This window comes from Calypte anna, chromosome 5A (assembly GCF_003957555.1).
Source record: "Calypte anna isolate BGI_N300 chromosome 5A, bCalAnn1_v1.p, whole genome shotgun sequence".
Taxonomy (NCBI): domain Eukaryota; kingdom Metazoa; phylum Chordata; class Aves; order Apodiformes; family Trochilidae; genus Calypte; species Calypte anna.
The window spans coordinates 37,852,206-37,923,753 of NC_044251.1; the positions used below are offsets into that span (position 1 = coordinate 37,852,206).

General features: G+C 41.1%; 2 protein-coding genes across 2 annotated transcripts; one reads left to right on the forward strand and one right to left on the reverse strand.

Annotated features, from left to right (window-relative positions):
• Positions 1-1,686: 1,686 nt before the first annotated feature.
• SIX6 (SIX homeobox 6) lies at positions 1,687-3,801 on the reverse strand. The gene is made up of 2 exons (XM_030452260.1): positions 3,009-3,801; positions 1,687-1,855 (listed from the first exon to the last, which is right to left on the reverse strand). The coding sequence occupies exons 1-2, from the start codon at positions 3,578-3,580 to the stop codon at positions 1,687-1,689; spliced, it is 741 nt and encodes a 246-aa protein (XP_030308120.1). The 5' UTR covers positions 3,581-3,801.
• An 11,504-nt stretch (positions 3,802-15,305) lies between these two features.
• C5AH14orf39 (chromosome 5A C14orf39 homolog) lies at positions 15,306-44,676 on the forward strand. The gene is made up of 17 exons (XM_030452370.1): positions 15,306-15,354; positions 15,659-15,715; positions 18,861-18,987; positions 24,313-24,402; positions 28,920-29,107; positions 29,638-29,680; positions 30,087-30,207; positions 31,487-31,581; positions 35,651-35,790; positions 36,338-36,417; positions 37,516-37,601; positions 37,695-37,765; positions 38,836-38,906; positions 40,921-41,075; positions 41,582-41,717; positions 42,980-43,037; positions 44,203-44,676. The coding sequence occupies exons 1-17, from the start codon at positions 15,306-15,308 to the stop codon at positions 44,403-44,405; spliced, it is 1,770 nt and encodes a 589-aa protein (XP_030308230.1). The 3' UTR covers positions 44,406-44,676.
• The last annotated feature ends 26,872 nt before the right edge of the window (positions 44,677-71,548 follow it).

A 71,548-nucleotide genomic window follows, 5' to 3' on the forward strand; every position in this document is an offset into this window, starting at 1 on the left:
CAACCCACATGCTTCTGAGGACGGAAACACAAATTTAGACATCAGCGGTGCCAACGTTTTTCAAGCTTTAAATGCAAACTTAGGCAGAGGGGGAAAAGCCACTGCCGAGGGGGAAATTTGCCTCCCGCTAAAAGGCAGCACGACTGAATTAATCTATCAGGGAGCTGCGCTGGCCACTGTGCCACCCCCGGCTGCCTCCCTGCATCTTCAGGGGAGCAGGAGAAGGAGCTGGGGCGTTTCTGGCAGCCGCTGCGGGTTAGCTCTGCCCGGCTTCCCCCGGTGCGAGGCTTCTCCTGCTAAATAAAACGAGCCGAGCAATCAGCTTACCGGAGAGGCATCTCTCTGAGGACAGGGAAGTCAACGCGATGAGACCCGGCAGACAAAAAAAGCACAGCTCAGGCGATTTAAAGATCAATGTCAAATTGTATAATAAAAAATCCTTCTGCTGGGGGAAAAAAAGCTTAGCACGCTCCTTAGACCTGGCGTTTGGTCTCCTCTAGCAAAACCACCCCAAAACAAAGCAAGGGAGGTGGATGGTGGGGACAGCTCCTGGCACATCGCAGGGGCCGAGATTTGGGGCCCTTCCCGGGCATGAAGGGCTGTTAATTCTCTCTCTTCTTGCGTTTTCCAGGTGAGGGAGGAAGCTGAGCTTCCTCAGCTGGGCTATCCCAAACCATTTATCTCTTTTTTTTTTTTTTTTTTCCTTTTCCTTTTTTTCCCCCCCTTCCTCTTTTGTCGTCCCTGCCTGAAAATTCAACGCCGGTAATCCCCAAAAAACTCAGACCTTGGGAGAGGAGAAGCTACGGCGGTGCCTTCTCCTTCCCTTCCACGGGCATCCACATCCACCGCCATCCCCGGCCCCGCGGTCCCCCGCTCCTCCCGGTCCCTGCCTCTCAAAAATATCTCCCCCAGTCCCGGGGACCTGGCTACTTCGGTTCTGGGCGAGCTGATGCTGAAATACCCGTGGCCTCGGCGATCTGCTCTGCGTAAACTGGTGTGCTGGAGACCGACACGGTCAGTTCAAAGCAGATGCGAGGGTCGTTCATCAAATATTTTATTATAGTTTTAGGCTGCTTCATACAGTTTCGTCCTGCACATGCTCTACAAGTCACCTGTGCACACAGAGAACAAGCCAAAAATAGTAATAATTAATAATAATAATAATAGAAAAAAATCTACCATAGCAATCCCTTAAATAAGTAAATAAACATCATATATATATATATAAAAAACCCTTTAAAGTAAAGCAAAACCCAACCAAAAGAACAGCGTCTTTTCAACATAAAATACCCCCGCGGGATAGGGCAGGCTATTTTGCAGCTTGTCATTCTGTTATTTTGTTGTTGATATTTTGTTTTGTTTAATGTTTTGTGGGCTTTGTTCAATGCTGCTTTTTTTTTTTAATTTTGCTTTTTTTTTTTTTTTTTTTTCTTTTTTAGGCATCAATCCTGCAAATCCTTGGAAATAAAGGCGACAACGATTTTCATCACGTTTTTTAATGCAGTCTGCTGCAGGGCTGGGAGGAAGCCGCGGGCAAGCGGTATGTGGCTGGGGAGCGCCCCGCATCTCGGGTTTGGCCACCGCGCCCGGGCGATTACAAGCCCGGTTGCTTCGGCCGTGTCGGCGAGCAGGCAGGCACCGGTTAGCTGGACCTCCCGCTCCCCCCGGTTTGTCATGGCGGTGGTGTCAGATGTCACATTCACTGTCGCTGGATGTGATGGAGATGGCGGAGGTGGCCGCTTTGCTGGAGAGGCTGGCTGCGGGGCTGGAGGCTGCTCCCACCGCCTCCCCGCCGCTCTCCTCCTCCGCTTGCAGCGAGCGCACCGACCCCTGCGTTAGGACCTGCTGCTGTAGCCTGCAAGGAACCGGCACACACAGCATCACCGACCGGCCCTTTCCCTCTCCCAGTGGCTCCCCCGACCGGCACCCCCACCTCCAGCTTGCACCAGTTCTCCCAGTCTGAGAGACTGGGTGCTCAACCCCATGGCCGGCACACCCGGGGGCAAGCTGCACCCTCCTTCCCCCCCATTCCTGCCCCCTCACCCGAGGGGTCGGCCATGCCCTGCAGCACCTCCCCGTCTGTTCCCCTCCATCCAGCAGGCCTTACAACCTAAGCTGGAGAAAAAAGGGATGCGGGTGACAATCTCCATTCCCCCGCAGTGGCCGGCGGGGTTGGGGGGTGGAAATATCCCCCTCACAAACACACACACACACACACACACACACACACGAGCTCCGGCACAGAGATAACCAGGGTGTCTGTTCCCTTCCCGGGGTTATCTGCTTGCGCCTCCAGTGTCAGAGTAACACCGCGTTTAGAGCCACGATTTTGTTCTTAAACAGAAAGGGGGAAAAAAAATAAAGGAAAAAGAAAAAAAAAGAAAAAAGAAAAAAGAAAAGTGTAGGGGGGAGAGTGGGAGAAGAGTTATAGAGTCAAAAGAAAAACATCCCAAGAAACGTCCCCGGCTGGCTCCAGCGGAGATTTAGGGCAAGCCGGCTCTCTGCAAAGGAGCAGGGCCCGCAGAGGGGAGTTGCCGGCCCCGCTCCAGGTGGACATAAACCAAAGAGGTTTCTGTATGCCAGGGCAAAACTTTGAAGGAGGATTTCTCTCCGCTTAGCCGTGGAGAATTGCCCTTTCTGCTGCCGGGTCCCACCAGGGTCACAGCGGTTCCGCCAGCCGCGGTACCGGGCGGTTTCTCCTCATCTCCCCTACCCCCTACCCCGAAGAGCGGCCAAGGGGGAGCCCGGACGGGAACCCCCACCTATTATAAGTAAATAAACCAACAAACAGATAAATAAACATTTAAAAGCCGTAGGATTTCCCCTCTGCTCCTGCTTTGTCCTGCATTTCCCGTGCAGAAACTTCCCGGGCCCATGTCCCCGTCCCCCGAGGTGGGGATCGCCGCAGCTCCAGGGCCGCTCCCTGACACTGGCCCCCGCGGTGGGCTGGGGGTGAAGCCTCCCTAAGAGGGGGGTCCTGTGCCCAGACGGGACAAGCAGCACCTTACCTGTTCTTAGCGGCTGCTGCCCTGTCCCTTTGCCTGCGGTTTTTGAACCAGTTGCCCACTTGCGTGGGGGTAAGTCCCGTGGCCTGAGCCAGTTCCCGCTTTTTGCTGGGGTTGGGGTAAGGGTCCTGCAGGTACCACTCCCTCAGCAAATGCCTCGTCCTCTCCTTGAAGCAATGTGTCTTCTGCTCGCCGTCCCAGATGGTGCGGGGCAGCGGGAACTTCTTCCTCACCCGGTACTTGTCCACCGGCCCCAGGGGTCGGCCCCGCAGCTTCTCCGCCTCCTGGTAATGCGCTTCCAGCCAGAGGGCTTGCAGTTTGGCGTGGGACTCCTTGGTGAACTTGTGGTTCTCCAGGATGTGGTAGAGCTCCCGGTAGTTTCCCGTGTGAAAGGCCACGATAGCCCGGGCTCTCAGCACCGATTCGTTCTTGTTGAGGGCCTCGCAGGCCGCGGGAGCCACCGGCAGGGACCAGAGGAAGCGCCCCAGGCGCTCGATGTCCCCACTTTCCTCCAGGGTCTCGCATACCCCGGCCACCTGCTGCGGGCTGAAATTGAGGATGGGCAGCTGGAACATGGAGGCGGCGCCGGGCTCCGATCCGCGCTCCGCGCACCCCCCGGCGATGCCCGCCGCCGCCGCTCACACCCCCGCGGCGGGGAAGCGGGCAGCGGGCCCGGCGGCCGCCCCTCTCTCTCTGCTTCTGCCTCCTCCGGTGTCGGCGGAGCTGCCGCGGGAGGGAGAGTGGAAGGCGGAGAGGAGATGGGGAGAGCTCAGCGGCTCCAGAGACTGGGGGCGGTGGGCAGGGGCGAGGCGGAGGAGGATGGAGCAGAGGGAGGGCGGGTGTGGGGGGAGGGAAGGAAGGAAAAAAAAAAAAAAAAAAAAAAGGAGAAAAGGAGTAAAAAAAAAAAAAAAAAAGGGAAAAGGAAAAGGCACAAGCACAGCTCGCCGCCGCCGCCGCCTTGCTGCGGGAGCGGCTGATTTGCTGCCGGGCTCGGCAGATTGGCTCCTGGGTTTCCATGGCGGGGCTGCCACTCACTGTCAGCTGCTGCCAATCACGGCAGCAAGCTCCGCACCGCCGGACGGCACCACCTCCCCGCCCGCTCCCCGCCGAGTCCCGGCCCGCTCCGCTCCCCGGAGACCTCCACCCCAATGCCCTGCCCCTCTGCTCCGGGCTGGGGCAAAGCAGCGGCACAGTGCGGGGCGGGGAAGGGGGCACCCGGCATCCGCTGCGTTTTGGTGCTGGAAAGTTGAAGGGAGTCACCCCCGCTATGGGATGGCCGGGACCCCTTTACACCCTCCCCGGTAAAACTGTGGGTCCCGGCCCGGTGCTGCACGCACAGAGCTCGGCGTACGCGGGGTCGAAGAGGGGGATAAGGGAGAGCTAAAAATCAGATAAAAAACTGTCAGCAGAACAGTGACAGAGATGCTGGAAGTGTCAGTGGCAACGGATGAAGCGGTAGGAGCGCAAGGAGAGACGAGATTTAGGGAGAAACTTCCCCTTGCCATTATAGGTGACTTGTCACCTCTATTAAGATGAGCAGTTATCTGCAAAGAGCCCAGGGCCCTTCTCCGTTCAAATAAAGCTTTATAACTTTTTTTTTTTAAAATTTTTTTTTTTTTTACATTTAAAACCGTATTGTTTTCGGCTGAGTGGTCCTGAATAGACGTCGAGAACAGTCGCGGGGAGTGAGAAGTCATTTGTAGGTCAGAACAGCGACTTAAAGCAGATTTCAGGAATCTTTTGAAATATTGATCACCTACTGATAATCATTCCCCGCGGGTTTCATCTCCCTCCCGAGTCCCGACCACAGGGCTGGGGGCGAGGGGAGCGCTCGGCAGCCCCTTCGGGGGAGCGGTGCAACCTCCAGCCGTCTCGGGGCAGGAATGGAATCACTTTCGGAGCTGTGAGGATGCGATTTGTTTTTAGTAGACAGGAGTGGGGGGAGAGGAGCATATCAAGACACTATTTATTCTACATATAGCTGTGCAGTGGCAATTTCTTCCCTGGCACATTAGGGATCATGCTTGGAAAGGCAGCATATATTTTGAAATAAACTCAATATGTTCTCTCCTCTGTTATTTGCAATGCATTTTTTTCCCTAGAAAGCTTGTCAAAGCAATCCCCTTCTTAATTTGATATCTTGCTGTCTCTTCCCCCCTTCTCTTTTCTTCTTTTTTTATTATTTTGTTAGTTTTCTGTTTGTTTTCCTTTCTTTCCTTATTTAAGAATGCTCCTTCGCTAGTTGCCCGTAGACTGAAATTAAACAGATTTACATTTTCTCCAATCATTTCTCCGCAGAAATGGAGCTGGGCTGAGGCTTGCCATCTTTTCTTTAGTATCAAGTACAATTTGTCTTTTGCTTGTGAAGATTTGGTAAATCAGAAGGCAGATAGATAGCGCAGATGGTCGGAGGTGTCGGGTCAGATTATGGTACGCCTCAGTACAGTGCTAAGCTCATTCTGACGGAAAACCCTGATATTATTTTCACAGATCTACACAGTTCACTTGAAAAAAAACCCTTCGAGCCATTTACATCATTTATGTGAGGCTCACAGCTAGCGGGATGGAAAAGCTTTCAATACTGCTCATTTTCATAAAATCCGACAGAGCTGGGGAGACATAAAAGTACAGACAAAATTCACGAGTTCAGAGACACTACAAAAAACTTAAAAATTAAAAGGGGGGACTCTTCGGTTTCACTTTATAAACCCATGTTTGATATGTCAAACGGCTTAGGAAAAAAAAAGGGGGGGGGGGAATTAAAAAAATTAGAAACGTGGAAAATATCACCTCTTAATGCTGCTGAGGGATCGTCCCCTTCCACCCCATCTCTGTTCTCTCTGTCAGAGAAAAACAGAGCAGCTCAATGGAAGATCCCAAATAACCACTTCGGACAGGGATAAACAAAAAAAACCCAAACTTCCTCGGGATGAACATCGGGCTTCCCTAGGGAGCGGGTGAGAAGGCGACAACCTCTGTGGCACGGGGAGCGTCCCCGTGGGCAAGGGGGCTGCTCCCTGACCCCCCAGCCGGACCCACCGGGGCCCCCCAAAAGTATTCCGGGGTAGGAGATGATAGAGAAAAAACTTTGCTTTGAAAAAGGTGGAAGGGTAAAAATGTTGTGCGAATGGGTAGCTAATTTAGACGGGCAGATGATGAGTACTAATACTACTGTAGGTAATTTCTTCTTCTTTCTTTTTTTTTTTTCTTTTTTTTTCTTTTCTTTTTTTTTTTTTTTTTTTTTTTTTTTTCTTTTTTTTTTTCTTTTTTTCTTTTTTTAAAGCATGCACATGATCTGGCGAGGGAGTTACTGGGCTGCAGCCTAATGACCACGAACAGAGCGAGACAGGGTCCGTAATGAAAGCCAAGACTGTAGGCTAAAGAAATGAATCCTCATTAAGAGCAGCGAGAGCAGCTCGCAGGGGCGAGGGGCTGTCCCCTAGGTCCTCAGCCTTTGTTCCCCAGACACCGGCCCGGATGGATAGATGCTGGCAGCCCTGCTGAGAGGGGAGAGGAAGACAAAGAAAAGGCAACATCGAAACGGACTCAGGAACCCTGTCCATTTAAAGGACACCCCAACTATTTAAAGGGTGACCCGAGGGGGGAAATCAGCCCCTATCCAGCAGATCTGCGCCTTCTCCAGCTGTGAACGCTGGAATCTGTGTTTGGGAAGCGGCACAGGGAGCCCAAGGAGAACCTGCTTGTGCTTGGCCGAGGAAGGGCCTGGGGGATCCTTGCTCTGTGTCACCATCGCAGATGGTGACAGATCAGTTCCATCCCTCTCCGTCCCCCAGGGGATTTTTCTCCGTGGCCGGGACCCCGGAGGTTTTCACCCTGTCCCGCCATTCCGGAGGAGCTTTACTGCTGCTCCGGGCCCCCAGGATGGACCCCCAACTCCTTGGGGCCCGGTGCCGCGTCCAGGAGAGATTCCTCAGGAAAGCACAGGGTCCAGGGGTGCCCAGGCTCCTGGCTCACCCCCCGTTTCTGATCAGAACTGCCTGACAGCCTGGGAGTGCACATGGGCGCCTACGCTTCATTTCTGCCTTTCCCCCTGTTTTTAATTCTCCCCCTCCCCTGCCCCCCCTAAATAGGGACACTACTTGTGATATTAATAGCCGGCAATGATAGTTACTTTAATCTGGGTCACAGCTCTGACCCCTGAAACAGGTAGCGTGAGGAGTTATCCCCACAGAGATGAACCCACTGGAGAACAAAGAAGAAGGCTGTACATAAAAAAAAGTACTTATCAAAAATAAATGTCAGCAATGCATATCGGCCCGACGGCCTGCATGGACACGGTGTGTTCTCTAGCATCCCTCGCCTGGGGACTTAAAAGCAAAAATATGCTGAGCAATATGTCCATATACATTCATATCAACAGCTACCACTACCCTGGGTCCCAGAACTGCGCTCTGGAGTTTACTTATATAGAAGGAGATTCCAAACTCAGCGGAGGTGCAAATACATTATCTTTTAACCTTTGATTAGTATTAATGTTGCATTAAAAATAATAAAAAAAATTCCCCCAAGAATGAGAAGCCTCACTCTAAAGGTTTCGGTAGGACTGCCGGAGGTGTGGGAGTTCAGTGAGTGATGGTAACTGAGTCAGCAGCTTCGCTTGAGACAGCCGGAGCATCCGCAGTCGCTGAGGAGGGTACCTGGGAAATCAGCAGGGAGGTTTTGGCCTTAGAGTGGTACTGGCAGGACCTTCCCTCGTGCTCTGGGTCTGGCAGGGCTGGAGAGGGCAGTGGGGAGCGGTTTTGACCCCGCACCCCCGGTGGGACGCATCCTCAGCCGAAGAGTGCCCGCTGTCCCCTATGGAAAAGGTTACAAAAACCGTCAGCCCCTCCGGGGATCGGATTCGGGGTTTTTGGGAGCATTTCCCACCGAACCACCCGGGGGTTTTGGTGGAGGGAGGAAGCGCAGGCTCAGAATGATGTGGAAGGGGATGCTTGGTAGGGAAAAGGTCCGAGTTTCGATGTGTTTCTTGTGCTTGCCTTTTTTATTTATTTATTAAGAGTGCTAGAGTGCAATAATTGCTGAAATAGGAGCTATCGATTGGTCCATTTATTCCTAAAAACAGTTATGTTAAAAGATGCAATCTGATTAACATTAGGGGGAGTAGATTGAATCCCCTCTTAAATTACTGATAACCATCGAAAGACAGAGGAGTCCCCAAAACGCTGTCGGGCTGACAGAGATATTAATCCACTTCCTGCTCTCAAACCACGTATTTATTATAATATCTTTGTTCTTTCGCGTATTATTTAGGTTACCTGTAACACAAAAGATCAGACTGCGGGTGGTATAATTGCTGTCAGAATACAGAAGCACTGAAAAGTAATTTAAATTTTTTTTTTTTTTTTTTTTTAACTGGTAGGGAAAGATCCCTCTTGCACAGGGCCCTTGTAAAGGCTGGGTCTACAGGCAGAAAGGATCTACTGCCCAAGACTTCTCTTTAATTTTCTTTAGGATGTAGCTATGAGTCGGGTTTCTTGTTGGTTTTTTTAATTTTTTTTTTAATATTATTTATTTTAATTTTATTTTATTTTAAGTCTTTGATCCATTGGGATTTATTTGGCTGGCTGTTTTACCTGCGGGAAAATACACACAACACCAGATCAACTCTTTAACCGAATTATGTTCACATAAAATCTTCACTGTCATTAAAATCCCGTTTCCATCAGGGTTTTCACTGAAAATTCCAGCAAAAGCGATCAAACAAAAACCCAAAGCATCCAAATAAATACACAAGTTTTTTACCATTTTGGTGGTTTTTTTTTCCCCTCAGTAACTCTTCTTATAACTATTCTTTTCCCCCCTATGAAAAGTTTTCTTTTGGGAACAGATGGGGACAACGTCTGCCATGAAAACACTTATTGAACAGCAAGCATTAATGGGAACAATCAACCTGTTTGGGGGAAGGTGAAGAACCAGGACTAGATAGCCTGAGATAGTGTCCAAAATCCTGTGGGGCTGGATGTATGGCTCTGAGGTCGGGAGAAACTCTTTGTCACAGCTGGACTGGGCACTGGTACTGAGCTGGGCTCCAGCTCACTGCAGATGAATTAGGGTCCCCGGTTTCTGGTGTGGGAGCCCCCTCGCAGCTTTGGGTGCCCTGGGGGAGTCAGCGGCACCAATCCCAGGCTGGTCCATGCTCTCGGGCTTGGAAACAGGATTAAGGCCACCGCTGGAGGTGGGCATCTGCCCAAGGTCTTGCCTCAAGGAGCAAGTTTATCCCTGAGCAGCCGGATGAGGGTGGGAATCGTCCATCCCCTACCCCGAGGAATTTCCGTGCCTTTTTATTATTAGTTTGGTTGGAGGGTTGTTTTTTTTTTCTCCAAAAGACAAGAGGTAGGAGGTCCCTGAAGGTTGCCGAGTTGCCAGGGCCAGTACTTCAGCCTCTCTGCACTACCTGCTCATTGCACTTCTGAGCTGGTTATTCAGTTTAAGAAGAAAGGCACTTGTTTGGGACACATTTACCTTGTCCTGACACTCTCCAGTTGTCATCTCTGCCTCTCCCTGTGTCTCCAAAACACTGCAGGGAACCCCGATTCCCTCCGGTCGGTACACCCTTGCACCTCTGCAGCAGAACAGCCAGGGCAGACTCAAGGAGCACAAGGCAACGTTTCCCTGCTTTTTCGGGGAGGGGGTTTAGCTGAAGTGACCTGACAGATCTTCCCAAACTGGTTCAATAGGTGCTGCTAAGGGCACAGGGCTCCTTGCCCTCTCCGTGGAGGAGATCCTGGGTTTCACTTCCCGCTCCATCAGCGGAGGGGCCGCCAAAACCCGGGACGAGGGGTATGGAAAAAGAGGAGCCCACCGAGAGGCAGGGTCGGAGCTCCTCACTAATGGAGCCACGGGCCCTGGGGGGGCTGCCAGCGGGGGGGAGCGGACTGGGGAGCCTTTTCTGAGCCCTGAACTGACTGTGTCTTTCGAGAGGAATGCAACCCATTCATCACCGATAATACTATAAAAGAATCCTTCCTGCTTGCCGGCCAATAATGAAAGTGGTTTTTTATGGCTTTGGGGATTGTTGGTTTTATTTGTTTGTTTGTTTTATTTTTAGGGGGATGCTACTGGGAATCAAGGAAAAACAAACAAGGCGGACCCAGTGGGACACAAAGCCGTCCTTTCTACAGCTTCAGAAACGTCTTTTGATGGGTGCAGAGCGATAACCTCCAGTCGAGGGTCCTTGTAATAAATAGGTGCGCTAAAAGGAGTTGTGGGGTCCTGAAAAGCACCACTGGGGACCAGATCTTTACAGTCCTTCGGAGGAATTAATCAGGAAGTCCCCGCTGGCTTTATCCAAAGCCTGTTGCAAAGACTGACAGCCTTCCGGGTGAGCTCGGGTCCTTGGATCTGTAGGAATACCAGAATCCCTTTACTTGGCTATTTAAACTACCTGGACACAGCGAGGTGTTAATGAGCATCATTGAAGTTAGCTGCTACTCCGCTATTGAATTCCTACTTCTATAAGTTTGGGGATCTTTAAGAGACTTGCCTAGGTCAGGTCAAAGCTTAGAAGAGTTTCTCCCTGGGTTTTATTGAACGATTTGGCAAGAAGGGTTGCAGAGCAGTAATTGCGGAGGCCCCAGGAGCATCTAGGAATTAAGCGTCCCTTGGGAGACGGTCAAGGAGGTGACTCCCGTCCTCCAGGATAGGCAGGGATAAAAGGTGTTTGATGGGAGCATCACGGAAGTGCTCCTGGAAAGGATGGAGCCCCGCAGCCAGCGGCGTGCACAGGGCAGAGGCTGCAGACAATGTGGCTTCTAAAAGAACACGCCGTTTTCCACTTGTCTCTCGCTCTTTTCCTTCCCCTCCTTCATCTCTGACCTGAAGCCAGGTAGGTCAGCTGCTTCTCTTTGAAGCTGCTTTTCTTGTTGGTTGAATTGACTCTTGAAAGCAGCATCACAGCTGACCGACATTCGTGCTACAGGTGGCAGAAATAGTTTTCTCTTCGTCTCTTAAGCCCTTTTTCTATTTTCCCTGTCTTATTGTTCTGTCATCAGACATGCTAATGTCTTTTTCTCAAGCCCTCCACCCTATACCTTCCCTCATTGCATTTATTTTCCTTTGCTTATTGATGGTGTGAAATGCATCCTCTGTTCAGTAATTTCAACAGGGAGTTTAAAAACAACCCCGTTGCTACCCTAGTTTAGAGGGAAGTATCATACTGTAGTTTCTTCCATGCCCGGGCTTTGCTTTTTTAAATATTTTTTCTTTCCTTGTAATGCTGCACATCAATAAATAAATAAACAAACGAACACACACGAACCTGTGTTGAGCGCATCAGAGCTCCCCGGGGCTGGTGACATTCCCCAGCATCTTCAATGTGAAAGCACAGTTCCAGGATGTGAAGTGTGAACCTTTAATTCGTTTTAAAACTGTCAGAGGTCTGGGCCGCACCTTTAGACATGAGGTATAGAGGAGAGAAGGCTTTACACCATCCCCACACCTGCTCCTCACCCCCCCGCACCGCTTCCTCTCAGCTGGATCAGCAACACGCGTGGGACTCGGAGGGGTGAACAGAGCAATTTACGAGCCGCAGCCTCTTCTTTTTGTGTGACAACCCGAGGCATGCCTGTGTGTGTTTAACCCCCCGGCACGTTTCCAGAAGAAGCCCCACTCCACCGGCGCTGCCCCCGCTCCCCGGCCGCCCGCCTCCCGCTCTCCCCGGCAGATGGAGCATCCTCATCGCTTTTCACCCACGGCCGACGCCGCTGGCTCGGCCCTCCGCCCCGAAGCCCTCAGAAACGTTTATCTTTCCCTCGTAACTCTCACTGTTACGGCAAACGGGTGGGTTTTGAGGGGGCACGCACCCCACTGATATAACCCCGAGGGAGCGGAGGGCTGCGGTAAAATGGACTCAGCCCCTTCGGGCGGTAAATGAAGCTGCTCCGGGCTTCCCGTCCTGACAGCCGGCAGCTGCCACCTTTGCTTTCACCTATCCCACTCATCCCCGGCAAGGAGGGTGGTGACGGGGTGTTTTCTTTTGTTTTTAAGACATCTGTGTTTTAGACACCTGACGGGGCTGAGCTGCCTTTCCCCTTCACCCGCCCCGGGGCGCGGGGGGCTGCGCGGCCATTTTCCCGCCTCACTGGGGCAGGCGGCCGGGAGGGAGAGAGACGAGGCGGTGCTCAGCCCTCACCGGGGGTGAAGCAGGCCCTTCCTCGAGGTGCGGGGCTCCTCCCGGGGTAGGTTGGTTGCGGTTCTGGGCCGCCTCTGTTCCCCCTCCCGGACGGCGGGGACGAAGCTGAGGGAGAGGGGCGATATCTATGCTCTGGGCCGCTCCTCTTGATGGCGCTGGGTGAGGCTCTGGCGGCAGTCATGGCTCGTACAGCCCCTTCTCCTTCAGGTAGCGCCTCAGACGGTGCTGGGCCACCAAATCCTGGTCACTTTCCCAGTGTTGATGCCCCCCCAAAAATACAGCGGGGCCACCTGGCTGCTCTGTCACCTCTGTCCTCTGGGAGGGACTCGCTCTCTTGTGCCGCCATTTTGTGGCACTCACCTGAGGTCCCGGTGCTATACCAGAGGATGTGGTTGGTTTTTTTTTTCCTCTTACCATTGTGACAAAAATCGGTTTAATTTTTAAATTCCGGGAATTTAGGGAATAATCTGCAGCAATATCGTTTTTTGTTTAGTGTGTGCCTGACTGAATAAGATGTGGCAATCCCGTAGATGTTTGACTTTTGGAGGACAGACATGTCTGTAGGTAGTAATGAAGGTGCTGTGCATAATGCCCGCTGGCACTGCAGTTATTAAAATATAAATGTTAGAAACAGGGACTTGATAAACAAACAGCCCTTCAATTACGTTAACTCAGATGTAATAACTCGTCAGGAAAGGGCTTTGATGGTGATAGAAACTGTTGAAATGGGTTTTGGAAAAAGGTGGCCCCTCCTCACCTTAAATGCAAGGTTAAAGTCTCCTCACAGGGTTCCTAAAACTGTTGAAGGGGAGGAACAGAGGGGACACAAACAGCACAATGAGAGGCACGTTATTTTTAAGCAGAGATAAATTGTTAATTTAGAATTGTGGACTATTAAATTTCAAGAAGAATATAATAATCAGCCTCTTATGAGATCCTTAAACAATAATGAGTAGCACAGGAGAAATGCAGGTTGCTCTCAAAAGAACCCTCCTGGAATTAAAATTATTTATACACAAGCAAACATAAATTAATACTGTTGCCCAGCTGACAATGGGTAGAATCGAGCATTTGATTTTAAAGGAGAAATTTTCCTGATAAAGTATGGGTATTTTTCACCTTTTAATCAAGAACCTAGAAAGGGCTGTTGTTGAATTAATATGAAACTACTCCTCTAACTGCTATGACAAGTGGCATTAATATTAGTGTTATGATAATATCTGGAGCCACCATCAGGCAGCTTTTTCATGTTTCCTGCACTTAATAAAATCCTGTAATACATAAAACTTTATTGCCACAATTGAATTCCATATAACTGCATTTATTAATGTGATACAAAAATGCAAGATGCATAATAATATCTTTCTTCTGATAGCATTCTCGGTGGCACCATTAGAAATAATATATACAATTAGAAGCTGTCTTACTTGCTACTGTGTAGTACACATTTCTCTTTAACAAAAATAACAGACCCATATGAGAATATCTTCTCAATTTGTCATCTGTAGTTGGCTGCTTTTCTCCAGTAGAACCAAGAATCAGTTTTTACTATATTTGTTGACTAGTGTCTTGTGTGTCCTCTTAATTCATGTCTTTTGCAGTTGCTTGATTTTGACAACTCTTTATATAAATTGTACTGGAAACTTAAAAAAAAACCAAACACAAACACTTCAATTCTGTTTCCCTCCTACAAAAGCACTCAGAAGAGAAATCTAATTGTCTTAGTGACTAGATGATAGAATAGTATGTATATTAATATGATGTATGTGTGCAGTCTGCTTTGTTGGTGAACTTTCTGTAGTGGATTCTGTGATTTATAAAAAAAATAACAGAAATTTATTGCTTTTTAAAGTAACGTGTGTGCTTTTTATTCTGTATTCATCTGTGTATCTTTTGCATATTCCTCAATGTCTTACAGGTTTTATAGTCAAGGAAACAACTAACAAATGCTGTTAAACTGTTTCTGAAGACAAACTAATTTTTGCATCCAAAGAATTACTTAATATTTTCTTTCAAATTGTGTCAAAGCAAAAATACTCTGCATTGACTAGAGGTAGTATTTTTTAGTATTTTTCTTAGTATTTTCAGAAAACGTTTTGTTTGCTATCTTGTTTCCAGGCACCGGGGAACAAGGGTTCCAAGCTTTTAAATAGATTTGGTAAAACTATTATCTTTTTCTCAGCGTTTTTATCACAGCCTATACTAATCCAGTCACTTGGATTAGATGTTCTGATCCTCACTTAACTATTAGGCAAATTCATTTCTGTCAAACATCCAGCATTTTAAATGCTCCTCCCCACCCCCTCCTGTTTCCACAGTCTCAGTGCTCCAGTATGTAGCTTAATGCCACTTTAGTTCCATTCTGCAGTTGTTTTCCATTCCACTTTATCCTGGATTAGGATCTCATCCTCATCTCCAATTTGTTGTAGCTCTACTTCTTACACAGTACTAAGAGTATGAGCAAGCCCTTGTGGGACAAGTATCAGATAACTTTGCTTAATGTTAATTATATGGGAGCTAACTAGATGTACTCTGTTCTGATAAAATGCTGAGGGCATCCTTTTTAGAAGACTACATGACTCCCAAGTTGTTTAAAACCCTGTAACTGAATTTCTGCACAGAGCAGCACTATACAAACAGAACAATAACTCTGGAGTAACCAGGTGTCCATTGCATATGAATTCTGTCTTTAATGCATATACCTTCTGATTTAAATGTCCTTTACCAATAGTATGGGAGGAGTGTACAGGGTAAGTAGCTTTTGCATTACCAGGGTTGAAGTCGATAGGCTTAGTAAACCAGCTGGAACAGAGGCTGCACATTTTGTACACAAGCCTCTTTTCTTGCATTCTTTGTGCCCTCTAAGAACATTAAGCCTCTCAAAGACATAACTGCTCCAACAACAAACCTTACCTATATCATATACCTCCTTTTTTTCCCCTAAATGTGGTTTAGACTTTCTAAGAGTCCATTACCACTATCAATGAGAAATTTGTTTCCACTAAAGTGTTTTTGATAATTCAGGTGCAATCTTCCCTTTTATCTTAAAATATATGGTATTGTCTTGAGGTTTTGATTTATTTATTGCATCAATAAAACTTTTAACTGTGTAAATCTTTAAATTGCATTTTTCCATGACAGTTCACACAATGAGTGACAGGCTTTTGAGCAACTTAGACAAACTTCTGCTGGAGTTTGGTAGGTCATTAGATAATATATTTTTATATTGATAATTAATAATGTGGTACATATAGTGATGTTTTGTGCTTTCCATGGTTATATTCATATTAAATGAATTTATAGTATTAAGGTTTTTGTTTGCCTATGTTAGTTGTGAGGTTGTGAACGGGGTGCTAACAGCTATTTAAAATGCTATTTATTTTGCTAAAATCTTTGTTAATCAGTGTTTGTGCAGTTAGTTCTGCACCACATACACTTGTTTCACAGCTCAACTCATACATATATGTGTGTATATATGCAAAATTGTTTATTTTCTTCTTAGTTTTCCAGCTAGAACAAACTTCTTATGCTAAGGAACAAGTGAAGCAACAGATAAATTGTGAGTAGTGATAGACTATAATTTTATTAAAAATTAAACACACTCCTTTTATTTCATTAGTTCTGGTACATGTTCTGTGTGCTTCAGGGGCGGAAGCAAACCTAATAATGAAGGCTGTCCTGTGTCCTGCTCTCACCCTACCTCACTTTTTGCTATCAATACTTGCTCATTCTCCCCAGCAGACTCTGCTTTTGCTTCTGACTTTTAGCTAATGCTGTTCAGCTGTCTCATGGACAGCCAGTTTCATGCTGCGCCATTTCCTGCTCTTGCTCTGCAGCTCCTCACAGTCACTGTCAGTTCTTTGATTCAGCTGTGCTTGCTCAATGCATCTGCCACTTGCCTCCCTTTCTTTCCTCATGTTTTTTGTTCTTTCTAGATTTGGACCTCTGCCTCACTGCTTCTCTCTTTCTGATTTCCTGTAATAATGAGAGTTCTCTCAGTTGCTACTACCTACTCAAGCCTGGTACTTTTTTTTTTTTTTTTTTTTTTTTTCTTCAAGCAAGCAGCTGGTAATTGTATTCGAAATTCCAAACAGTAAACCCAATGAGAAAGTCTTGTCCCACATCAAATTCCTTTCCCCCAAGACTTAAAAGGCAGCATAATATTGTGGACAGAGGTCGGGACTGACTTTTTTTTAACCATACTACTATGTGGTATCACTCACTCATGAGAGTAGTTGTGGAAGAGAAACTATACTTTAGGCAGTCTGAGGACATCTGTGCTCATCACTGATACTTAATGAGTAGATATTGAAGCTTGTAACCGTCAGGAAAAAAGAACAAGAGATAATTCTGTCCTAATTGGTGTTCCTCTTGATGGCAAGATATCTAATAATCTTGACTGATAGATCCAAGCAATTACTTATTCATTAAGGAAGATTATCAATATTAAATCGAAGGATCTTAAACATTAAAGCATCTGTAGCACTGAATCTGGTACACCTAGAATTCTGTCTTAATTCTTCAGTCACATAATTGAACCTAAGCATTTATGCAAGCTTGTGTTAAATGAGTGTGCTCTTAGGGAAAATGCAAGGGCTGTGTAGTAAATTTGCATACCTATTTCAGAGACACTTCAGTATGTGTGAACTCACAAGCAACAGCCAAACTTTTAATAGTTTAGGTTAAATCTTTCAAAAACTTACCCACAAATAAATCCACTGATTTAATTTTGTCTCTGTATTACTTGGCAGAGGAACAGTTGTAGCATTCAGCCTCGACTTTTAGTGTGACACAGATTCATCAGGCTTTTTGGCTTGAGTCCCGTTATAACCAGTGGAGGGAAATAGGAACTTTTAGGGTGTGATTTGTTTTATCCCAAATAGAGAGAGCTGAAAGTAGATTAGATAAAGTAAGCTTTCAAAAACATTCACTTGTTTCCCCTGAGTGTAGCTGTAGCCACGGTTGCCTAATTCTAAAGTAGGTGCTTGCTCTGTAAAGTTGGGTGAGTTGGATCTCATCCCCAAGGTTCTTGCAAAAGCAGAGGTGAGTAGAACAAGTCTCACTTGTCACAGGAGTTCTCATCCACAGAAAATTCTAAATAATTCTAAATTAAATGTTAAGTGTATAGATTTGCTTCTATTATACATATTCTGCTATTACAGCTATGTCATATCCAGGTAAAAACCAAAATGTCAAAATGTCACCTGCAGGATACTTCCAAATACACTTTTTTTTTAAACAGAGAAGCATATGTAAGTTGTCCAATAGTTATGTTTCATGTTGGGCTATAGCAAGTTACTGATTTAAGATATTGAAAATATTAAGATATTGAAGATATTCAGAATAACTTAAGATATTGGAATACATTGAGGATCTTTTGCTTTTCACTGACTGATCTTCCTCTCTGAGAAGTATTTGGTTTTTGTTCTTATGTTTTTTTTTCTGGTATAAATGCAGCTGGCATTGAAAGTGAGTGTATAGCAAGCACTGCAAAACCAGACCCAATCTTTAGGATTGAACATGAAGTTCTGGTGCAGTAATTCAAAGAACTACAGATGAATCTTGCAGAACTAAGATGCCTTTCCTGGTTAGGTAGATGAGAAGGGCAAGATGTCTGTGAATGACTTATCTTTAGGGCCACCAACTTTGGCATACAGCACATGAGGGCAGCAGTGATAACAGGGGGTGATTTGCCACTAATAAATCTGAAATCTTGTTTGAAAAAAAAAATGAAATAGTGCAAAGGAAAAAAAATGCACCTAATTGTGGTCATTGCATTGCAACACAAGTATGCTGGGTAGTTCTCCCAGCTTTTACTTGTAAAAGAGAACACTGATCATGTTCCAAAATTTAGATTCTCTATTAATGACTCATTCAGAAAATGTTATCACCTGTCTGCTATTAGAAAGGCAGAATTAAGAATCTTCCTTGGGAATCTCTGCAGATATCATAGTGCTTGAGGGTTAGTTGTTATAATACTTTTTTTTCATTAATCAACTTCTCTTCTATATTAATTTACTAAAAATAAATTATTTATAATGTGAATAACTTACATTGTTAATTTACACATTCCCACCTTGAGTAAATTCCATTTTTATTTTAATTCCTCCATTTCTAGTAATAATTTGCATACATCCCCTACATTCTTCCCTTCTTGTAGTCAGCTTTCCAATTAAAAGCATTCGTGTTTCTGGACCTCTAAAAAGAGAAGTAATGTGTGAATGAGACCTTTATCTGGAGCAACTTCTGTGTTTCATTCAGTCTCCCCTGTTGCAAACATTACTGAGGGCAAAGTGACTTACACCCTGCTTTCCCTGTCTTCTACCAGTGTCTGCAGACACTGAACTGCAAATAAAAATAAATAAAAAGAAGGATCAGTTCTAGCTGTTAAGAGTGGTGTTCTTTCTGCCACTAATAGTTACTTCAGCTTTGTATAGAGTGGGGTGTAGAAACAGAACAAAAAAGTTTTTTTCTTCCAAAGTCAGTTCACAATATTAGATGACTAATACTGCAAAGTTGAAAGTTGAATTTCCCAAAGTTTTTGACTCCCTGAATTGTTGCTTTGCTTAACTACAGTGGGTCCTCTCATCTGGCACTATTGAGATGAGCTATTTTGGAAGAAATCTGTAATCATTCTGAATGTAGACTTCATGGGTATGTTGAAAATACATCAGCTTACTTTTAAAATTTATTTTTAATTCCAGTGTATACTGCACAAATCACTGAAAAAAAGAATGAAATCGCGAGGTTGCAGGAAAATATAAATAACAGCAATGATGCAATTGCTGATCTGCAAAAGCAAAATGAGAGCAGCAAGGAGAGCTGTAATGCGTAAGTATAACCTAGCCTGAGCTTTGAGTTCTGCTTGTCATTAAGAAATTCAAAGAGGAAGTAGTGTAATAATATTTATGTTAAAGAAAATTGTAACATTTTCCTATTTTTTTTTCGAGCTGAAAGTTATCTGGTACAAAAAGTGCAGTATTACCCACCCCCTGAGAAAAAGTAAATTATAGAAAACCAGACTACATTTCAGTCTGTTTTATTTTTTAATTAGAATCAACAGTTTTCAGAGATCATACGTATTGTGAAAGTATTCACTTAGTAAGGTAATAGGAATGGTTTTTCTGTATTTGGACACATTTGGCTTCTGTCAAATTTGAACAATATTAAGAATAATGTTACAGTGGTTTTTTTTACCTAGAAAAAAAGTTAATAATTATCAGTGACAATAAGACTCCATTATATTCTTTGTTTACTTCTGAATCAGGCTTCCTGAAACTTTCTACTCTTTGTTCACAAAATGTTTCAAATTACTTTTTGTTCTGTGCATATTCTCCCATAGGATGTATCATACAGATATGTGTGCATTTCTGCTAGCAGATTTTGGTATAATTTTTACTGCTAAATTGTTCTTCCAGGTACACTTCTGACCAATGCAGTGGGCTTCAGTTCAGTTTTCTTGATAGAAATTTTTCTGTCAGATTATTAGTGCAAGTGTTAAATGCAGATCACTGTTGGATCTTAGTAATTTGAGGTTTCTCAAGCAAAAATTTGGCTACAAGGAGTTATTTTATTGTGTGGAATGTCTAATTTAAAAAAATTAAAGTCTCAGGTGTTTGCAACGGCAGCTAAGAAGGCAGATTTGTATTTGACAGTACAGAGGGTTTGGACCAAGGGATACAGTTTTCATTGCAGTGTTCACAATTTGTCTTGTTCCTTGGCAGAGGAACTGATGAATTGTTAGCAAATTCCATACATTTTAGGGGGTTTGCAGTTATTTACCCACAGATAAGTACTTGACTGAAACTGTCTATAACATCTGTTTGAAATTTTTTTTAGGATCTTAATGGAAAATGTGGTTGTTTTTAAGAATAATGAGGAAGAGAGAAAATCGGGTTCCTTTCTAACTTTATTTTAAACTATTGTGATAATGAGAGAAGGGAATAATTAGTGAATGCAGTGGGTATAGTGGCTAGTTTTTTGAATCATTTGACATGCCATACAGAATTGTAGCTTTATCATAAAGAGAATTAGGAAATTATTTGTCCTTTACAAGAAGATTACTATTTTCCTTCACATTAAATTCCTGTCCCTGATGCAGTATAAAATAAACACTTTTGTAAGTTTCTGAAACCATTTACACTACTTCCTTAACTGTCTTTTGAAGCTGCAAATCTGCTTGCAAATCACAGACTGTTAAGCAATCCAAATAATAAAGAAAAAAATTGAGTGTAGAACTAAGGATCTGATCTAAATTTTAATCATTGAATTCAAAAGGTTTTGGCTCTGGTCCTACAAAGAATAATTAATGGCATTAGTGTAAAGAGACTGAAAATGAGAAGTGACTCATTAATGAATACATGTATTCATAGAAGGACAATGCATGCAGAAGAGTAGAGACTTTGTGTCTTAAATTATTGAAAATGTCATTTAACGACATACTGAAGACTGTGATAAACAAGCCCTAGATATAAGATCAAACAATTAGAGCACTTGCATATTAGAATCATCTTAAACATCTAAAATTTATTCTAGTTGATACTCCATATGGACTGGCAATGAGTCTAATGTTGGTTTTGTAAAAACAGATCTTGTTTGGGAGTCACAATCACCCTCACAGCTGAGTAATAGCCAGTAGTGCTCAATAGGGCTCTGAAGGAAGTAACTTTTTGTCTGGATTACAAGATATTGTTGTATATTGAAGCATGTTTGGAGACTTTGAACAAAATGGAGGATTCTTACATTCAACAAGTCTACCAAAATTATGATACATGAGATAGAAGTATTGGGATACTGCTGTGTTTTCTAAAGCAATCCGTATTGGTCTGTGTAACAAAAACTGAAGGCACAAAAATACCAAAATGAAATATGTACTTTTAGACAAGTGATGACATTTTTCTAAGATTTAGTTTCTTGAATGATTCAGTCTAGAAATGCTGTTCCCAGAACAATAGGAAGTGGTGTAATACTACTGGTGGAACCTATTCAGATTTTATTCAGATTTTTCTGAGTTTCTGTTTATTTGGCTTATTTTATTTTATTTTGGGGGGGTGTTCAAAGATAGTGAGATGGAAATAAATAAATAAATAAATAAAAAGCCAGATAAACATAGAGTGTGGCTATTATGGAAAATAAATTGTTGTTTTGTCCCATTAGCTACACTACAGGGTATTTGTATTGCTTTCAGATTAGTGTGGATAAAGATTTTTTTATACCTTAGCTGATGAAAGGAAGGAAAAATAAATGTGATAGCTACCAAGAGCCTCTGTGAAACAGTGATGCATTTGGCAAAGTGGTAGATAATCTGCTTGAATACTGTATACCACATTGTGTTTACTAAACAGTGTTCTTGTGCTTTTTTTTTGCATGTGCACAGAATAGATGTGAACACAAAATGTAACACGCAGTGTGGTTGGCACTCATATAATAAAAGCTCTATGACTTTTTCATTGCTTTTTTTTTTTTTTCTTGTTCCTCCAAAGAAAAAGGTAGAGTTTTCTGAGGAGAAGATCAGTGTTTCTATGCCAGTATATTTTATATCAGTGTGTTGTTTCCACTTTTTAAAAAAATCTGACCCTTAATAAGTTCAGCTTTCTGCTGTATTTGCAGTACATATGGTAAAGTAGCATTTTGTAATTACATTTTGATTCACCAGTGGAGTCAGAAAGTTAGTGGCAATAGTGCTAAATTTCCTGAATGGATGCTGCTGTTTCTCATTCAGATTTTTTGTTGACAAACTTTGCTGTTGTTATAAATGTAAATTACACTTTGGGCTTTCCCACCTCCTGGAGTACCTTATTTTTGTTGAATGCCATTGGAACTCAGTTCAGGAAATTAATTTTCATGTCTTTATTCTTCATGTTGCTGGAAGTTGCGTTAAGTTAGCTGTTACTGAAGCCTCTATTTTATTCCACTTTTGGAGTGATTGTCCAAATGAATGTTCATGCTCTGTGTGTTTGCATATTTCATACTCTCCAGTTTAGAGCCTTGGGGCATATTCACATCCAAAAATGCCCTTTACGTACCCTGCTCACGAATATGGAGTGCAAAATGAACCATACACCCTCAGTTGCTCTCACCTGTCCAGTAATGAATTACTTGTTCAGCTGCAACCCTGTTCTGTATTGCCATTTGTCCCCTTCTCCTTGTTGGTGTAACTCTTTAAATGTATCTCTGCTGGTCCAGGTCCACTTAGTCTCTGCAGTCCTAATGGATTTTTGCTTCTGTTTCTTCAATGTTTAGCTTTGAAAGTGTGTATGTGTTCTTAAAATTGAGTTTGGTGTGTACATCTAGGACAGATAGTTTCACTCAGACTAACTTCATTGTAGGTGTTTGTGTTGCCTTAGGGTAGCTTGTGTTCTGGGCAAAATCTATAACTTATAGATCACTTTAAACCCTGATTGGAGAGAGAGTGTGCTGTTTTTTTTTTTACAGAAGGTTCCTTTGGAAGAAGCATGTGATTGTTTTCCATCAGAAATAGGATACCTGTCCTACTCTAGCCCAGTCTGTTTATGTGGTTCAGTCATCATCTGAATCTCAGCTCTCAGCACCTCAGAAGTTGGATCTTGACCACCTGTCATTACATAAGTTATCATCCCTGAATGAGCAGTGTTTGTCACATATTTAGCTCAGTAGACCTAAGTAATTTTTCTGTTATTTCCTGCACTTCACAAGACTTTAGTGTCTGTTATGTCTTATGAAGGTTTGGAGGCTCCATACACCAGAGGTTTCTGAATTTGTTTTTTTACCCTCTTTAAGTTTTAACATCCTGACTATTTGTTCAGTTACAATTTTCTGTGAAAATATCTTTTCTGGTAGTTGTCATCTCAGCCATCCAGGCTCCTTACACCGTTTTTTCAGTCAACATGCTTTCTTTTTAAAGACCTCTTTAAAGACCTCTTTCTTTTTTCTTTTTAAAGACCTCTTTCTTTTTATATACCTCTCCTAAAGATCACACATAAATTTCACTTGAATCAGAAAGTTTATCTGCCTGTTTTTCTGGAGTCCCCACATCCAAAAAGAGGTATCTGTAATACCTGGGTGTTGAGAGATCACTGTTAGTTCATGGGTTGTAAATCCTTCATGTATTCCCTGAAGTTGCTGTGCTTCCAGTACAACCTGCAACATCCAGCTGTAAGAAAATCACTGTGGTGGGCTGTGTCACAGCTCTTACATCATAGGAGATTCCTGAAATGAGAAGATGAACAAAAATTGGATGAATTGTGTTTCAGGACCATAGGGGAGCCACATGAGAGGAGATCCAGGCTGAGCATTATTACAGAATGTGGGACCCATTGGTTTGCTCTAGGGGATTCTAGTTAGGAATGGGGTATGAGCCACTGAGCACCTTTTGTCTGGAGGCAGGTTTCTGGAATAGGTGTATTTAACAGTGTAGATATATTATATAGCCAGATACCTGCATGGAATATGAAAATATATGGGAATTATGACTGAGAGGTAGAAAAGAATCACTTTACAGCCAGTGAAGTTCAGTGCTTGTCAGCCATTAATTTACGATTAAATATTAGCTGGTGTGTCTTCCTATAGAGGTGGAATTTGAGTTTCAATCTAGTCAGGAAGAGGTGGTATGGGTTCCTGTGACTCCAGGCTGCCAGGCCAGTGTTCCCAGTGTCTGGGTTATTGTACTGAAGACAGCCAGCTCTTTCTGGCTGTTTTCTCTGAGCAGGACTCCCTTAGAAAACAAAGGAAATTTTGATTTTGTGACTGCTGCTTGCATCTAGGTATGAGATAAGTGCTGGTGATATTGATGAGAACAAAATTGTGTGCATCCCTGCAAGAAGGTTGTACATATCTAACAGATATACTGATGTCTCCTGAGTACCTAATATGTGGATTTAGGTGCCTAGCTCCTAATAAAGAGGTTCACTCTTTACTCCTTAAAAAGAGCTTTATAGTATTTGTTAATCCTATATATATATTCTTGAATTTACAACTTGAAAATCCTAAGAAAATAAGTGTGCTAATGTAAAAGCCTTCTGTACTAAACCTGTTTATATTTGGCTTTCAAAACATAAATGAAATAAATTGTTCTAGTAAGCTACCTAAAGTAACTTGAAATCTTTGTCTCTGTATATTTTTTACTTAGGAAAGACCACTTCTATGATTTTTAAAAATTTATTTCCACTTCTTCCACAGCTGGAAGCCCACCTATGCAATTCTTAGCAAGCATGAAGAATATTTGAAAAATGAACTTGAAGCTTTACAAGAAGCTATAGAAAATGAGAGGTACCTATGATTGTGTGAGATGAGGTTTCTAGCAGTATAACTCACTACCCTCTCTAAACTTATCCAGCAAAGATAGTGCAGTCTGCATCAAAACACTGTTGCAGAATTTTCCAGATAATATACATAACAGAGTAATTAAAAGAATTTTTGTTTTATATTGTAATGAGGTCATGTTATTTTGTATTTACCAGTGGAATAGGATAAAATTCAGTTGCTTCCCAAATGCCTATTACTGTTTTTCAGAACGTTGTTCAGTTGCCTACAATTTCAAGAAAAGCCCAAGAAATAAAAGCAATGATTGTTTTAGCTTTGGCAGAAATATGAAATATCAGAGCATATTTACAAGAGTATATGGAAGTTTTATTTATGAATGATTTTTTTGGCCATTATTATGAAGTATTCATGTGTACTGTGATTTTAATAGTTTCAGATATTTAGATTTGGGAAGGCTTTTTTGAAAATACACAAGTCTTATGTTTTTTCAGAAGTATTATTTAATTTGACCTAAGCCTTTAAATTCATATGTGAGTAAGATAGAAGGGACTAAGTAGGATAAAAATTAGAAGCATTCAGGTAATTTTATGCTTTTCTTCATATGTGAATATATTATTATGTGAATATAAATGGCATATGATCATTAGACTATACAAATCAAGTTCTTGTATACTGCTGTATATTCTTCAAAATAACCACAAAGTATGCAAATTCTATTAGATCCTAAAAAAGCAGGGTAAGTGGCTCAGAAAAGCCTGATCTACAACCATTTTAAGACCAATTGTGGGTAAGTTTCTAGTCAGCATTAACTGCAAATTCAGTTCTGTTTGGTAAGTGGCATTTCAGTTGTTTTGTCTTCATTAATTACATTCTGCATTTTTAAGAAATTATTACTTGTACAATGTAACTGCCTAGATTCAATGGGATAAAGATGAGACCTGATGATTTTCAGTTAAATACTCAGAGTGTGGTGTGCAAATATAACCCTCTCAAGTTCTAATTAACAGCCAGGTGAAACTGATCTTAATTCTAGAGAGGCTGCTCACCTTTACAGATCTGCTTGTGAAAGGGAAGAAATTGGTTAGCTCTTTGGTGACAAAGTCATGGCAGATCCATCTAGATGTCTAAATAGTAATTTAGAAGTGTAACTTTAGGTAATTAAAGATGGTGGCTTTGATTATTTTGTGTTCTTTTTGCCATTTGTCCAAGACAGCAGAAATAGCATGCCCAGTAGCCTTTAATTAAGTCATTTAGTAGCTTATCTGTTTTCTTCCTGTTCAGAGCTCTATATTTGGTGAAAAATCAGGCTAAATTGGCTTTCTATGAGTATATGATTAAGCCATTTTGGCTTTCACTAATTTAAGCTGACAAGCCAAAGAAGCATTACTTTTAAATTGCTTCTTTAGATAACTAGTTTCCATTCCAACATGAAAGTGTTTGATCTGTTTTCCTGAGCTTAATTATGAGACATCATGACTATAAGTAATAAAATAAATTTAATTCATGTATTTTACAAATGGTCTCAACTATAGTCCCTCTTTACTGAAGCATTTGATGATATATTCAAATCATCAGGATGTGCATTCAGCAGATTGTAAATATCTAAATGAGGAAGAAAAGTAAGTACATTTAGAACCTTATGTACTGAGCATTTGGAGGCACTGAGGACATACTGCATCAGATGGGAAGATGTTTCAAAAAGATGGGCAGATCAGTTTGCATTTAATTAGGCACTTATAATGGAGGTTTTAAAAATATTCCAATGAGGTTTTTTGTGTGTGTGTTTAGTTTGTTGGTTTTTTTTATTATTATTGGTTTCCAGAACATGTAAGAATGCTTATGTGAACTGGAAGTTCATCCTGAAAATGGGTGACATGAAGAAGGAGCGAGGAATAAATAACTATCCACATAATGTTTAGGGGCATTGTGGGTGTTTTCCTTTCTCTAATGTGGAACAGGGCTGAATTCTATGGTGTGAAGTGGAGGATGTGAATTGCTTAGGAAGAAGAGTGACAGTTTCTCAGGAATAGTACAGTATATGGTATATAAATATTAATCTGTTGAAAATACATTTTAGGGAAAAAACAATGTTTGAGGATTATTTTCAGAAGCTTGGTATGTACCTGCTGCAACAAATTATTTTACTTATTTATATTTTAAAATTTATTTGTAATACATTCTTAATTGTATGTCAGCAAATATCTTTGTTGCTCTGTTATTGCTTGGAGCATCTATTAGATCAAATAGAACTGAAATTTTTCTACCTTTCATACCTGGGTGATTTTGTACAGTGTACACAAATATTCAGCTCATCAAGAAACTTAGATTCCTGGGATGTTCTACCTGTTTTTCTATCCATGTAGAAAACCAAACAGATTAATGAAAATTTCTACATGAAATCAGGGAAATGTCAGTTCCTTGATTTCACAGTGTTGATCTACAACTTCTTTCTCCTAACTAAACAAGTGTGAACTTCAGTCAGTTTAACAGGAACTAGTGCTTGGAGTATAGTTTTATTTGAAAATTATGATGTTACCTCTTTGCCCATGACTTCTGGTTTCCTTTTGTAAAAGCAGAAGCTTTTGCTATTGAATTTGAGCACAGAATTTTCTCTCTTCCATTGCTTGGGTTAGCCAGAGGGCAACCAGGAGTGTCTGCCTTTTAGTCATGCTGCTTTTAAATGATTAATAGCAGTTTGACATAAAATATCTTCTTTAAAGAGGAATACTGTATGTTTTGCAAGCAGTGAGAACTGTTCCTTAATGTTGGCTTTCTTTATGGTGCAGGCAAACAGGTGAGTCTCTGGCTTTAGTTGATATTAGGCACCATAATTTGTTTCATAAAGGAATTTCTGGTTAATCTGCAGGTGTACTACTAATTGATTTGTTTAAAATTTGCTTCTGTTGCTCACACAGCCTTTTCCTAGAGGATATTTCCTTCACTTTCTGTCATTTCGTATTGGCATATTCTAATACCAAGCAACTTTGTGTAATATTTCTCAGATAATTACTAGTCTGTGCTAATGATACATGCTGGATGTCTGTAGCTGTAACATCTCTTTAAAAGCATGTGCCATCTGCAGAAACACCCACCATCAAACTTAATGATTATCAAACTCTTACTATAGATTTATATATTTTGCTTATGTCTAAATATATCTATTTTTTTTCTTTTTCTTTTTTTCCCTAGTATAAGGGTCATAGAATGTCAACATTTGTAAAAAAAAAGACATCTTTTAATTTCACTACAAGCTGTTACTAAGCTTTTCTTTCCAAATGCAGAATTATAGTTTCTGGGCATTGATTGTTATTACTCATAATTTTAAAACCTATAGATAGGTAATTCTTGTCTGTGTGGGAAATACAGACTTCCTGCAGCTCTGTATTTAGGTTACCTGTGTGTGACATTGCAAACCAGAACCTGTTCCTTGACTGAAATTTTATTGGTTCAGCTTTCCCAAAAGATAGTACATTGGTACTGGAAGTTACCTATAATAAAACTTATGCCTAGCAGCATTATTGTCCAAAAAGACTCATCCCACTGACATAGTTAAATGTTTTCTCTGTCATTAGCAATTTGTCTGAACGAGAAAACATGAAAAAATATTTTCCAGTCTCAAAAAGTCTTTTCCAGTGTAGTGACTGCCACTGCTGTAACACATGAGGGTGGCAATGCTGTGTAACAGCACTTCTCTGTCTCTTCTTTCCAGGCAATATTGATCAGCTTTCTGTGATGAGTTACATCCTATTCTTGATATGGCATCTCTGTTTTTATAGTACAATTTACCAAAAGCCAGCTTAAAGCTTTAAAAATGCTACCAACATTAATTGATACCTCCTTCAATAACCTGTAGCAATGTACTCACACCATGCTAGTGAAATTACATCAGTGTAACACTAATTCAGAGGGCAGTCCTGCAAGAAGCTGAGCATTCTGGCTCCTTGCCAAGTAAACATTTAAGTGTTTGTTTAAGCTTAAGCATGAATAGTCCTTCTGTTTCAGTGTGACTAATGTGTTTATTTAAGGCTTCCCTGAGTCAGGCACGGATTACTCAGCATCTCCTTGGAGGCAGCTTCTCATCCACCAGTGCATCAAGCCCTTGTAAATGTGGGATGCTCACCCAAATTTTCTTTTACTTAAGTTTGATCTGGCTCTACCAAAAGCAGGTGGAGTTGTGGCAATCTACACAAAGAGAGAATTTCACCTACAGGGAGTTTCATTGTAATTACTCAGTGAAAAACCAACAGACTGTCTTTAAATATGGTTTGGTGTACATTCCTTTCAGAATGACAAGGTTTGACTTTATTTACATCTTAAATGTATTCTTTGGTCCATACAGCATGGTCTAAAGAGATAGAAGATAAAAAATAGAGCCAAATAGTGCTGTATTAAATATAATCTGACCTTTTTTCCAGGGCAACAGCAAGTCTAATTGAGGTCATGCCATAACGTAATAATTTTTTTTTTCCTTAGAAACAATGGCTTCATGTGAAAAAAAAATTAAATTAGATGTATTTTTATAGGAAAATGTATCAGGATTATATCACCCAATATAAAGAGGTTTTGAAGCAACACCGTGAAAAATATGCAGAAAGTGCTCTTGCACAGGAATATTACAAGAAAAAGAAAGAGCTTGAAGAAATCCAGGACAGAGTTTTGAAACAGTCAGAAAAATACAAATGGAAAGAAGATTCCTGCTTTGATAATCCGGGTACTACTATTATCAGTGCTTTTACAGTAGAGACAATTGGTAGTGCTATTAATTAAAATATTAATTTTTTTATTAAATATTAATAAAAGGATATTAAAGGATATCTCTGCTGTACAGAGATCCTCTAATTTTCCACAGTTCCTCCTAGGCTAATAAAAAGACTTCTTTTAGTTGTGCCACTTTTAGGAAAAAATCTGTAGCAAACTGAGACTTTGAAAAAGAATTTGGGCTACACATATTAATTAATACTAGTTGCTCTGACACATTAATTTAATGGGGGGAGGTTTGCCATTGGGCTTTTGGGGGTAAAAAAAGTGCTAGGATTATTTTAGCACTATCCTTTCAAAGTTTTACATTTATTTTTCGTACATTTTTAGTGCTATTTTTAATGGCATTGCTCTGTTACAGTGCTATTTCTTTTGTGCATACTAAGTAGAGAGAAGTGCTCCTGATCTATTCGTTTATCTTGTATTTATAAAGAAATGTATACTTGTGAATGAATAATCTGAAATGAAATTTTATTTCTGCAGAGCCTTTTCCTTTTAAATCCCTAAATGACTGGGCTGTACATATGTATCCTTGGTTTTTAGTATTTATGCCGTTTATAGGGAAGAAAGTTTATATTTACCTTTCAGATCATTCTGTTAAAATGTAAAGTAATTATTTATATATTTATGTTTAGAGTGGCAGCATTGTCATTTGTCTGGGAAAAATGAGTGTCAAATGATCTTCTTCAGTTTACATTTTTAATAGCATTTTGAGGAAAGAAAATTAAACTATACTTAATGGCACAGCAGTCAAAATGCTTCATTAAGAAGAAGCCTAAATTAAATTATATTTGTAGACTTGCCTGAGAAATTTATGTTTGTCAGAGCTTTCTATTCCTCTAGCATTTGCACTTAGGGCATAGGGGTGGAAAGGACCTGGTAGTATCCCTTGGAAAAAATTATGTTGCAATATATATTCCATAATGTGAAAGTGCTTCTTCGAGGCAAAAAACACAGGAAATGTTAAAGCTTGCTGCAGTTGCTGCTCAGGAGTCCATGGAACTGCAAAAAGAAGCAGAGGAATTAGAAATGAAAATAAATTACATAAAAAAGGTAATTGGATTTTATTTTATATAAATACATTTTTTATATGTAGCTATCCATGCTACTGTTATATTTTCTGAAACATAAAAAAGGAGAATATTTTCAAGCACACAGACCAACAGGGTGATTGAACCATCAGTAATTATGTTTCTATAGCATCACATATGTTTTCCTAGAGAAGAGGGGTCCATGAACGTAAATGCTCTTAAACCTTGCTTTCTGTTGACCTCAGTTTACACCAGAATTTCTGTCAAGGCACTGTGTCAGGATGTCTTTCCTGCTACTTCAAGAGGGCCAGAGAATACACTTCAAAATGTAGCAGGGCCACACGTTAGTGAGCCCCAGGGCTTGAGTACACAGCTTTCACAGTTACTGCTGCTTTTCAAGGTTTGGTTAATCTGAATGCTTTTAAGTAAATATGCTTTGCAGTATTGATAATGCAAAGTTCTTTTGTTTGTTTGTTTGTTTTTTTTTTGTTTCTTTCTTTCTTTCTTTGTACTTTGGTTGGTTGATTGTTTTGGTTTTTGTTTTTGTTTTGGGGTTTTTTGTTTGGTTGGTTTTTGTTTGTTTGTTTTTTCCTTTTCCCCCAAATAAATGTGTGGGTAAATAATACTCAGAGATAAAACTGGTTGACTTAAGACAGGAGATCAGTGTGGTTACACTGAAGAAGCACTAATTCCAAAGAGACAGTCTTCCAAAAAAAGGAGCTTTGTCAGGGCAGCATTTTCACCCACTCTTCTACTAGGAGGGAAAAGGTCTTTCCTCAGCCTCAGTAGCCCAGTCTTGTGGAGATTTTCATAAGTTTTTGTAGTATTGACTCTGGACACTTTTAATTCTCTGGACCAAATGTTCAAGGACTTCCTCCATTGCTGTGTCAGTTGTTTCCACACAGCCAGCCTCATCCTGATAGCAACATATTGTGCTGTTTTGGTATGGTATTTTTAACACTCACAGACTGATGCTCCTAATGTGGCATGTGGTGTATAAACATACAGTAAAAAGGGATATGATGAATTTATTTATAACCATGAAGGACACTGTGTAAGTAGCTCCTTGTTCTTAATAAATATGTTGATTAATTGCTCAAAAACTTCTGTATTTATTCCAGTTGTTACAGTTGGTCTAACAAAAAATATTTCCTCTCTTTAGCCTTTTTTTTTTTCCAGGCCATCTTGTATACAAAAACTCTGCTGCCATGCACTGCTTCACCAGGTTTAGAAAACATTTACAGCATGTAGCTATAATTTTTCAAGTTTCTTTGACTATTATTTGTTCTTTATCTTTTCAGGCATTTGAAGAGACTACAGAAGATCAAAATAATTCCAAAGTGATTGAAGGAAAAGATCAGAAAAGTCTAGAGAAGCCAAAGGAGTTCAAAGAAAGGTAAACTTAAAAATTATTTCTCTCTCTTGCTTTCATTCAGGTTATTCTCCCAGCATTTACACAAAGACTGCCACAGAACACAAATTGCTGCTAAATAATGTCTGGCAAGCTTCTCTAACCTTGGTCATGTGATTTAATTATATAATTTTGAAAGTTTTATATTTCCTGAGGTTAAGATGGTGACAGATGTTGATTCTTGGAAGGGAAATGTCTCTGGAAACAATTTATTCAAAAGTATTTTGTAGAAACCTTTGCTCCTCACAGCTCCTGATAGATCTATGTGAATAGCTTTACAAGTTTTGAATACAATTGCAGTGACTGCACTCAAAGGGAAAACACATTAACTCTGCTAAAGACATGTTTGGGGCAGAAGAGTCAGGGTTCCACGTGTCATTTGTCTTCAGCTCTGAACTGCTTAAGGAATCTAACTCTTAATTTAGTTCCTAAAATCAAGCAGGAGTGCAATTTTCATGGGCAAGATTAATGGGTTAGTAATTAGTGGTCATTTACAACTGGGACTCACTTTAGTCAGAGCTCAATTACAATGATGGAAAATTACCAAAGGACCATCTTGCACTTATCTTGAGTCTTTGTGAATGTTGAAGCATCAGCCTTAGCACTAACACTTTGAGGTCAAAATGCATTTTAAACTGAAAATATGCCCAAAAGACTTTTGTCCAGGTGATTGTATATTATGGTGTGATTGAAACAGAAGCTTTTAGGGCTTTACATAGGACTTTAATGGACTGCACCTGTAGTAATGTGTTATTTTAATAATCTCTAAGATCCTTTCTACAGGGGCAATTTAGGTGTTTAACATTTTCTTACAGACCTATGAATTATTCAGATAATTTTTTTGTGTGTGAGATTTAAGCCTTTACACCCGTTCTACCTTCTTATGTGAACTTTTTTTAATTGGGAAGACCTCAGAAATAGAAGGAAGCAAGAAATCCTCTTAATTTTAAGACCAGGTAACAAGAAAAGATATGGGAAGCCCATAATTTCAGGTTTAAATTTCACTTTCAAAGAAATCCATGTATATTTAATTGCAAAAAGCAAAATGCCAATTAAAGATCTATTCCAAAAGACAGAGATCTATGCAGTTCATGGGGTGCTTTGGTAGACCTGCCAGTTTTATGTTTACTTCCTTGTCATGGAGCTTTCAGGGGCTTGTACCTCCACTTGAAGATGTCTTGATTACATAACAAATACATATTTTTGGTGTTCTTACTGAGGCAACAATGCCATGGCTTGCATCATGGTTGTAAACATTGTACACTAACTCACATTGCCTTTTAACCTCCATGTGTGATATAGCTATGGTATCAGATCGTTATCTGATTACTAATTAATATGTTTTTCCTGGAGTAAATTTTAAAGCTTACTTATGTCAAAGTTATCCATAACATGAAGGCTTGTAGAAAGTGGCTTAAAAACTGTTTTTAAAAATCCCTATTTAGCATTAGTGTATTTTAAAAAATGCCTCCACTAGAAAACTTAGAGGTATTTAAGTATCTACTGATGTTAAAAACAGGTGTATTATGAATCTGTCACTGAAAAAACAACACTGCAAAAAATCCCACAAACAGAAAATGTGCTAAGATAATGAGCCCCATGAATTACAACCTTTGTAGACTTGAGGCAATGTACAAAAGTGTAACAGCAGAATAGGGGTAGAAAAGGCTGCAGTCTCTTGTGGGCTCTTCTGCAGTCCCTACAAAGTTTTTATTAAGCAAAGAGCTTTGTGAAGGAAAAGGATAAATCTTCATCACAACAAAAGAGTTGTACTGTGGAATCTACATGAACATCCTGACACTCTGATTCTGTAATAGCCATGAAATACTTTAGAGGGATACAAGGCAAGAAACCAACTTGCAAGTTAATTAATAGGTGCTGATATATATGTTCTCTTTTGGGCAGGAGGATGGCTGGTGGCTGTTCTTTTAAAGGTCTGGAACATTTTAGTTGGAATCACTTGTTGCTTGCCAGTCATTGATTAGGGTGCTGCAGAACAGATTCCTCTTCTCATATCAGCTGCTTTCTCTGCTTAGCAGATGTTCTCAGTTCACCAGCTACACAGATAAGAATCATAGTTAAAATTTCCAAATCAGGAGTTCTCATCAGTCACCAAATAGGATTCAGTTCTTTTGAAGCCCTGATCTTGATTTTGAGTGCTTCTTCATGTATATAATCAAGTATACTTGATTCCTATAATGAAGAGAAAGACATATTAATCTTTGGGCTTCATTGTGCTAGAAAGAAGAAACTACTGCTATGGAAATGGGGTTTTATTTTGACTTAAGAATATTGACATGTTTTCTTTTTATGTTAGTAAAAGAAGAGTTATTGATATTGTAGTGTAGATCAAGATAAAGATACTTTATCTACTCAAATGTCTACTAACAATGAAATAGAGAAAGAAGACAATTTTTCTTCTTGCTACTACAATTTGGAATGGTTTGAACATCAGTATGCAGTTTGATTTTTCTTTAAGTGGTCAAAAAAGATCCATGTGTGGGTTTTCTCAATAGTGTTTTTAGGGACAGAAGGAAACAGCTATATCACATGTGTATAAAGTTTAACTACAGGCTATTTTGGAAGGTTTTGTTACCTTAAAAATACATATCTGAAGAGCTTGTTTGTAACTCTGCACTGATACATTCTTCTGAATAGATGTGCATTGGAAAAAAATGCTCATTTTCATGGAGAGTGAATGTTTAGAATTCTAGAGTTGTCTGCTAGGCCCTACAAAAAAAAAAAACCAAACCACATGGAAACTGACTCCAGAAACTTTTAAAATACAAATTGACATCCTCAGTTCTGTAAAAAAGTGGTTTATGACAGTCTAACTCAACCTCAGCAGCAGCAGCAGCCTTGTTCAATTCCTTTTTGAATGATGGTTGTGGTAAAGTGGCAAAGGCTGCTTTGAACAAAGTGAAGTGTGTTTAGCTGGGGTTCTGTGCTCCACTCTGTTTTAGTTTTTCTTTGGTTTTGCACTCTCTGTATCTGAATGTAAAGATAAAGCAGCAGTGCACACATCTGATTTCCTATAGTACTCTTTCTTGGCACATGTAATATCTTCAATTATTTCAACTGAAAAAAAAACCTACCAGATTTAATTTTTTTTTTTTAATCATTGTATTAGGAGGTACATGGTTTGCATAGTTTGTCAGGTCTCAGCCCAGCACAGCACCAGGTGTACATGCAACTTTACAGGTGAAGACAGTCCTTGTCATGGTTTTATGAGGTCACAGTTGTACATGTATATTAGTTAAATGTGTTCATGCATCCTAACCAGAGTTTCTAGTTTGTATTTTTTTTAAAAGTGTTGCTAATTTTGCTCCACACTACCTTACAAAGTGCATTCTACATTTTATCATATTTTTATTTAAGGAAAATTTCAAGAAGAACAAAAAGACTGACTTCAGTTCTTCATTTGTTCTGAATTGCTTAGTCAGCTGTAAGTCAGATGTTGTAGCTGGAAGCACAGAGGTGCTAAGCAGGAATGCCAGAGAGAACAGAAAATAAAACTCATTATTTTAAAAAATGGAAAATGTTCCTGTGCCAAATAGCTACTTTATTCTTCATTGTTCTGCTAACCTTTGTCTTTCTTCAATGTAAATGGCTGTTTACCCTACATAGGTAACTGTTCCACAAGAGAAAACACTTGCTGCAGTTTTATATTTATGTATAGTGTGAGTATTCCAACCTCAGAAAAAGAGTTTTAAAATGTGAAAATGTGATTTCAGAACTACAATAAATGAAGCACTTGATTAAAGTGTAAAACTTCAAGCTACTACTACTTTCCTGTGATACTGAAAATATTTAAGTAGGCAATATTCTGATGATTTGACTTATTACTACTTTATGTCTTCTACATTTAAAGATACTCTGTCTGATTCTATATAAAGAAAACAATTTTTATCAACTGCTGGATCTGAAGGAGGTAGAACCTCCCTGGCAGCATGCATCTCCCTTGAAAACTCCACTTATTTGAAGCAGTTCTATTTTATGAATTTTTTTTTTTAAATTATTTTTTTCTTTTTTTTTTAAACTTAATTTTTTAAAGGGTTTTTGAAGAGAGTGAACACCCACCTTTGCTAAATGAGAAACAGCAACTGTATAAACCATTGCATGTCCCACGTGTTCCCAGGAAGTTAGTCCAGTCAGTACAGAGTATTACATTCCCAGTGCAGCGAACAGAAACAGGTGCAGTCTGTTTAATGATCATTCTGTGAGGATTTTGGATTATTTGTGTGTAAAAGAATGGGAACTCTGATAACAGATCTAGTGAACTACTCCTTCTGTGATAGCTGAAGCCAGGCTTTCCATGGAAGTTGGGTACTGACCTTGTCTTTATGTTTTGAGAATCTTCTCTGTCCACTTCCTCTCTTAATTGTGCAATGGGTTGAGTAACATGAGAGGCATCCCTAATGGCATAATCTTAGAAAAATCTGAAACATACCTTTAGCACTGTTTGCACAAATACTAAATATTAACTATTTTGTAGTAAATTAATTGCTAATCTAGTGTGATGTGTCCCTGCCCATGCAGGGAGGTTGGAACTAGATGATCTTTAAGGTCCCTTCCAACCCCAAACCATTCTGTGATTCTCTGGTTCTATTTTGTGATAGTTTTCTTTTAGCTTTCTATTAACAGGAAAATGTAGAAGCTTTGTTCCCAAATTAATTTGAACAAAGCCATGCTTTGGATACTTAATCCTGTTGCCAATATTAAGTAATGTTTGTTAATTTAGGGAGAGAAGAAAATGAAAAACCCGTGGAACTTTCAGTGGCCACCAGCAGTTCCTCCAGCCTTGCAGAGAATCCATCACAGGTATGCAGCTCTCAAACTGCAAAAGAATAAGTATATGTTGTCTATTTTATGTGACTGTTTTTAAATACTTCAAATATACCTGGTGCTATTATATCTTACATAAAACTTTCAACACTGTGACCAGGATGCTAATCTTGGTAAGCTGCTATTACTTGGAAGCCATAATAAAAATCTCTTTGGTGTAATTTCTAATTCAACTGAAAATGTGTATTTTAACAAAGTGCAAATGGTAGTCATAGTAAGCATTCTAATGCCAAACTTGAGCTGGACCATCTGTCCAATAATTTTCTATAAGAGTTTTTAAAATTTAGAATCAACTTGGTAGATTTATTTAGTTGCACGTGGCAAACTTTTGGAATTCTAGAGAAGGAACATAATCTTTTCTTACTGATTAATCATCAGCCATCTGCTCCATAGTGAGGGAATTCATAAAGGACTAAATGTGCAGGGTGCTGTACAGAACTACCTGCAGTTCACAGCTCAGTCCTGAGGTTTATCCAGGAACAAAAGTCTGGCTGAGAGTAATAAAACCACAAGCAGCATTGTTTTGAATGCTTGAGAACTCCACAACTATATTTCCCATCTCTCACCCATGAACAAATTGATCCTATGGCACTTTTTTAAAAGAAGTTGAAGTGTATTGCAGATTAATATCTTAAATATACCAACACAATGAACCAAACTGGGAGAAAGTTACAGAAACACATGCACTGTGTATGAAAACCCTAATAAAATACCATTAAGTGCAAGAACATTCATAGGCTGAAGAGATTGCTGGAGTACAAAGGGAGTTCTCAGATAAGGTGAGGCTATAGGAGATAAAATGCAGAGTTCCTCATTGTGTCCACTGTGCAGAAGTATGGTGGAATGTCTATACCAAAACCTGTCTTTATAAGGGACATCTCACTGGAGCTATTTAGGTAAATACGTTTTTATGTTGCCTGACCCCTAAAAAGTGGGGATTTCCACAGTCTAAGGAGAAACCAGAGTGATACTGCTGGTAGTAACTTCATACTCTGCCTTTTAAAAATTTTTCTTGCTGTGTTTTAGAAGTGACAATTTCACACTCTGCCTTATTTGGGTTTTTTGCTGTTTTAGATGGCTATTGACACTGAAGGGACCAATAACCCACAAATTGCCCAAGTTCCATCAATAACAACCTTACAAAACCAAATGCAATTCAGGTAACTTTTCTTTAATAAAGTAGTTTTCCTTCTTGAGATTGAGGCTTATGGAAGTAATGCATATTTAGACAAACAGTAACTTTTGTCTTTTAGACTGGTAATTCCTCCAAAGCAGATGACTTCCAATCAACAATTCCCATCAAATTCTGAAAATGCAGAAATAGGTAAAGTACCACTGTCATTTTTTTGATAGGTTGTGCTGTTACTGTGTGCTGCATCACATAACTATAACACAGAAAGTCCTAGGGGCCAAATATTCACTTTGATATTATGTGGGCCACCATTTCTTTTCCTTTTCTTCCTTGATAATTTAATTCAGACTGTGAGTGTAGCAGACAGCCAGTGTCCTAATTTAAACAGAGACTGAACTGCTGATTCTGCACTGTCCATTGCTAATGAAAGGAACTTTCCAGCATCTCTTGTAAATCCAAACTCTCTTCTCAAATTACCTGGGTAAAAAGAATTTGAAGTCCAGTCTGAAAATCTGCCCAGAAAGCATGAGAAAATCCAAAGAAAAGGGATACACTAAACTCAGTAATTTAGGAATCTTTAAGCATCAGAAAAAGGTTATTAAAAATGAAAATTAAGCATACAGAATGCTTACAGAAACAAACAGGGTGGTTACAAACACATGTCACTGAGCCTTCAGTTTAAATATTTATTTTCTAATTATACTGCCAACTTAGATGCATGTAAAAAAAAATAGTTGTTTTTTTTTTAATAAATGGATTTCTAATTCTTGGTCCTGAAACACAGGATCTTATCCCACAGTGCCTGAAACATTTCATGGTCTGAAGTTTAGAGAAGAGCATCTGATAACTTTCTTCTCATCTCACATCCTGGTTGTTTCCCTGCTTTTTAAGATGCAGTTTATTAGTGTAAATCAGTGTGAGTTTTATACTGTTTCCACCTGTTTTTTATGGGATAGTATCAGCACTTTCAGAGGGCAGTAGCTGGATTAGACAAACAGCACTTTCAGGGAAACATAGCAAGGTCTGAAGAATTTACCAAACTATCAAACAGCCTAAGCATGGATTTGATGATAGGAAATGGCAAAACAAGAGGTAACTATTTATGGGAATAGCTACAAAGTGGGTTATTATGAAAACTACAGTCAGAACACTTACCAGTAGCAATTCCAAGTTAGTAAACCATTCCCGAGGATTCTGTACCAGAGAGTAGTTTTTATTTGTGTGTTTAAAATAGTACAAGCAGAGCTGTCTTTTTTGCATAGCAAACCAAGAGGACAAATGTGGTGATAAAGACGCACAAGATCAACCAAAGAATTCTTCATTTATATCTCAAGTAAGCATTTCTTATGTCTTAAGTAATTATTTTTTTAGAACAGTCATGGGATCTTGACATATTTGTATCTATTGGCAAGAGGTAAGCCTCAGAAATTGGCAAAGTGACTCCTTATAGGATGAAAAGCCAGTCAGTGATTACTAATAGAGTTATCACTGCTTTTGATCATACCAGTGTTCTGTGGGCTTTTATGCTATCTTAAAAATAGGTTATGTAGGATGAGTATTCTATGTGCATTGTAGTCTTTGCATAAACTGATGTGTACCATTTTCATCAGTGTGAGATGATAAACCCCTTAAAAAAAAATGCATCTGAAACTCATTTTCCCCACAAAACTACAGTGAAAAGGCTCTGTGCTGGCTGCAGGGTCTGCATGGCTCCATTTGCCCAGATTTTACTGCCTGCCTGAATGGAAGATGGAGCTCAGCATCCCATAGTATTCAAGCCTGTTGTGTGCATGTACAGGTGATATGAAGATGTGTGTTCACACTGACCAGCAGCTAAGCACCACACAGCCACTTGTTCACCACGGGGTAGGGAAAAGAATCAGAAGGGTGAAGTGCAGGACTTTGTGTATTGAGATTAAGACAGTTTTGTAAGTGTAGCAAATGCCATGGAAAACAAAATAGGGAATTCATTCACTACATCCCACCAGCAGGCAGTTGTTCAGCCATTTGCAGAAACCTAGGGATTCATCACATGTAACATTTACTTGGGGAGACAGATGACAACTCCAAACATCTCCCCCTCCTCCCTCTTGCCTCCAGATTTTATTGCTGGGCACCTCCTATGGTGTGGAACATCCCTTTGGTCACCTGGGGTCCCAGCTGTGTCCCCTCCCAACTTTCTGTGCACCCCCAACCTTCTCACTGTCAGGGCAGCATGAGAAGCAGAAAAGGAGTTGTGTGAGCAGTGTCCAGCAATAACTAAAACATCCCTGGGCTATAAACACTGTTTTTGTCAGAAATTCAAAATAAAGCACCATGCAAGCTATGAACTCTCAGCCAAAACCAGCACAGAAGATGTAGTTTTACTTAGAATAGAATTGGCTGGGTTGGAAGGGACCTCAGAGATCATCAAGTCCAACCCTTGATCCACTCCCACTGCAGTTCTCAGCCCATGGCACTCAGTGCCACATCCAGGCTCTTTTCAAATATCTCCAGGGATGGAGAATCCACTACTTCCCTGGGTAGCCCATTCCAATGCCTGATCACCCTCTCCAGAAAGAAATTCTTTCTCATCTCCAACCTAAACCTCCCCTGGCACAACTTGAGACCCTGCCCTCTTGTCTTGCTGAGAGTTTCCTGGGAAAAGAGCCCAACCCCCCCCTGGCTCCAACCTCCTTTCAGGGAGTTGTAGAGAGTGATGAGGTCTCCCCTGAGCCTCCTCTTCTCCAGCCTCAACACCTCCAGCTCTCTCAGCCTCTCCTCACAGGATCTGTGCTTGAGAGTTGGGGGTAGTTCTCCTTTTCTGGCTGTCTCACTGCAGGCTGATGCCTGTAGACAACTTGTGGAGAACATCTTTAAAACAATATTGAGCCTGGTGAAGAAAATTGCTCCACAGAATCCAGGTGAACATTCTCATTCAACATTTTCTGAGGAAGAGGAAACATCTCAGTCACCTGAAATATATTCTGATGGTGGTGTTACTTTATTTCACTAGGGAGCATCAGGAGGATTCTAGTGTCACTTGTGAAGCAGTATGTTAAATCACACTTTGGAGTGAAATAGTTATTTTATTAAAAAACTGTTTTCAGTCAGTTTGTAAGATTCTGCATTTTTTGGGATGAAAATTTTCATATATGTTTTCACTAACAAGTCCATTTTAAATGAGATAAATTAAGGTTACTGTTTTAAGTGTGCTACTGTGAGCATTTTATTAAAATCCTTTTATCCTTAATGAAGAAAAAAACTATCCCCAAACCGTATAATAATTAAATTTATAGGCAAATGGAAAAATGATGTTTTGTGAAATTTTATATGCAACAACATTATTGTATATTTCTTTTTAATAGGAAACACATACATTTAAGTCAAATGAAGATAATGCTGACACGGAAGAAGAAAGTGCAGAACATTTTTTAAGAGCACCTGAAACACCTGAATTTGCAGGAAGGCTTGATTCAAAGGAGAAGAAAATTCAGTTAGCTAAAACACCTCCATTTGACTTGTGAGTCCAGCTTTTATTTTGATTTTGTACAAAGTTGTATTGGATTTTACTGTATAACCATTTTCACTGCTTTTGAAAGATACTACAGAAAGATTTCTTCTAGAAAACCCTTCTGAAAGTATTTTTTTTTCTGAGTTGGGCTAGGTAATTTGTTAGATTTTCTTACTATATCATTTCCACTTGAAGCTGTTCTGAAAGAGGGGGCTGCTTAGAAATATAAGAGACAAAGGTTCTTTGTAGCTCCTTCCCTAAAATTTTTGCCTTTTCCTGCAGTGATATTTATTAGACCACTTTCTAAATTCAAACCCTTTTTCTGTGAAAGGGTAGGGAACAGGTAAGAAGACCACCTCACTTGGCTTTGAAGAGTTGTGTTACTCATTCTGTGTTGCAATAATCAGCCTTTTGTGGAAGCTATGAAAAAGTGAAAAAACAAAACAAACAAACAAAAAGCACCACTTCTACTTCTAAAAATTGTTAATTTAGTTTCTTCCTTTCTGTCTTTATAGCATTCAGAGTTTAGGTTGTGAAGAAGGAACATCAAAATCTCCTGCTTTCCTTTCTCTCATGAACTTCACCCAGAAGTCACCTGGCTTTAATTTATTTGACTCTGCAGTGTTTGGGGCAGAAAATTCATCTGATGAGGTAAAAATCAGTACTTCTGATCAAATGTGAATCTTTCCTATATGGGCAAGATTGGATTTTGTGCAAATATTTAGAGGCTTTTGGTCAGAGTTGCTGGCTACCCTAGCAGAGTTCACAGCTCTCATGCCTGTCCTGTGAGTTTTCATCTTGATGAGGTGAGAAATCAAGAATTTTATTTTTTCACCTCTATTTTTCACAAAGTTGAGGAAAAGGAAGAAAGGGCTGTTTGGAGCATTGAAGAGCAAACACGAATTAGCTGTACTTGAATGGACAGGGTAGATAAGCAAATAATTGGAAAAGAGGAGGGAATCCAGGTCTTGGTCTTTCTTTACAGTTTCCCTAACCACAGTGCTCTAGATTAATTTTTATTTGGGGCTAATCAGTAGTTAATGGGGTATTCAGGACAGGTGTGTGTCAGTGCATAGAGCAGTGGTTGGGTATCACTCCCTGGCAATGTAGATTCAACCCCCATTATGGAAATAAGGGACTTGAACCCAGGTGTTTCCTATTCCAGTGAGTGTACTCAGTCTTGAGGTTATCAGATAAAAGCCAAAGAAGGGAAGGGGTGAAACTGTTTTAATGTGTGTCTGGCAAAAAGCATCAGCTGTGGGTAGGAGAGAGTAGGTTGGTGAGTAGTTTGTGAGTTGTTTAGGAATGAGGTAGGTATTAAGGCACCCAGTGCTGTCAGAACTCACGTTATTTTGTGCCTCAGTGGAAGAAACCAAGACTTTACTGGCATGTAGTAGTTATGTGGGTTTCTCTGAAGTTAGCTGAGAGTTTTGAAGGACTTAAGTATCTATCCTAAATCCAGCCTAAAAACTCCTCTTCAGAGTGGCAAGTGGTCATTCTGCTACTCTTTCTGCCAATATCAGGTCCCACCCAGTAGGCAGTAAGTATGTTTTTGCCTAGAGGTCTTGTAAGATGACAAACAGTTAAATATGTTGAATCTTTTCAGTTGGGAAAAAAAAAAAGCCACACCAGTAAATCATATTAGATTGTTCTCAATCTGTTATGGTTTTTTTTTTCCAAGAACAGAGGGAGTGTGCTTGCAGATACAAGCAAACATCATGAAACTGATCTCATCAGGGAGTGTACCTTGTCACTTGAGGGACTGATATATACGTTTAAATGCAGATTTGTGAAGGCTGCTAACTAACTTGCTGTCTTTCTCACCAAAAGAGAATGATTTTACTAAATATCAGCATTAAAGGTTAGCTGTGGTCTTTCTCATTTGTTAAATAAAATTCCTGTTTACATTTCAGACAGAGGAAAATTTTTCTATGGGAAACCTGAACCCTCTGTCCCCACAGAAAGATATTGGTAAGTCTGAAACTCAGATGTACTTGTGTATTCCAGCTGTTTTCTTATTGTGCTGATGTGACTGTCAGGCTCCTGATCCTGCTTAAGAGGGTACCTCTGGTTACCTAAAAGGATGTTCAGTTGTGATATGGTAGTTCCCTGGTTGTTGGTCTTCATTGGTGTTTTGCTGGCTTAAATCCTTCCCTGCATATTTGGCTTCACATGTCATGAAAAATAGAAATATGAGAGAGAAATAGGGATAGTGTTAGGTGAGCTTGAAGCCAACTGAGAGGAGTTGCAAGGGAGAAGAAAAATTTACTTGTCAAAGCTTTTTCACTGGTAAAAAGAATAGTTTTCTTAGTGTAAAAAGCTATAGTACTTAATAAATTTTTTTTTTTAAGTTGGGGCTACCAGCTTAGTGTGGGAAAGGGTATATCTGTTTGTTTTGGTTTTTTCTTTTGACTATGATGAAAATAAACCTTCCATTAAACTTCTGGAGAGACACAATGTAAAAATAGCAAAAGTGAGAGAGTGAGGAGAATCAGACTTTAACAGCACCTTCCTCTCATACAAAGTGAGTCCCACCTTTACACATTGTGTGAAATCCTGGCTTCAGTGAAATGAAATACCAAGTTTTCATTTTATCAATAAGATAAAAACTTAGTCTTGATCAAACACTTCCCTGAAGGGACCCTGTTATCCACTCTTTTGTTTGAGGTGCTTCAAGTGCAAAGCTACTTTTTGGAAGTTCTATGCATACATCATTGTTGAGAAAAGTGTGAATTTTATGCCACTAAATATAAAACAGGGGTGTTTTTCTGTCTGTAGCTCTGTTTCTCCAAGTCTTTTAGTGGTTGATCACGTTGTTCTATAGAGAAGAAAGAATCTGCAAGAACGTCCTTACAAAGACCTCTGTTGCTTAGTATTTGAAATATTTCAGCCAGCATATCATGCAGAAGTGTTTTGTTGTTCTAAATCACTCAAGTGCTTCACACTTCATTCTGTGTGGATTCTAATAATGCTTTCCTTGAAGTACCATTTCTAGTGCAGGAATAAACACAGCTGTAGCCTGATGCTCAGTGGGATGTTGGGAGTAGAATATTATTGAATAACTGTATTATGCTGCCTGCAGTATCCTTATGGTGAGATTTAATCTAATAATAAATGTAATATGTATTCCATGTAGGAAGCTTGTTTGGGAAATCAGAAGGTGAGGATGCATTTGCCTTTCCCTTCCCCTCGGAATCGACTTCTCATGCATTTGGTGATGGAAAGGATGACTTTAGTTTTCCATTTGCATTTGGACAGGATCAGAGATCATCACAGTCTCCTTCTGTGAAAGGTTTTCATTCTTCCTTACAAAATGCAAAGCCATTTACATTCTTTTGAATACCTTTGACTTCCTTTTAAATGAATTTCCTACTTAGCCTTGACAAATGTTTTCAGTATCTTAAGTTAAAATACAAAGCATTTCATCTTCTTTCATTCCTTGGAAGAATACATTATTAGAATTGCTGCAAGAGCCTATGTGTGTTTTCAATGCTATAGTTGCAGCTTCTGTTTTTCTTATCCATCTTCTAAATATGTTGTTTTTGTAAAATGTTATGATATGCTCTTGCTAAACTGGCACTTAGAAGCAGCATAAAAACCATCTTAAAGCAGTGTGTCAAGTTAATATAAAATCTGTGAGAGAGCATCTAAACTTAGAGTTGAGAGCTTTCAGCCTCTGAGATAACCAAAGCAACCTATTCCTATATTCCTATTCCTGTATTCCTATAAAGAGGAATTCTTTACTGTGGCAATAAAAGCTGGATTTGAGTTAAAGGCAGTGTTCTTAGATTAGCTGTTATACACATGTTTATACAATTTTTCAAATAAACATTTTCATTAATTTTACATGAATTTGTGTAGGTGTTTCTTCATAGCTGATGTGAAATAATGTTGCAGTTGTAATACTTAACCTTTAATTTCTGTTTTTCTAACTTGAGACACTGAAGGCAAGTTCCTTCCTCTTTCTCTCACCTTTCAAAAAAAAAGGTAACAGTCCAACAACTGTGGTCAGTGCACATCTATCCAGCAGTTTTCCACAAATGGTTTTCCTCATGGAATGGTTGGCTGTGGAGACAGTACCAGGGTTACTCAGCAAAAAACCACTGCCTGTTCTGAGCCACCACAGCACTGTGCCCTGTGGATCCCTCAGAACCATCTCCAGAAACAGCAGTTCCACGTTTATGGCCTTGGAAGGAAATACCAGGTCCCTTCTGGGCTTTTTTTCTCTTTTTCCTGTTATGTATGAAACAGAGGATACTAATTTTTGAAATTCCTTTTGACATTTTAAAGACAAATGGATTTATCAGTCTCTAATTACAAAGTAAAGAGCCTGATGGACAGCAGGCAAATGAAATGCTGAAAGGGAGGCAAAAGAAATAAAGAGAGCACATCATTCAGCAGACTTCACAGAAGACATTGCAAGTGCACAGTCTCCAGAAGAGCACATGAATTGAGTGGAACAAGCTGACAAAAAGCATCCTACTAGTACAGTCTGCACAGTCTGCCAATGAAATGTCAGCTAAGTCCAGAGGAGAGTGGAGTCCTCTTCCCTCTGCTGAGATGCAAAGCTCCACATCACCAGAAGCTTGGTTACCTGTGCCACTGCTCCTTTTCTGCCACACTCCAGCCCTAGGACTGTTTTTGTGCAGCTCAGCTTCTCCTTAATTGCTTGTGCCTAGAGACTGGTGAAAGTTGGATTGATTTATTTTTTTAACTGGAAGGGAATTCAGGAAGTTTTAGTAAAATGCTACTGAGACCCAGCTTGTAAGAAGTGAGACACATGCATTTGGTTGTCTTTATGCTCTCTAAAAGTGTGTTTCCATACTAAATCTATTTTAAGCAGCTTTTCTTATCTACTGCTTTCCTTCCAGTCTGAAAAACATGAGCTCCAGGGAAGTTTGAGAGCCTACCTATGTTATTTGGGGCAGTGTTTTAGGGCATGCTGCTGGCAGATATTCTGAGATCATTGGGAATGCTGCAAAGTAGAATTTTGTTTGCTCTGTTATTCCCTAGCTGAAACTTTCTTCCCTGTCTGCTGGTGAACCATGTCAGTCCTGTCTCTGACCTGACAGCCAGGGGGAGAGACCAGAGAGTCTTGGTGGGTGTTTAACAAATTGGGTAGACTGATTAATAACAGAAAAGAGAAAGCTACTTCAGAAAAGGCTCGGGATTCAGGAAAGTAACTCACTATTTGGGGTAGTTTCCTGAGACCTAAGACCATGAACTGCTTACAAACATGCACTGGTATTTTTCATTAGTATCTGTCAGATGTTGCCTGCAAATGATTCCTTGTTTCTCTGCTTATAAAATCAATAGCAGTCACGTTGCTGGAGCATGTGTCCCATCCACAAGTGTCATTTTGTTTTGTTATTTACATACCCACCTGACCACATCCATCTCAGGTCTGAAGCCATGGAGAGATCTTGTCAGCAGAGTGGGGGCTGCTTCAGACTCAAGTGCTGGTTGCTCATTACCACTTGTTTTTTGCAGCTACTGCCTCCGGGGTGCAGAGGCATCAATGGGCTCTGCACTAACTCCTCATTCCAAGGTCAGGAAATTTAAACTGCAGCACTGTTGAACGTGTGGAAAGCTACTTTAACCAATTCTGGTCTCCAGTGGATGAGGAACAGGTATTACACACATGACAACAACTTAACCAGGGACCAGGAACTTCCAGCAGTGGGGTAGCAGTGGCAGCTGGGAGCTGTCATCTCTTAAAGCAGTGCAGCTGCCTGCTGTCCTGGTTTGGGCCAGGATAAAGGTGATTTTCTGTCTTGTACTTTTGCTTTTAGCTAAGTCTCTTGTAAGTAGCTGCACTTGCTGAAATTAACAGCAAGTTTCTCAGACAGTGTCTGCTTCTAGGACTGATAACACTTCATGTTTATAGTTACTGCCAGAGACTGGTGTGCAGAGCCAAGGACACTGCTCAGCTCTGAGGAACATTTTACCCTCCAGGAGGATAAAGAGGTCCCACCTGCAGCCTCCTTTGGGGAGGAACGGACAAGACAGATGCCAGAATTGACCAAACAGAGTATTCCATCCCATACACCTCATACTCAGGATAAATTTGAGGGATCACGAGGGCCAAGCCAGATTTCATGCTTCCAGTTTCCAGCTGCCTGCCTTTCCTGCCTTTCCTGCTTCCCTTCCTTCACCCGGCATCCTGGAAGGATTCCGTCCATTCATCTGCCTGTGGTCCTGATCTGTGCCAGCCCATATCTGTGTGTTCCTGCCTCCAGCTCCCAACTGCTGCCATCTCCAGGAGTCCAACCTGGACTTTCCCAGGGCTGCCCTGCAGCCTCGGTGGTGACCTGAGAGTTATTGGGGGAAAAGGGGGGAGGAATGTGGTTTCCATTTCCCTGTATATTTGTATATATTTAGTAATTTCTCCTATTTATCATTACTGTTTCATTAAAGTTGTGTAGTTTAGTTTCCAACCCATCAGTCTCTCTCCCTCATTCTCTCTCCTTTCTTTATGAAGGAGGAGAGAGAGATTAATAGAGAGCGTCTGTCACTCGGTTTAATTGCCAGGCCAGTGTTAAATCCTGACACCTGCAGAGATGGTTTTACTGTGTACTTCTACCATGAATCCTTGGAGCTGGGGGTTGCTTTTTTTTGTTCTGTCCTTGTTTTGCATGCTCAGGTTTGCAGCTGAGCCCTAAGGTAATAACAATTAAAAACTCTCTTAAATAAGCAGAGCAGGGATTTGACTTTGAATCTTGTGTGAGTACTCTGGCCAGAAGGTAAATGTTTACTTAGGGCCCTGATACTTTTATGGTTCCATTTAAGTTTTTAATTATGTTTTTGACAGAAAGCTTCTTAAGTTGCAAAATCTTTCTAAAAGTGAGAACCCTGTCTGGCTCAGTGTTAGGTCTGGGCTGGTTAAATATGTTAAAATGGTAGGAAATATTGTGACATTTGAGTAAATATTTTTTCTTATTTTGTTGAGTGCCAGTTTTGGACCATGAAGAACTAAATTTATACTCTTACCTGCTGCTGCCAGGAGGAAGATGCTGATGCCTGCCAGAGAAATAATGTCTCTGTGGAGATGCCATTTTTCTGATTGAAAAACCAAACAAGCAACACAACAAACCACAAAGAGCATTTAACCACATTTGCTGTGTTGTACAAAGTGGTCTTCCAGTAAAACAAATAACCATTATAATTTGTAAGGTGGAACAACACTTGGACTACAGCCCCATCTACCATTTTACTGTTGATTTTACTGGTGCTTAAATGTTGTGCAGGCTTATAAACAGTCCAGGGTATCTGGATAATGAATAGGCAACAGCTGAACAGGTTTGGTGCTAAAAAATGAATTAAGAAACTAGGAAGTAAAGACTATTAAAAACTACTAAAACCTGACTTCCAGCAGTTGTGGAAGCTGGAATTTATTTTAATAATTTATTTTAATAATGTCATTTTATGGCATTAGCCATTTAGTACTTTTACTTTATGGCTCACACACCATCTTTGGTAGAGAATTAGACATTCATCAAACTGTTCCCACTCAAAAATCCAGTTACCACTTAAGACCAATTTAATAATTTTCTGTAACTTCAGTCTTAAGTCCATCAATACAGAACATACATGCACAGCATAACTCTTTAGGACAAATTTCATTGTGCTGTAACTTTTCAGTGTTCAGGTATGTCTGAGGCATGTGATAGGATTAAAACTGATTCTTTACCATATTAATTTTTCAGTGATGATATTGTGTGAATACTTTGAAGGGGAGAGAGGAAATGTGTATGGCATCACAGTGGAGGTTCATCTCATCTGATTGGCACTCAGTGCCATAGTCTAGCAACTGCAACGGTGGTTCAAGGGTTGGACTCGATGATCTATGAGGTCCCTTCCAACCCAGCCAATTCTATGATTCTATGATTCTATGATTGGTCTCTTATTTTATGTTTAATATATCAAAAGCAACCAGAATTCTGGGCTGGAAAATTTGCAGTGATGGGAGTGGCACAAAACTGAGTCCCAACTCGCAGTGTTGGTTAGAGAAATGTAAGCAGTGGTTCTGTTTCTAGCTACCTCTTCAGATTAAAGGTAGAGTGCACAATGTATCATCTGGTTCTTTAAACATCAAACAGTTCACTAAAACTCTGGTTTCAGGTGCCACTGTTTACAGCCCAAGTTGCATTCTTCTCATATAACTCAAGGAAATTGCTGCACTGAACCCCCCTGAGATTCTCTGTGTGGTTGTCTTGTGTGTTTAGGGCCCTATACAAGAAAAAAATTCAATTTAATTTTTCATTTCAAGACCACAAATAGAATTCAAACTTCATGGTGGGAGTCAAGGGGCATCACTGCATATACATGGTTAAATGGAAATTTTGGGGGCAGGAGGAGAGGAATCATTGCTTCCTAAGAAAACAGCCTTACACTACAGCATTAATTTGCTTAAGCATTTAAAGGAAATAAGGTTTAAGTGCTACTTATTGTAACAGATTGGAATGTGTAGACTTATGGTATTAGATGGCAGTAATCTCCCCAGTGCAAGGCTGATTGCATGGGTAGCAAGAGTTGGCTAATCCTTGTCAGCCAGTGGCATAAAACATGGATTAGTTTTTCATTTACTGCAACTGAGTGGGTCATTAGGATCCAAAGACACTAATGAGCCTGAACAGGCAATTGGATTCTGGTTTCAAAGTTACAGGCTAGTTTAAAAGATTGTGCCTTTCAATGATTTAAAACATGATGTTTCAGTGACCTTTTTCCTGAAGAAAAAAAAAAAAAGAAATGAATGAAGGACATAACCGTGGAACACAAACCTGGAATGTTGACTTTTTCTCTTCAAACTTGAGTTGTTGCCAGATTTGTTGCCTCAGAGGCTGAATGGCTCATTTAGAAATATCTCTGTTGCCTTGCTTTTATGTTCTGCTCTTGATGTCTCCAGAGTTGACACAAGTCACATGCAATCAAGTCTGTGTTCCTGGTGGACAGGCACTGTCCTAATATTCTCTGACTCACACCCAGGTTGTTTGCAGCTCAGCAGTTCTGCTTCCAGACACATCACTTTGTGTTCTGATGCTAACATCTTGCTGAGAAATTGCCTCTTGGCACACTCTTTCTCTAATCCTGTACCTTGCTTGATTTGATGTGAAGATGATGCTCTTTTTTAGCACTTGCAACACATTACCTTTGGAAAGGTAAAGTTTCCCCCACTTTGCTACATCCCAGATTTTCTTCTTTTCAGTAATCACTTGAATTCAGCAGTAATAGTTTGTGTTTGGTTTCACTAAAACCAAAAGATGCTGCCAAAAAAAGGTATAAAAGAAAACATATAAAGATGGACTTTCCCATGTTAATAGAATGTTTAAACATACTCAGAAGGCAAATATTTTAACTATTATTATTCCCCAGGAGAAATAATGTCAAATGTTTGAATAACGTGAACTTTATTCTCTGTATTGTACCACAATCCATAAAGCAGCCATAATATTATTTCACACAGCACAGGAATAATAACTCCCTTATCCTCTGAGATTTGAGTTGGGCAAAATCAGAAGTAGTACAGGGCTGAGGAAAAGAAGTTCTTGCTAGTGGGGAACCAGCTGCTGTGACTGGTGGGAAACTTGGGAGCTGACAGTCCATGAAGCTTGGTAGTTGACAGTCCATAGAGAAACTCAGTTTGGAGCTTGCAGTTCTTATCTGCTCCCTTCTGCCTTGAGCTAAGCTTGGTCTCTTGCTGCTTTTTTCTTTTTCTCCAGGCACGTGTTTGGCTGGTTTTACTATTTCCACAAAATGCAGGATGCTGTGATCAGTGATGTCACTCACTGCCACGGCTGCAAAGGACTCAAGTCTAGAAGCCACGGGCATCAGTAGTGGCTAAAAATGTTTCCTAACAATTATCCACTAAATCCTTTGTTAGTAAATTTCCATTACATTTCAGGGAGGTGCTGAGCCTTTGAAGCACTGGACCCAGTACACAAGCAGGACTGGTGTGTGCCACAGTTTTGTGCCTTGTGGGTTGACAAATGGTACCAGATAAAGCACATACTTCAAGGTATTGTTTGGCTGTTTGGTTTGGTTTTTTTGTTTGGGTTTTTTTGAGGGTTGTTTGATTTTTTTTTTTACTTGGAAGTCTTTCTGTAAACACTTCACCGGTTGTTTCTCACAGTTACATATACTGAAGGAGTTCTCACATGCATCTGCCTGTTTTATTTTACTCCCTGTTTCTTTTTTCTCCCTTCTGAGAGCTGGAAGGGGCCCTCAGAAAGATCCCAGTTATTACCAGTGTAATCTCAGAGGTGAGATGGTAAAGGAGAGCTCTGAGCACCCATCCTTTGCCACTGCTGCTGTTTTGCCATGCAGAATGCAGCCTCTTAGGTAGTTTTTTTTCCCACCTTGAACTAATTCTTGTGACTCATCATCAGAGGACAAAGAGCAGTGGAGTTCTGCTAAAAAAGATGTCAATCACAGATGGTGTGGAACATGAACACTGCCCCTCAGAGGTGCTTTTAAACCCTCAATGCCCATCCACCCAGAACACTGAGAAGAAGCTGGTTCTTTGGAGCAGGTCATGACTTTATGTAAACATCCACTTTACTTTGGACTGTGCTCTTACTGGGTCTCAAAGTAACAGTCAGCTTTTTTGCTAGCACAGGAGAAGCATCCTGATCACAGAGCCAGAGTGGTGGCTGTTGGATAGGTTTTTTTCTGCCTTAGGCTAATTTCAGAGACCTGAGAACTGTGACAGTGACTCTACACTGTGGGGTTGATGTTGTTGCTCATTGTATTTCTCGTTTGTGAGTTACAAATTAATCCCAGTGACTAAAAATTACAATTTGCTGAGTGGGTGGTGCCTTATGTGGTAAAAATATAGTGGTGTTGTAACTTGTAGGCAGAGCTGTACCAAAATCAGCAATTGTAATGACAATTTTATGAAGAATTGCTAAAAACCCCCAATAATTTGGTGGACAGAAGAGTATAATTGTTCTTATCACTCTTTTAAGTAGTTCTGAGATATTCCTGGTGCTTATCAATGGGATGCACTTGTGTTGCACTGGAATGTATCCGTTTGCATTAGTTGATTTTATTGGCACAGTCACTGAGCATCTCTCAATCCCCAGGAACATAACAAGGAACTGAGTCTGGGGTCCAATTGCTGGGGAAGGTTGGATTGTTTTACACTTCCCACAGGTTTAGCAAACAGGATCACAAACAAAAATATTAGCTCAGGTCTTCTGGAACTGTTGCTAATGCCTGAACTGCTGGATCATCTGTGAGCATGTAAAGGATGTTTATTCTCTTGGTTGTCAACAGGAGTATTTCCAAGAGCTACACATCCACGTAAAAGAAATTAAAATATTCATCATAGAATCACAGAATGTCAGGTTGGAGGGGAACTCAAGGATCATCTGGTCCAACTCTTCCAATATTATTGTTTATCTGAGATGTCCCAGCACCCACTCAGGCTGAGACTTCAAACTTTCCAAAGTGGGGGAATCCACCACTTCCCCTGGGAGACCATTCCAATGTCTGACTGTCCTCATGGTGAACAATTTACCTTTTTTGCTCAAATGGAATCTCCCCAGGAGCAACTTGTGCCCATTGCCCCTTGTCTTGTCCATGGGGCTCCATGTAAACAGGGAGTCTCCATCTTCTTTGTAGTACTGGAACATGGTAATAAGGTCTCCTCTAAGCCCTCTCCTCCCAAGGCTGAACAAGCCCAATCTTCTCAGCCTCTCCTCACATGGCAGGTGCTCCAGTCCTCTGATCATCCTCCTGGCTCTTCTCTGGGCTCTCTCCAGCCTGTCTGCATCCTTTTTGTACAGCAGGGACCAAAGCTGGATGCAATACTCCAGGCACAATTCTCTGGCAAGCACCGAGTAGAGTGGGATGATGACTAATGATGAATAATGGTTGGCAAGAGGTGTCTGTGCTAGCACCAAGGGACCACTAGAGTTTCTTTTCTGAAGAATCAGAAATGCTGCATCAGTGATGAGTTACAGATCAGCTCCCTTCTGCCTGTGTCATTACAATATCCTGGGGTTGCTGGGGCATGGCACATCCATACACACCACCCCTTAGTGTCCAGGTGCTGATGTTGGAGAAGGAGGAAGGCAGAGGCTGAGCTAAACAGAAGAATTCCTGTGTTACCAAAAATGGCTTAAGTGTTACCTTGAGCATCTCTGTGATGCTCAGCAAAAGCAGAGGGCTGGGGTTTGTCTTTTCCAGTATGTAAATGCCCCTTTCCCAGGAGCTGGAGTATGGCAGCAGCATATGGAGCTTTGCTGCTCATGGCAGGGAGCTCACACTCTGCAGTGGCAGCACTGGAGCACAGAGCACTTTACATCACAACGAGAAAAAGGAAATGCTCCAGTGGATCCTGTATGTATTTCAGTTCCCTTTGCTGAGTTTTATCTGAGCTGACACGACTGGAATAAAGTAGATTGTCAGAGGTCGGGCAGAGTGTTTTTATCATTTGCAAGTATTGGCATGAAATAAAATAATGATTTGAATTTCTGTTTTCTGTCTTTTGTGGCTTAGGTTGTCAGTTTTAGTGATGTTTTTGACAAGGGAGTGCTGCTGGGTTAGTGATTTCTTCCAGAGCTTCAGCAATAGTTAAGTTAACTGATATTATTATTGTATCAGGGCTGACAGCTGATGGTCAGTGCTTACATATTGTCTTTGTAAACTACAAACCTCAAATGCATCTCTCCACTTTTTATGAGGTTAATGCCATGGGATCATTTGTCATGTACTTCTATTCAGACTTGGTAAAATTCTTGGTCCTTGTTAAGTTTTGTAGAAGGACTGCAGAGAACAGTTTGTGGTATTTCTTTAAAAGTAAAAATACTGTGCTGAGTGTCTCATGAAAACTTGTGGTGTTTTGGAAATATTTAGATCTCTGCAAGTTCCTGTGCTGAAGCTGTTATTGGAGCAAAGGTGTGCTTCTATTAGCCTCTTCTACTTTTATAGATACTTTTATAATATAATCATATATAGCTGCATTATGCTATAAGTGCAATATTTGCTAAATCATTGCAATAATTGTTAAATAATTCTTACAGATAAGTCTGAGAGTTCAGGAACTGTGAAAGGAGTCAGCTAATAAAACTGAGTCTTAGGCAGTCAGTTGCTCCTAAATAAAAAAAAAACCAGGTTGACTTTTTTATTCACCCCATGTGAGAACTGGGTGAATTTTGTGTAAATATTCCTAGCTGGGGAAACGTCACTGCTGTTACAACTGGGAAGATTGATTTAGGAGCAGTCCTTTCTGTTCTCCCTTCTGCTCTGACAGTAAGCATGGGTTTGAATTACTTTTAGTTAAAGCTGGGAGACCTGTCCAGAGATTATCATTTATATTCCAGGAGTGTCCACAGGGTACAGCTTCATTTAAGGTCCCGTTGTGTTATGCACAATGGAAGAGAGTCCAAGCCTTCAATGTTTTACAGTTTAAGAAGACAGGACAGACAATGTTGGGCTGGATCACGAGATGCTGAGTGCTTCCTACAGGTCCTGAGTGTGTCTGGTTTCCAGTGAAGCCACTGGGAGGGAGTTATGATTGCTTAGTGCCACTCAGTACCAATCAGTCTGTTCCATCAAGCCTGTAGGACTCATTTAAAAGAAAATATCAACTAAAATAATAAAGAATAAGCAAAGTCCCATGCCATTTTCAGAGGAGAAAAAGCCTTACAATAAATACTGGGCATGTGGAAAACATGATAGCTGGAAATAAAGGGGAATTCTTCTCACTGGCCAGGTTTTGTTAGGGTGTCTTGTGAAGGCATCGGGCACCAAATTGAAACTGGGCCCTTTCCACTAGATCGATGTTCCTGACAATCTGTACCCTGAGCAGACTTGTCATCAGGAGCTTAAGCTGGGAGAAATTTATAAAATCTGAAAACCAGCAGCTTTCAGTGTTGAGCGTGCATGTCAGTCTTGAAAAGATGGATGAAAGAGCAAATCTGATGAGGGAGAGAGAGGCAAACAGCAAGAAGGGAAAAGACATGGGGAAAAAAAGACAGACTGTCAGTGCCAGAGACATAAAGCTTTTATTCCTCCTTCTCCCCAGATTGTCTGTAAGCCTGTGGGTAAGATTAATCAGTGTCTGCATGCTCCAGTGCTTTCAGAGCTGGATTCAAGGTGAGGAAGGCAGATCCGTGGCACAGGTGTGCACAGCCCAGCCTTGGGCATCTTTCCTTTTATCCCAGGAGCTCAGCAGTGAGCAGGGCAGCGCCAGTCAGTGCAAAGATGCTGCAGTCAACAGCAATCTGCCAGGTATGTGGCCTGGGAAGTTGGCCTTATTTTGTTCTGTAATAAATAACATCTCCGCTGGGGTAATTTTTATTGTCATTACTGCAGTCTGCACTTACAGCTTCTGGCAGCTGCTGGGGAAGGCAAAAAGGCAGCCATCCATCTGGCACAGAGGTGTCTCGAGTTTGGGAAGCTTCTGATGTCAGTGGTGGGTCAGGTAATGCCTGAGTTTATTTCAGCAGAGTCAGGGGGGATTTTGCTGTTTATTATCAGGAGCAGAAACAAAACCTCAACCCCTGCAATTCTCTTCTCTATTACGTTATACACAGGGTGTCACAGAATGCTGTGAAAAACAAGGGGGTCATACCCTGCTGTCACCTGCAGCAGTGGGTGAAAAGCCAGAGTGGGCCTGCAGCCTTGGGCCACCGTTTCAGGCCACCAGTTTCATTTTTTTTCCATCCCTTGTGAGAGGAAATAAATTCTGGGGAAGTAGATGTGATTCACTAAACTTACTTATGGCAGCTCCAGCCTCACTGCTGGTGAGCTCTCAGGATGCTGAGCGTGTCACTTGGCTGGATGCAGTGTTAGTTACTGCTTGTGGCATCAGATCTAGAGCAGCCTGACAGACACTTTCAAGGTGAAAGGAAGGGCATTTAAACAGAGGTTGAGGCAAGGGAGGACAAGCAGGAAAGCAGAAAATAAGCCAGAAGCAGGGTATCTGTAGAAGAACAGGATCAGGAAGCGTGAAGAAGGAACACTAGGTGGGAAAATACATCCCCAAATGGGTCCTGTTAATTCCAGCTGAGTCACTTTTCTTTGACCCAAGAGCTTTTACCTCCTCAGTGCCTCCTCCCTGCTGTGCAGTGGCTCCAGCCAGTATTGGGCACTGCCCTGAGGACAGGGCTAAGTACAGCTGGCCAGGGACCTCGGCTTCCTCCCTGCTTTTGTAGCTCATTGTTAGGGCCTCAGTGGCTGATTACATCAACTGACATGAGCAGTGATCTGAGGAGATGCTGAACTAAAGACATTGCCAATAAAACCATTGCTGAGGTGGAGAGAGGCAAAGAACTCTGAAACTCCTGAAGCAGCAATCAATGCCTGAGTCTCCAAATCCTTCCACTGATGTAATAGCCTGGTGTACAAAGTGCCAGCCCTGGCACTTGGTTGCACCACACCAGCCTGGTTTGACCACAGCATAAAGTATCTTTTCATTTGGTGTTTGCTTACAACGAGCCTCATTGTGCTGCAGCCTTGACCTGAACACTCCAAGTGGTTGCTCCTGGTTTGTGAACTGGGCTGCACTTCATCCAGGCACTGCTCCAGCCCAACAGGCTCTGCTCAGATTGATTTCTGCATCTGAGCTGCTTGCTCACTGCCAGAGCAGGACTCAAGTCTGGCCAGATTCTTCAGTTTGCATTGTCAGGAATGCAAGGACACTGGGAGCATCATGGATGGAGGATGACTGTGTCACTGGGGTGGAGTTTTAGTGATGGATGGGACCCAATGCCCTCAGCTCTGAGTTTGCTTCATTCTCTGTCTCCTTATGACAGCCAGAGGTACCAGCTGAGTTCAGTTATCCAAAAGGGCTGAACTTTACCATATGATCAAGTTGTTTCATATAAAGAGTTTGCTTAATAAGAAGCCAAAGTGTTGACTCAGTACAGTAACACTTCTGATACTTCTCTGAACCTTGGGAAGATAAGGGTCTTGTGCATTTCCTCCTCTTCCTTCCCAAAGCACACGTGGATACAGGAAGGTGTGATGCTAGTGCAGAGCCTAAATAAATTCCTGACTGAATGGAAAGCCACCAACATTTTTATGCATTACTGCCATTAAACACTTTTCTAATTAGAACAACTATAAATGTTGTGTCACCATTTCTGGGGCTGGTCAGATTTTATTAAGGTCAGTGGCCAAGCTCCAAATTTATTTGTTTCATTTAGCCTCTGGAGACCTGGGTCTGTCGCAGGCCAGTCACCAGTCTTCCTGTATTTCTGTCCCCACAGGTAAAAATTAACATGTAAATAATGGCTTTGTCATCATCATTATTATTTTTATGTGCTGCAAGGTCTGTAAGAAGAGATAATGTTTTGTAGTAGGCTGAACAAGTGGAGAAAGAAATGAGCTGTTAGTTAATATGACACAGCTTCTGTTGTGCTGGTGGATCTTTTGGTTGTTTAGAGTGCACATGGAACAGGGCATGATTAATCTCTTACTGGGAGTGAGCTGAGTGCCTGTTACACAAAGGTTGTAGTCTTGGTATCTGCTGTCACGATTCTGATAAAGCTGAATTATGATCTGAGTAATGCATAAGCAGGACTCATCTCAGGATGCATCCAGCCTGTCTTGTTGACTTAGTCTGTCTCTGTTCCCTCTTTTCATACCTTGTCACCTTCTCCCACTCCTTCATAAAAGCTGAACTTGTCACTTGCAAAATTGATTCCTGTGTCTAGTGACAGGGAGGGATTTTGTAAAGGCCTCTGCATGTTTCTTTTCAAGGTCTCATCTGAAAACATCTTCTTATGATTAATATCTGCTGTGCTGCCTACAAGGACTGTTCAGACTGGCTCTAAGGTTCTGGGGTTATGGCATTGGGAGGGAGCACCCAGGGCACTGACTCCACTGCTGCCACTGAAAGCTGTGATGAAAGCTGTGCAGGAGATGGAAGGTTTTATGACAGGTTTTAACCTTGTGAAATATTACCTTTCTTCTGTGTTGCAGGAGAGGTGTAGTTTCCCGTGAGGAAAATGGTTTATGGATGTCTGGGGTCAGTAGAAACATTTTTCTTACAAGTACTTAAAAACTAGATTTCTTTACTGTGTACAAAATGTAGGAGATGAAATGACAATCTGAAAACTAAATTCTGTGACTCTGGATGCATCTGGTGAACCTTGCAGTATTCATAGAAAACAAAATACTCCATCTGATCTTGACTCTATTCATATCTTGCTGATCAGCTTTTCTTGCAAAAGATAGTCAGAAATATTTAGATGTCTTGCTAGAATTGGTAGATGTGGTTGTTCTAGGCCTATTGGCAGGAAAAGCCAACACTGTTCATGTGGATGTTTAACCAAAGGTGTATATATATAATCCTACTGGAGCTGTAACCATCCTGAGCTCAGCCCTTACCTCTCCTGAGCATTTGGAAGTGCTGTGGGTACCACAGGCATGGTCCTGGTCACACCCAACCTTATCTGTCTAGCACCAGATGGACAGAAAGACACGAAAATAACAAAATCAAATAAAAAAATTAAATGAACTCTTACAGATAGAATGGTTTGGGTTGGAAGGGACCTTAAAGATCATTTAGTTCCAAACCCCCTACGTGACCAGGGGCACCTCCCACCAGCCCAGGTTTCTCCAAGCCCCATCCAACCTGGGCTGAGACACTGCCAGGGATGGGGCAGCCACAGCTTCTCTGGGAAACCTGGCACAGGAGCTCAGCACCCTCATAGTGAATAATTTCTTCCTAATGTCAAACCTCTATCTATCCTCTTCCATTTAAAAGCCATTACCTCTTGTACTATTGCTACATGCCCTTATAAAAAAAATAAAATAAAAAACCCCCAAACCCATATATATGATATATTCTATACACAGAATATATATATAATATTCTAAAGATGATAATATCCTCATCTTTATTTACTGCTGTATTTGATCAAAGCAGGTATTCTAATAACACCAGGGGCATATTTCACCAACTCCCCCTTCCATACTGCAGTGGAGGGGCTGATCACTCAGCATTCAAACCTCTGCCTGGGAAAGCAGAAAAAACCCCTGTTGACTGCACTTCCACCACTTAGGATAAAAGATTTATGAACTGTATCACATCAACCTTACCTTCTGCCAGAACATCTTTAAGACTCATCTCTTCTTAAACTGTGTCAATGAACCCATTGACATTGTTTCCAAGATCAGCTCAACAGTGCACCTGCAAAACAAACCAGATTTTGCTCTACTTTCATTATGTTTTGTGAGTGTGCACATGACATAATTTAAATAAGCTTATCCTACTCACAAGGAAGAAAAAAAACATTCCTAGCAGAGTTTAAGCAAACCAAGCAATTATTCTGTTACTAAGTGTAATTAATGCCTAATGATTTGCTTTGATTAACAGCACAATCAGCATCTGCTCCTAGAAACAGGGATTAGTAACCCAAGCCGTCTCTAATATTAGAAGGTAGGGGGTTCTTTTGTACCACAATCTATTTTCCCATATTCATTTTAAAGCAGAAAAGAAAATCCCTGTGCTGTATTTTGAAAGCTGAACGAAGGGAAGGTAGTATATATTTTTTTTTAATAAAGAAAAACTTTATAATGTCTTTATAAATTTGTGGTTTTGAGTGGAATCCGTTCATCTCCATCCTTTAAGAAAGAAATTGCTCTCATTTTCTGACAATTTTTACAGCCAAAGTTACAGCCAAGATTGCATTTAAGCCAAAGTTACATTTAAGATTTTGCATTTTCTATGCAGTAGAGGCATCTCCTGGAAAGCAAGCTGAACTAAATAAGATTCTATGTTTGATTGTCCTGTGTTGCTGGTTACTGCTAAATACTCCCTCACTCTAGGAAACAATGGAATGCCATTTTTAGATATAATAGTCATTTTTCTAAATCTCCTCATTAGTTTCTCAATTTCTTTTTGCTGTATGGCTGAAGAATTACAACATACAATGAAGCTGCAAGGCTAGTCATTCTTTATCATCTTCTATTGATCCTAAAGATGGAGATGGAGTGCAGCTAGGTGCAAACACTAATCCAGTTGTATAACAGACATCCCCATATGGTTACCCACCAGCTTTGCCTTAAGCCAATCAATAATCACTTCGACAAAGAAAAATAAAGTTGGATTTTTTATTTTTTTTTCATGTAAAGGTTGGTTGTCAGTCATCTGGGCTCTGGGTGCTGTATCTACCAAGTGATACCCAGGTGTTCTGGACTTCTTGAGCACTTCAGCATCCACTCAAAAACAGAGCTTGCAATGGCTGGTAGATAACCAACGAAATTATTCTCTTTACTGGGATTATTACAGAGCCAAGGACAGAATTAACTTGAGCCACATGTCTTGCTTCTAAAAGCCTTTAAAAGAGACTAAACACCTTGTAAATGAGTTGGACTTTCATTGTAATATAAACAAAACATGTCCCTGAGGAAACGGGGTTGGTATGAGCCATTGAAGATGTCTGATGTAGGCTCACCTGGAGGCTTTTATTCTCTAGCCTGTGGTTAAATATTACAAGAGTGAGTCCCCAGTAGGCTCCTGGTAAGCACTTGGTTCATTCTTTTCATGGATGCTTTCACAGAAATGCTCATCCAGTGTGATCTGTGCAGTACTGAACAGTGAGACCTGAAGTGCAGGCATTTCCCATGGCTCTACTTCAGCTCCTCTCTGAGTCTGGCTGAGGCTTGGCTCCTGGGTTGGGTCTCAGGCTGTGCATTTATCCCCTGTACCAATTCTCTTGTGCCCAGGAACTGTATTTCAAATTCTTTTGCACAGGAATCCATACTGCAATTGCAAAGGGACTCCAGCAGGTCAGGACTGATGCTGAAGGATGAGGGCAGATAATTAAACATTTACTGTGTGTTCAGTTTAATGCACTGAATACTTCTCTAATACCAAATACTCAAGATTCCAAACTGCCTTTGACCATATGGGGGCTGGAATAAAAACATTGCAACAAACTTTAAAAATAACACCAAATACCTGAACACAGAAAGGAAATACGATGGGAGATGCCATGCTTACTAAATAAGTATATTGTATACTGAAAATTCTCTCTTCCCTCAGCTTTATTTCTTCTTGGCTTGTGTCTTCACTCATATAGACTGTCCTGTTTCATAAACCTGCAGCAATTACAAGCTTAAGATTTCCATTTACCTTCATATCCTTTTCTTTTTTCCTCCTGTGGCTTAACCATGCCACCTGTTGCTTATCATGGTGTGAGATTTAGGGCTATATTTCACCTTCTGGAAACCAAGCTTCCTCGTCATCAACTTTTGCCTTCGTGGAGACCCAGGGAGACCATGACTGAAGCAGCACATTTACTCTTGCATCCTCCATCAGAACCAAGTTCTGCCTTCATGGTCTTCCTGTAATATTTTAAAACCAACAGGTGAGTAACTGTGTCCTCTTGGCTCTTGTGCAGATCCAGCCTGGAATGTTGCTCATTATAAGGTACATTGGTGACACATCTGGGAACCTCCAGCAAGATGAAGTAGGAGTTTGCCCTGCACTAAGGAGGAGCATGGCCATGTCTGCTCACTATGAGGCTGCTTTTTGTGAGCTTCATAACAAAATAAAGCCAGCTCTGAACTGGATGGTGTGCAGAAACTTGAGCAGACTCAGAAAGAGTAAAGAGGCATTTTTGTGGCTCTGTACCATGCCCTCTCCATCTATATTGCTTGCACTGTGTCTATATGCAGAAGTGATTTGTCTGCAAGTTGGATAATCTGCCAGGGGACAATAGGAAGGAAATAATGTTCAGAGTACATAGTGACACATCAGCCTTTTTAGGTACATTCCCCAGTGGGTCTTTAAAATGGAGAATCTAAACACTAGCAGGTACCAAGGGTCAAGATGTCAGAATTTAGTGATGAAAGTTACCTGTAAGCCAGTACAGATACTGCATGCAAAGCAGGAACCCAGCAAAAATAAGCTGCCTAAAAGTAACTCAAAATCCAGCTTCTGGGAAAAGTCTTTTCCAGTATGTATTCCCTAGCTGGAGGATGAGGATCCTTCAGGTGCATGTGCTCTGATATCCCCCTGCATCCCTCATTGCACTGCAGTGCAGCTTTTTACTTTTGCTTGTAATTAGAGCTGCTTTTTGATTGGTTTCAGCCTCAGTTTGAAGTGGGGTTTTTTTTTCAGATATGTCATCCAAGAAGCATATTAATGGAGAGATGCCAAAGGTATTATAAATGTTACAATGGAGATATATTCCTGTGTATATTCCAGTGCAATCTCTTCAATACAAAAGCAGAAACAAAACCCCTCCTGTGTTTCTTTCCTCCCTTGAATTCCAGCTTTTACCACCCCATTCCCTTTGCAGTCACTAAACATATGCACAATAGTGAAAACCACCACATAATACACTGCATTGAAAAAGAGTCCTGCCAGGCTTCTAGGTCAAGGGAAGGAATATTTCTTTCTTTCCTAGTTAGCTTATTTTCCCATTTGCCCCCTTTCTCTTTACTAAAGAGCTGATGGGCCAGGTCTACTGTTGAAGGAGCTATTCAGATAAAGACCCAAGATTTTGAACCAAAATTCAGACATCATGTCCCCAGTATTGTTAAACAATAATTCAGGTATAATGAAATTCATATTTATTCTGTAAAGAGAAAGCATACAAGTGTTTAATTGAAGAAAAACCAGATAATTGCCTTAGAAACACTCTGGCATGGGTGAGGAATGGATAATTTAGATAGGGCCTGAAGAAAAGCAATAGTTGAATCTATGGGAGGAAGACACAAGAGCCAACAATAGGCAGAAGCACAGATGTTTGCACTCGTTTTCTCTGAAGGAATGCACAGAAACGCAGGGACAAAGGCTTGGAAAGGGACCACAGTTTCACCAAAGTCCATCCCTGCCACCACAAGCAGTTTGGTGACACTCACAGCGCAGCAGTGAGTGCTCACAGACACATCAGTTGTGACACGTCCCTGTGTGCCTCTCTGACATCAATAGCAAATTTAACACCTCTGGTGTACTAAATTAACACCTTCAATGTGTTCCACACCTTTGTTGTCCATCAGCAAGAACTTTGGTAATATTGGGAAGAAGATTTTCACCTGTACCATGGCTAAAAGCAAAAAACTGTATCCCTAAACTAGTGATAGGCATGTCTGTCATCTGATATATGGGACCAATTCCCTCTTGACCCCAAGCGTGTCATCAGTTTACCCCAGACTTTGTCATAAATCACTTGCTACTCAAGAGGTTTCTCAGGATCAGCAGAAGCACCAACTTAACTCCCATGAAAATCCACCCATGTGTGGGTGTTTCAGAAGAGGCTGAAGAAAAGTAACTCAGAGTTACTCCAGGGAGGTGTAGGAGGCACTCAAGAGGAGTGAACACTCAGGTGCTCAGGTTAAAAAGTCTGTTTGTGGCTTTTGGAACTGCAGATGAAGTGGTTTAGTTCCACTTGCTGATTTCACTACCTCCTTCAGGTTTCCCTTAGTCCTGGTGTGGACTCTGCTGCCATGGAAATGGGCAGGGACCAAACTCTGTCCCTGTCCCACCATCCTTGTGGATCGAACATCTCAGTGATATCACCTTCTGGGTGACTCCTGTGTGACAACTTCTTAAAGCTGCTCTTAGTGAGATGGTTCCTGAACTGTACAGGGATGATGCTGCAGGACTGGTGTGTGCTGAGGATTCCCAAGCAATTGTGTCAGGATCTGAAGCTGCTTCTCCTGTCAGTCACAGGAATGTAATCACAGAGGATAAAGCCAAGCAGGTGCAAAAAAAAATTCTCTGTACATACTGGGTTTTGCTTTTTAATCTGTCAGTAAAGAGAAAGCTGAGCCTCAGTTCTTAGGAGCTCTAGTGCAATGAGCTGCAGCACCAATGAGGGCCAGGGGAGAAGCATTCTGGGGAAGATCCACAGCTTGCAAGGACCCATGCATCTCCCACTCATGTTCACACAGCTTGTCACAGCCAGTGGCCTCATGTCTGACTGGTATAATGCATCTCTAAGATGAGAAATTCAGCAATGGTGACAGCAGCCAAGGACAGTGCAGATGGGAGATGCTTCCTGGGCTTGGACTTGCAATAATTCCAAGTGGCCTATAAGAAACAAGGGGACAGACTTTTTAGCAGAGACTGTAGTGATAGACCAAGGGATAATGGCTTTAAACTGGAAGAGGGGAGATTTAGATTAAATATTAGAAACAAATGTTTACAGTGAGGATGGGGAGATGCTGGCACAGGTTGTCTGGAGAAGCTGTGGCTGCCCCATCCCTGGCAGTGTCTCAGCCCAGGTTGGATGAGGCTTGGGGAAACCTGGGTTGGTGGGAGGTGTCCCTGACCATGATGTTCCTGGCCCACCACCCAACAGCATTCTGAGGGCTTTTGGGAGCTGCAGCAGGGGGAGAAGGGTTTCTCATGGGGGAATTATTGCCAAATTTATGAGATCTTCAGACAGGTGAGTCCCAGATTGGTGGCAGCATGTGTGTGACCAGAGTGGATTCTGCAGGCTGATGCTCAGAAGTCATGATCTCTCCTGTTAAAATCCTTGTGAAAGAATTTTAATGAGTAGCCTGATGCAAAGGCTGTGTTCTGATCTCAGGGATGTGCACATGCAGCTCCCATCCATCTCCCTTCATGCTGAATGCTCTGCCTGTTGCCTCACACCAGGACATCCCATGGTGATAGAGCACCACTGGAAGGTTCATGTTCTTCAGAGGCTGGATAACAAATGTTATTGAGCTGAAGTAAACCCCAGCATCATTGGAACTACCTACTATACTTCACAACAGAACTAACTCCATCAGTTCTTGCCCCTGCCCTGCCTTGCCTGCCTCCCAGCAACAGGTTTAAAAAAACCCCAATGACACATGTGTCTTCAAAGCTTCCAGGGGCAAAACTTCCCTCTGAAGCCTTCACAGCACCTCTCAGTCTCATATTCACAGGCAGAGAATTCATTGCATAATCCACACACACTCAGCACAAAGATCGTTCTTGACACCAGAGGAAAAGTTAATGTATGAAGAAATAAAAGAAAATGTAATTGAGATGTCCCCAGAGCAGAAAGGAGTGGAGAAATCTGCCACTGCATATCACACATCTCACTAACAGATACATATTCATTCTGCTTAAATGTATTCTGGTAGTTCTTATGCATTCCTTGTAGATCCTCACAATTATCTCTGATCTCTTTGTTAGGGACAGAAAATGTAGACTTAATAAGATGTCAACAGACAAGGGGTATAAAGTAATTGCCTGTTATGCCATAAATGTGTTATAATCATTTGCCAGAGGGAAAAAAAGTCTAATTGAATGAAAACTCTTGATGGTTTCATTATGCTTCTATTAAGACACAGTCAGCTCTCCTGATCCAAATATAGGGCTTGATGCTTCTTCCATTTACATCTGTAGAAAATTTAAGGCAACTGCTGTGTTACTGATGGGCTTACAGCAATGCAGAGCTGGAGTAAAAGAGATTAGAGTGGGTCCTCAGCATTTCTGAGCCAGGATGAAATGAAAACATTTACCATGAGCAGGGCTGAGGAAGAAAATTTCAATAGAAATGAAAGCAAATCTGAATAAAACGCCAGAGCTCTTTCCAGCAATGTCAGGAATCAAAGTCTGCATGAGGAGAGAAAGCAAAGTAAAGGGTTAAATTCTGCCTTTCAAATTGCACTGTTAAAATCCAGGCTAGGTATTTGCTTATTTGTTATGATTCTATGATTAAACAAAACTTCCTTTTCTGCATCCTCCCTGCCAGCCAGGCAGAACACAGCTGTTGAAATCCCTTTCTGTCTTTTTCCTGTATCAGCCCAGCCTTTTTCAATCACTCACTAACTCCCCCTTTCTCTACTGCATCTCTCTCAAGCTCCTTGTCCTTGCCTCTGTGCCCTGCATCATTCCAGCTCTTCCCCACTTGGGGGCCGCCCCCTGCCCATCCTCTCCCTGCCCTCCGTATCAGCTCCAGCATCCCCTGCATCTGCTTCACTGCGGATCTCTTGGCACCTTCCCCTCCTGCCCCTATTCACAGCCTTCCTGAGGTGCTTCACACAGTCACCTGCTTTCAATACCTTTTTGAAGAACCTTTTCTTCCATGACCTTCAATAAACACAACTCCTGGTGGCTTCATTCCCTTCCAACATGCCAGCAGGAACTGTCTCTCCTCTCCTGTATTGCCCTGGGTCCATCTTCAGGGCTGGTGCCTTTCCTGGTGCTTCCCCAGCCCACCCATCTTGGTGCCTGCTCTGAAGTGGTTTGTGAGCTCCGTGGGATGGGAATGGTGATTGCTATGGGGTCCCAGCTCTGCTGTGAGGACCAGCACAAAGATTTGGGTGTCTTCAAAGAGCAGGAGGGTGCCTCTAACTTGATCTGTGCCTAGGAAGTAGCTTGACTCTCTCTCTTATGCTTTTAATAATAACTGTAGGCATTGATAGTATCAACCATCATCTGGGCTGAATAGTCTTTACAGTGAGTTTGAAATACTGTCACTGGTGCTTCCTCCATGCAGTATTCTCTATGATGTCATTCTGTCTTGTATTCTACGTTTATGCCTTTTTTTTTCTTTTTTTCTTTTTTTTTTTTTTTTTTTTTTTAAGTGAGAAGTCTGCTCTCACTTCTCCTCTCTGACCATCTAGTTTTCTTTTTAGGAGATTTCCATGTTATTGAGGTGAATTCATACTGTTATCAGCCTATTTTAGAGGCTAAGCACAAACACAAACCCTGAGATTTTTACCTAAAATCAGTATGGGTGGATACATTCAGTGGATAGAGGTCTAGGCATGTCCAACCCCTCACTGTTCTTGTGTTAAGGACAATATCCCACTTTTTTGTTGGATTTGTTCTTGAGGGAATCACATTGTGTTTCTCCCACCCCTTGGGCTCACCACCCATTTTCAGTCGTGTTTGCCAGTTGGTTTTCTCACAGTTTTGCCAAGAAGGAGCAGAAGCAAGGGGCAGGCTGGTCCTCACTGAGGGGAGGATGAGCAGCATGGGGCTGTTACCCAGCATTTGGCCAGGCAGCCTCAGGACTGGTGAGCTCCATGGTCACATTCTCCTGCCAAAGAGGAGGAGGAAGCTGGGAGCTCTGCCAGGGGGCTGGAATTTGGGGGGACAAAAAGCACATCCCCACTTTGAGGGAGGCAGACTTGATGTCTCAGTATCACTTGATTACTCTGCATTACCTTTGGATCTTTGGATGCTGGCTTGTGCGTTTACATGAAGAAGCCATTGCATAATTCTCATATCATGAACATTTTGGTTAGTTTTCTGCCTTCTTTTGGCTGGGGAAAAGATACCTGTTTGTCCTGCCTCCTTGGAGAGGGCTGTGGCTGTACCTTGCAAGGTTGACTTACAGACTCCTCTGTCTTTGGGAAGCTGCTTGCTGGTCTTGACACTGACACCGATCTCTTGAGCTCATAACAAGATGGAGTGTTGAAATATCAACTTTCAAAATAGTTCCTGGGAAACAACCCTCTCATCTCAGGTTGTTGCCTGGAGTTGTACTTCTGTGTGGGCTCCTCAGCTCCAGCAGCAAACGGGTTTGTTGTGCCTCAGGTTCAGACTCTGGAAGGAAAATCCATCAAAATTGCTGCTGGAGTTGTCTCCACAAGTTTCCCCTTCAGAGAGAGCCTAGTCCAAAGCAACCTGGAATTAAAGACATTTTTTCTTCCCTCCTAGGGTTTCTGAAAACCATGGATTAAATCTGTGATGAGCTAGTTTATAAATAGATTCTCTATTTTTAGAGCACCTTTCCCTGAGCAGATGAGTGGTGCTGGTGATAAAGGTACTGGTTCCTGTACATAGCAGTGGGATTATTCCTATTTCTGCTGTTTAATATAAATATAGATGATCTCTGTTCAGAAAAAACCAGTGGAAGACATGTAGCTAAAATGCTGAATTTTGTGCACCCCAGTGTGGTTGAGCTGCTTTGTTCTACACTCTTTGGGGTAAAAGCAAATAAAATGAGATGATAAACAAAACCTGGAGTAAAAGATAAACAAGAATCACTAAACCCATGTTGTTTAAAGATTAAATATCACCGCTGTTTTTAACATTACAAAACAAAGCCAGTTCCAAAATACAGGACAAAAGTGATAAAATAATTCAGGTATCTAAAACTAAAGTAGCCTAAAGGGATCTTTAACGTTTTCTTTTGGTGTAATACAGACAAGGTAAAGGATATAAAAGCATTTGTATGAGTTAGGAGTAATTCTGCTGAAATCTTCAAACAAAATGTTCAGCTTAGACATAGGAAAAATAGGCATTTTTCAGCAAATCTGATTTTTAGTGAGAACCAAACCCTTATCTTTCCGACTCTTGCAGATCCCTTTCCAATTCATAGTTATGCTCTGACCTCAAAAGCATCCTGTATTTTAAATATGTTTTTCCTATTGCTTTAGAATTGCAGTTGCTCTGAGAGAAGAAAATCTTTATCTGTATTTGATATAAATACCAAAATATAGATTTAGGAGACCAATTTTAGGAATCCAGGCTTGAAATATTGATCAATGGGATTACATTCATATCAACAACAGCAAAGCCCCAAATCTGGGAAAAATAATAAAGCAGAAAGATCTTCTCAAAGATCCAACTCTTGCAAAAGCTGCCAAGGATTACTGTAAGGCCATAATTAGTGACCATTGCTGCTGGGTTTCTAACTGCTGCAGGGGGAATATTGATATAATCCTATTAGTGTGTTGCTCTCATTAATGTACTTATGTCAATTAGCTGAGCATTTCAGCAGAAAGGTGAATTTATGAAATGTTGTGTGGTGCTTTTTTTCATCCAACATGGATTTCCAGTGCAAAAATCAATTTTGAACAACCACCAAAGATCAAGGTCCACTAATGAATCTTATCTGACACTAATGTTGTCTAATTACATTAAAATGTCACAACTAATTTCATGACATCAGAGCTCCCCACTCCATAAACAAACACAAGTTTGGTGACATTTCTAAAGAATTGCATTTTCAAACAGGAAAAAGGTGAACAGCTTTGCTAATTTTCTACATTTCTGTCATTTGCAACAAAGCACAAGAAAATCCAGGGTCTGACAGAACATCCACCAGTGTCTGAAACAGCAATTTTTTGGGAAGCATTTAGAAGAACTGAATTATCTTTGCTCCTTTCCTTCATTAAATACTAAGAAAGCCCTAGAAAACTGGGCAAAGAAGCTGCTCTTTGCCAACCTGTTTCTGGGTGTGCTGGTGTCTTGAGGCCAGCTCAAATCTGAAGCCAGATGATGCTCTCCTGCTTAAGCACTGGACATCCTGGTGCCTGTGGTGTTTGCTCCATAGCTCCACATGGTCCATGCTCCTGCTCTGCCCCAGCCCCACCTGCCACCATCCAGAAAAAGGGGTCCAGGAAGGAGGAAAACTGGGATCTGCCCAGTCCCTTGCCTCTGAGCCTGTCAATGGGTGGAAAAGAAGAGGGACTGGGGCTGCAGCAAAGATGAAGGGAGGGTTTTCATCACTCCCTACACTTAAACCTCGAAAAATGAGTTAAAATAAGACACCAAACCAAGAGCTTTTCTGATAACAGGGGCAAAGAGAAGAGATCTTAACCTAATTCCCACTGGGTTTGTTTTTTTCCCCTCAATGGCAAAAAACAGGAGATGCTTTCAGAGCTGCCAGAGCTGGAGCCTCTGTAAGAGACTGTGAGAGATGCAGCCAGTGACTAAGTTTGGATACAAAAGCATTTCTGATTGGTTTCCCACAAGAAGAAATTCTGTTATAAAACCTGCTACTCGTTTTCCATTAAAGGAGTAATTTGGGAAACTGTCTCTTCTTGTGCTCTAACAAGGCAGCAGATGGGTCTGGGTAAGTTTTTCATGGTCCTGTTGATTTCACTGAAGTGATTTAATTTTAGTTCTCAACAGAGCAGATTAAAATATGGGAGATGCTACATAGCTTTCTGAAATGGTAGAAACCTGCCCCAAAGAAGTGCTGGCATCACTGAGAACACCTTTTTTTTCTTCTGTTAGCTCAGAGGTATCTGTTTCCTCACCACTGCCTCCTCTGACATCCTTTGGGTGGGCAGACCCTGGCCAAACACAGCCAAGAAGCAGACAAAGGAGGAACAGGTGACTCAGAGGTAAAGATGTGCAATGGAATTTTTTAATTTTATTTTTGAAACCTGTCCCCCCAGTGTGTGCTTGGTAAATAATTCATTGGTGTTATTTCCAAGCTCATATCCATTTTCACACAAATGTACTCTCAACTCCAGTGATAAAAAAAAAAAGAAGAAAAAAAAAAAAAGAAAAAGGATGTTTTTCTGTTAGTTCCTCTTCAGTGCAGCCCTGAAGCTATAAACCAAATTGACTGCTAAATTTAGGCAAGAACACAGACTGGCCAAGTCATCTCAGAGTCCATAAATGTATTAATAAGAAAGATCAAGACAAGTAAGGAAAGAATCCCTGAGCTGCTGAGAAGCTTCTCCTTTTAATGGGTCAAGAATAGTTGGAAGTATGTATTCTCCAGTTTACATGTCTAGGTCTGGGTTTATTTTCTTAAATATGAAAAAAACTGCAGTGAGGAAGAACAACTGGCTGGGCAGCTCTGAGCAGGACTTCCCCACTGAGTCACAGACTGGGTTGGGTTGGAAAGGGACTTAAAGATCACCTAATTCCAACCCCCCTTCCATGGGCAGGGCCACCTCCTACTAGACCAGCTTTCTCCAAGCTGGCCCTGGACACTTCCTGGAAAGGGGAAGCCACAGCTTCTCTAGGCACTCTCCAGCCCAGTTCCATGCCTTTTCTTCTACCCTTGGGACTCCTGTCTGTTTTTGGCAGGAGTGGGTAATATGCTCTTTTAAAAGAAGTATTTCCTACATATTACCCAGCAAAGGAGTCCCTAAGAACCTACCTGAAGCTTTAGCTGGTGCCTGGATATTTTTTGCAAATCAGTTGTCATGACTGATGCTTCATCTTATTACTCACACAATACCTAATCTTTTATCTCATACTTATGGAAGTGGATGGGTAATTTACACTTTTTTCTGGATAAGAAAAGCAATCCATAGCAAGAGCAAGTGATCTGTCTCCAATACTGCATAAGTGAGGATATGGACCATTGGAAGATCCATTGCATAGCAAGGTAGGAAAAGAAAGAGGTAGGAGATGAATCAGAAATTTGTTCCCTTCACTGGAGGAGGAGACTGAAACTCATTTTTCCTGGGGAGAAGAGCTTGCAAGCAGCTCTCCTCAGAGCAGTTACTGGCATCATCTGTCTTACTGCTCTACTTCACAACCCTGCATTTCAAAGCACAGCATTGCAAGAACTCTCCTGAAGAAGCTTGGAGGCTTCACCAGGCACTAGACACTCAACTTTGGCCTTGGGAAACATATCTCCTATTTCTCTCACAATCTTCCTGCCCCTAACAAAGCTACATCCAGGAGGGCCACAGATTTCATGCATCACACTTGGGAAAACAGCCTAAATAGTGTAGATCTTGTGTCCAGAAATTGGTCAGTGTTGGATAAGGGACCAAGGCATGTGCTTAGAGGTACCTTTGTGTTCTCCCGTCCACCCTGCCTCCTTCTCTCTCACCATCTCCTTTTATCATCATTTCTCTTCTCACATTCG

Bases quoted from the DNA above. Each gene is read 5' to 3' on its own strand.
- SIX6 (XM_030452260.1), bottom strand. From the start codon at position 3,580: ATGTTCCAGCTGCCCATCCTCAATTTCAGCCCGCAGCAGGTGGCCGGG. The intron at 1,856-3,008 runs GTAAGGTGCTGC...GGTTCCTTGCAG, and splicing joins GCAGCAGCCGCTAAGAACAG to GCTACAGCAGCAGGTCCTAA.
- C5AH14orf39 (XM_030452370.1), top strand. From the start codon at position 15,306: ATGAGTGACAGGCTTTTGAGCAACTTAGACAAACTTCTGCTGGAGTTT. The intron at 35,791-36,337 runs GTGCAGTCTGTT...TTGTTAATTTAG, and splicing joins AGTGCAGCGAACAGAAACAG to GGAGAGAAGAAAATGAAAAA. The intron at 41,718-42,979 runs GTAAAAATCAGT...TTTACATTTCAG, and splicing joins CAGAAAATTCATCTGATGAG to ACAGAGGAAAATTTTTCTAT.